The 70,000-nt window shown below is 44.7% G+C and overlaps 7 protein-coding genes across 11 annotated transcripts; 4 read left to right on the top strand and 3 right to left on the bottom strand.

Annotated features, from left to right (window-relative positions):
* Positions 1-3,078: 3,078 nt before the first annotated feature.
* and2 (actinodin2) lies at positions 3,079-8,855 on the bottom strand (the record flags this gene model as incomplete). Its single annotated transcript, XM_079750552.1, has 6 exons — positions 3,079-3,486; positions 3,797-4,720; positions 5,693-5,844; positions 8,000-8,091; positions 8,643-8,699; positions 8,836-8,855. 6 exons carry the CDS (start codon positions 8,853-8,855, stop codon positions 3,079-3,081), a joined length of 1,653 nt encoding a protein of 550 aa, XP_079606678.1.
* A 6,287-nt stretch (positions 8,856-15,142) lies between these two features.
* Positions 15,143-16,395, bottom strand: apoda.1 (apolipoprotein Da, duplicate 1; the record flags this gene model as incomplete). The annotated part of the gene is made up of 4 exons (XM_079750551.1): positions 15,143-15,375; positions 15,724-15,809; positions 15,903-16,024; positions 16,279-16,395. The coding sequence occupies 4 exons, from the start codon at positions 16,393-16,395 to the stop codon at positions 15,143-15,145; spliced, it is 558 nt and encodes a 185-aa protein (XP_079606677.1).
* A 3,638-nt stretch (positions 16,396-20,033) lies between these two features.
* Positions 20,034-21,523, top strand: apoda.2 (apolipoprotein Da, duplicate 2; the record flags this gene model as incomplete). The annotated part of the gene is made up of 4 exons (XM_079750653.1): positions 20,034-20,153; positions 20,611-20,732; positions 20,832-20,920; positions 21,282-21,523. The coding sequence occupies 4 exons, from the start codon at positions 20,034-20,036 to the stop codon at positions 21,521-21,523; spliced, it is 573 nt and encodes a 190-aa protein (XP_079606779.1).
* Positions 21,524-30,699: 9,176 nt separating this feature from the next.
* On the top strand, positions 30,700-34,031 carry samd7 (sterile alpha motif domain containing 7; the record flags this gene model as incomplete). Its single annotated transcript, XM_079750664.1, has 8 exons — positions 30,700-30,802; positions 31,143-31,266; positions 31,628-31,752; positions 31,912-31,990; positions 32,211-32,875; positions 32,966-33,081; positions 33,186-33,296; positions 33,789-34,031. 8 exons carry the CDS (start codon positions 30,700-30,702, stop codon positions 34,029-34,031), a joined length of 1,566 nt encoding a protein of 521 aa, XP_079606790.1.
* Positions 34,032-34,712: 681 nt separating this feature from the next.
* sec62 (SEC62 homolog, preprotein translocation factor) lies at positions 34,713-44,106 on the top strand. The gene is made up of 8 exons (XM_079750354.1): positions 34,713-34,764; positions 38,316-38,424; positions 39,689-39,794; positions 40,618-40,837; positions 41,220-41,315; positions 41,869-41,929; positions 42,032-42,151; positions 43,127-44,106. The coding sequence occupies exons 1-8, from the start codon at positions 34,729-34,731 to the stop codon at positions 43,873-43,875; spliced, it is 1,497 nt and encodes a 498-aa protein (XP_079606480.1). The 5' UTR covers positions 34,713-34,728; the 3' UTR covers positions 43,876-44,106.
* A 4,947-nt stretch (positions 44,107-49,053) lies between these two features.
* nadkb (NAD kinase b) lies at positions 49,054-62,743 on the bottom strand. 4 transcript variants are annotated; one of them, XM_079751635.1, is made up of 12 exons: positions 62,516-62,743; positions 61,876-62,146; positions 57,924-58,007; positions 57,048-57,177; positions 56,145-56,253; positions 55,218-55,303; positions 54,614-54,716; positions 53,610-53,797; positions 51,450-51,549; positions 50,583-50,740; positions 49,767-49,849; positions 49,054-49,230 (listed from the first exon to the last, which is right to left on the bottom strand). In XM_079751635.1, exons 2-12 carry the CDS (start codon positions 62,139-62,141, stop codon positions 49,071-49,073), a joined length of 1,467 nt encoding a protein of 488 aa, XP_079607761.1. In that variant the 5' UTR covers positions 62,142-62,146; positions 62,516-62,743; the 3' UTR covers positions 49,054-49,070. The 4 variants fall into 4 exon arrangements, with proteins under 4 accessions (XP_079607761.1, XP_079607762.1, XP_079607763.1 ...); XM_079751636.1 differs by having other exon boundaries at positions 62,566-62,743; XM_079751637.1 differs by having other exon boundaries at positions 62,666-62,739.
* Positions 62,744-63,558: 815 nt separating this feature from the next.
* gpr160 (G protein-coupled receptor 160) lies at positions 63,559-66,773 on the top strand. 2 transcript variants are annotated; one of them, XM_079750657.1, is made up of 2 exons: positions 63,559-63,654; positions 65,405-66,773. In XM_079750657.1, exon 2 carries the CDS (start codon positions 65,438-65,440, stop codon positions 66,353-66,355), a length of 918 nt encoding a protein of 305 aa, XP_079606783.1. In that variant the 5' UTR covers positions 63,559-63,654; positions 65,405-65,437; the 3' UTR covers positions 66,356-66,773. The 2 variants fall into 2 exon arrangements, with proteins under 2 accessions (XP_079606783.1, XP_079606782.1); XM_079750656.1 differs by lacking the exon at positions 63,559-63,654 and adding an exon at positions 64,600-64,717.
* The last annotated feature ends 3,227 nt before the right edge of the window (positions 66,774-70,000 follow it).

Here is a 70,000-nt window from a genome sequence, read left to right as displayed (position 1 = left end):
TCTGCCTGTGTGGAAAATGTCTATGTACATCTGTCTGTCCATCTGTCCACAAGTCTTTATGTTTGCATGCAGGCATGTATGCATGTATTTATGTATGTATGTATGTATGTATGTGTGTATTTATGAATATGCATGAATGCATATGTATGGATGTATTTAGTATTTGCTTAGAAATATGAATGTTGTCAATGTATGTATGCAGGTATGTATCTCGCTATATTCTTTTATATGGAATTATCATTTCGTTATCTGTCTTGTTAATTCATCCTCTTCTGGGTTTTTCCTAGACTTTGTGCAGCATAGTGGAGAAATGGGAGCGTTTGAAACAAAAGGTTTCATGTTAAAGAATTGTGTCAGCCATTTAGCAATTAACACAAAATAAAGGCAGCCATGATAATTCTGGAGACCCCATGCATTCTGTGATGAGCGCCTGAACACAGCTTATCATCATATCATAATGTTAACACACAGGGCAATTATTCTTCAGAGAGGCGTGAAATTGATTTAGAATATTCTCTTTTTATCCTTCCCACACTATTTGAGAGCTGTTCCTGTGAGACGACCTTTGACAAATTCAATTTAAAACAACACTTGAATCTCACTTTGCCTTTTAGCTAAAAGGCGTCATCTCTCATCAATGAACTAGTTTGTGCTTTAGGAATTTTAGTCTTTTTTATTTAATCGACAGAGAAAGAACTTTCGTTGACACTGCCTATTAAGTGATTTTATAAATGTGTTAGATGATTAGTCTTTTTCAAAAACACTTTTGAACTAATTGTCCTTGAGCCACAGTTGTGTTCTTTCTATTACAGGTTTTAAGAAATGTAACTCTACATTCCTCGTCCCAATTTAAGAGGACCAAAATTCACGGTTTTGAATCAATATAACATACATTTCTGACAAATTAGAAAAATTATGAGCTGACCTAAAGGCACAATAATCAATAGAAAAAACATGAATCTGTTTGACAATGCAATCGCCTCCTTGCTCTCGAAGATCGGCGCCACCTGCTGGTGATTACATGTGACTGTTGGGAAAAAATGGCTGAATGTCACACAGGTGCTACTGAAACAAACTGATTTGCATAGAACAAAAAAGAAGTAGTCGTAGAAGTTCACTATCTCTTTTCTCAAGATAATATCTGACTTTCTATTCCATGTTCATTCCATATTCTTTTGAAATATATTACATATGAGACTACTTTCACACAAAGAAAGGCCAACCATTACATTCCCTTTTCGAAGTTTCAGCAACCGATTGCATTGCTGTTGCATCACTTGAGGACTTCTGACCATAGACCTGAAGCACCTGACAACATGGGCTGACGGTTGAGGCTTGTTAAACTTAAAACGTGGCTACCTTTTTCATGAAGTTGGCTTCAATGCTGGATCTCCACATGTCCACGGGCGGGAAAAAGGACAAGGTGCGTATAACTGTCAGTTTTTCTATACCACGTTTGCGAAGGTTTTCATTAGCGCCCTGCTAGGCTAGGTGCTTCTATACCGTTCTCATTAGTGCTCCGCTAAGGTAGGCGCTATACCAAGCTCATTAGCGCCCCGCTAGGCTAGGCGCTATACTGTTCTAATTAGCGCCTCGTTAGGCTAGGCGCTATACCGTTCTCATTAGCGCCTCGCTAGGCTGGGTGCTATACCATTCTCATATAGCTCCCCGCTAGGCTAGGCGCCATACCGTTATCATTAGCGCCCCGCTAGGCTAGGCGCTCCTCCGCTCTCATTTGCTCCCCGCTAGGGTAGGTGCTGCTTTACCATTCTCGTTAGCGCCTCGTTCTAACCTCCACTCCCGCCCTTTCTGACTCATTTCAACACCCAGGGTGGTTTTATGCATCCATATAGCCCAGCCACATGGCAGGCTTAATGTATAGGTATGTTAGCTTTTAGGTTTTTTCTACTGTTAGACTTCCTTCTGCTACTACTATAGATGCCTTTTTTAGAGGCTCTTTTATTTTATCCCGATCATTATTTCATTTCGAAATCGATAAGACATAGGGCAGATAGGCCTATTAGGCATTTACTACCTAGATTTACATTTACATTTACATTTAGGGCATTTAGCAGACGCTTTTATCCAAAGCGACTTACCATCAGTGCATTTGTTACAATAAGTACCTTTGTCATATGAAGTGAAACACTATATCTCTGTCAGTACAGTAAAGATGTTCATAGAACCAAGTGCAAGTATTACAATCACTAGGCTAACCCATTCCCTGTGTAAAGCAATGATAGCATAGTTAGTAAATTCCACTATATGTACAGTGGGTAAATATGATTACTCGCTATAGGACTATATTTACTGAGTAGGCCTGTGTTCTTTAAAGCTTAATCTTTCCATTGGTTTGGAAAGGTTTTGCTATTTTGTTAGTTAAGGTTGGTATACTATGTGTGCTTATTATGTGAATGTGTTCATAATTAGAGGGAGTAAGCCTGAAAAAGTTTTCTTGGATAAGCTGCTTGTTATTAGTCAAGGTGGCCCATCAGAAATCCAAAATATTTTTCGGCTAATCTTTTTCAACGTTTATCTTTATAAAGGCTGAAAGAGAAAACACTGTTTTGTGTTCTCAGTAACTTTTTGCTTTCATAAAATTAATCACAAGAAAAACAGTAAATATTGTAGAAATGGAAGGGGAAACCTTGAGATTATTGTCTAATTTTAATTGGAACAGAGAATGTACAACAGAGGAAGAATACACGGACACAAATTCAAACTTGTTTCGATTCTAGCACACAACTATACAAGAGAATGTTTGTTGCAAACACACATAGTAATGGATGCACACAATTAACATTGTTTTTTCATGGTACACTGAAAACCTGCTCAACCCCCTTTTTAAATGTCCCCATCTGTGGAGCAAACAACAACTCTTCAAACACTTGTAACACTATTAATAACTATCACTATTATAATTCAGGAATGATGCTACGAGCTTGAACGCCTCGCGACTATAATGGCGTTTGGTGTCCGTGACGGGAGGCAATAAGGGACAAACTCCTCCCCTCCTCTGGCCGCCGTCCGGCTGTGTAGCCGACGATGATAATGTTCTTGTTGCCGGTCATCAACCGCTCACTTCTGCTGGTAGTGGCTCAGGTAGCCGCTCAGGAAGTCCTCGAAACTCGGAGCGGCCTGGGAGCGGGTCATGCGAGCGGGCTCGTCTGCGGCGGCGGTGATGGCGGCGGCGGCGGGCTTGGAGCGACGCAGGCGGCAGTTGTAATCGACCTCAGGATCGCAGTCGGGGTGGGGCAGGATGATGTCGTCGGGGCCGGCGGCCTTGGCTGGCGCCGCTACGTCGGCGGCGGGCGAGGCAAACTTTCCGCAGCTGGGGTCGAAGGGGTGGCAGTAGGGCGTGGCCGGGGCCTTGACGGCGACCGGGGCCTTGGGCTGGTCTCCCACGGCGATGCAGTCCTTATCATAGTGCACGTAGCAGTCGTGGCCGTCCCTGGTCTTGCCGTGGACCCCGAGCCTGTAGCGGACCTGATTGATTGATTGATTGATTGATTGATTGATGGACTGACTGATTAACTTGTTTTTTGTTAAATGTTCCTACCACTTGTCTTGGAAAATCAGATCAACAGTAAGATACCACAATAGACACTCATGATGCACCCTTTCACTACATGTTTCTCAACACGTTTCACTACATGTGTTTTTTATACGGCTAACAGAAGAAAAGCAAAGAAAAAGACAGACACACACACAACCATGCCGACGGACTGGAGGGCTCTACCCGAGACGGGACCCACTCATCCTGGAACACAGCCACGCAGTGCGGGGGGACTCAGACCTGGTGCTCAGGAAGCTGGGGCTGGGGCCTCCGCAGGTAGTGCGCAGCGGCCAGGATGCAGAAGGGGTTGGTGCGGGGGTCGCAGGTCAGAGGGGCGGGGACGGCGGCGGCGGCGGCGGCGGGCGCGGCGGGCGCGTCCTTCTGGAGGTACTCCAGCACGGGCTTGGTGAGGCCGGACAGCTTGGTGGCGGTTAGGGGGTTGCAGCCGCCGTCGAACAGCGGATTGCAGTGCTGCTCCTTGGGAGCGCCGTCGTCGGCGGACGGCGGGGCGGCGCCGGCCTCGGCCACGCACAGGGGGTCGACGGCCGGGTCGCAGCCGGGGTACAGCATGTGGTAGAAGCCGGTGGGCGCCTTCTGCACCAGCACGGGCTTGCAGTAGGGGTCCTTGGGGTTGCAGTTGAGGGCGGAGTAGGAGGGCGCGGGGCCGGCCACGGGCCGGTAGCCGTAGGCCGCTCTCAGGTGGTACTGCAGGCACTCCACGTCCTCGGGCTTGCAGATCCTCATGAGCTCCACCCTCTGCTCGTGGCTGAGGAAGGGCTCCAGCACGGGGGCGTAGTAGTAGTAGCCCGTGGGGGTCTTCATGGGGGAGGGCAGCATGGGGCTGAAGATGGGGACGGGGAGCTTGACCGGGGCCGGGGCGGGCGCGGGCTCCACGGGCGCTCCCTTGGCGAGCATGGGGAACATGCAGTAGGGGTCGGTGTACGGGTTGCACATGTGCACGGCGGGCGCCTTGAACTGGGCGGGCATCACCATGGCGGCCTTGGGCTTGCTGGTGTGCTCGGCGATGCACTCGGGGTCGTCGGAGTTGGCGCAGCTCTTGTAGATCTCGCTGAGGTGGTTGAGGTAGTGGTTGAAGGCGGGGCCTTCCTCGGAGCGGTGCTTGTTCTGCAGCCAGGTCAGGTAGAGGCGGTCCAGGTCCTCGACCTGACGCGCACGCACGCACACACGCACACAAACACACACACACACACACACACACACACACACACACACACACACACACACACCAACATTTATTTCATTCTGAAGACTTATGGGTGACGTATTATACCACCAGGGGTGAGTGTGATTAGCCGTTACGAGCAGTTTTGGAAATCGACCCCTTCTGACATCACAAGTGGGCCTGTCCACCACACTGGGTAGGCTGGCAGACTAATCTATCCAGCACACATCGAGGGGGATATTTTTTCCAAACGGCTTCTAACGGCTAATCACATTCACACCTGGTTGTCTAATATGTCACCTTTTAAACTATGATAAAATCCAAAATATTTAAACTAAATCAACTACCTTTGGTTAAAGTCCACAACGAAAATATAACTATAATTAGGGGTCTCTGTAGGTATGTCTCTGCTCAGATTTTCTCGACAATTGTCCAGTAATGGTGTATTGTTGAGGACCAAAGGAAATGCTGTGCCGAGTATGATTTTGAGTTTGTACGAATGGTGCTCATGAAAACTGCATGCCATGCCAGAGGCCAAACAACCTCATGTTTCAGTGAGAGCTCCTGGGTTTTCAGTTTAGAACCAGACAAGCTGAATTGATTCGTTATTTATTTTGTCTAGGGCTTGTGCATTGCAACATCGTCATGTAGCTAGTAATGTTTTTTGCTCATTGTCTAGTAATTAATCATGAAAAATGTGTCCATATGGGGAGACATGGTAGTGTTTGAAACTGCCACGGCATTTCTTCCCTTAGCTTAATTACAATATACGTACATTGATTGAAGTTTAAACAGTACTACATCTCTCTTGAGTACTCTCAATATGGTGGTGCATCGACCCCCATAGTACAATAATCCCATAATGTGTTCTGATTTAAACTCCTGTTTGGTGCCTTCAGTCCCTATGGCACCATTTGCACAAAAAGGATTAACGATGAATGAAGGCAACTCACTCCTTCCTGGTTGTGAGTCTCAGTGAAGAGCTTGTACCATGCCCAGAAGTCAGGGACGCGCTGGAACTGCGGCAGGGCCATGAAGGCAAGGTTTCTTCTGTTGCGCACCAGCTTCTGATCTCCACTCACTGCATCGCTTGACACTGCAGATACTGAAACAACAGGGAATGCCATTCAGATAGTATAAAGCTATTTACATCCCGTATGTGTGTGTGTCAGTGTGTGTGCGTGTGTGTGTGTGCGTGCATTTGTGCGTGCGAGCACGAGTGTGTGTGTCTATGCGCGCCTGAGTCTGGCATCCATGCATGCATGTCCCATTGGACAAGTAGAGCGATAGATAAATAGACAACGGAGGGATGGATGAACGCATAAATGCTGCACTTGTTTATGCATGAACTGACTATCGGATCGTGACCACCAAATAAAATAGTAAACATTTGAAGAATACGCGATATGATCCATGAGTGAGTCCATGTGTCAACGTCGAAACATCCTCAATAGATGTTGGGCTTCACCGCCTGCCTAACCATCTCCGAAAAGAATGTCTAGTGTAGCACAAAACTCACCGTCCCCTTTATGCTGATCCACTGGCACCGCCCCCAGAAAGTCTGTAAAACAAAAAACACACACACACACGTAAACATAAAACAGTAGCTGGGACAGTATGAGGACCATATGTCTGGGGCCTCCAATAAAAAAATGCTGAGGCCCCTATAACTGCGCCCCTGGGAGTCGACGGAGAGGCTCTTGGTCTCTGGCGCCCCGGCCCAGGCAACATCCTGTGGCTAAACAAGCCCCCCCCCCCCCCCCCCTCAAACCCCAGGACCCTACCCTCATACCTATACATTAAACACACACATACACACCAAAGGACATGCAGTGGGACTGGCTGTGGCTGGTTTATTAGGCGGCCGCCCTTGCTCTTCGTGGAGCTAGCCTGTAAAACTACAAAGAGCACCAGGAACGTGCACAAAGCGCTCTCTCACTCTCTCTCTCTCTCTCGTTCTCTCGCTCTCTCGCTCTCTCACTCTCTCTCTCTCTCTCGTTCTCTCGCTCTCTCGCCCTCTCACTCTCTCTCTCTCTCGTTCTCTCGCTCTCTCGCCCTCTCGCCCTCTCGCTCTCTCGCTCTCGTTCTCTCGCCCTCTCGCCCTCTCGCTCTCTCGCTCTCTTTCTCTCTCTCTCTCTCTCTCTCTTTCCTTCTGCCTTCCTCCCTCTCTCTTGTGCCATTAACACATGTGTGCATACCTTCACATATGTGTAGGCGTGCACACACATGCAAAAAGACCCACACTCTGCAGGTCCACACACACACACACACACGTCGGTACAGTGGATCGCACTCGTTAGCTCAGCATTGTAAAAATAGGGAGTCGGTGTGCTCCCCCGGTTCCGTCCGTGGCATAACCCTCAGAAGTTAACGACTCCGGGGAAAGCGCCCAGTCAGCTGATTATGGAAGACCCTCTGCTTCCCCCCCCCCCAGTTTATTGGTCAGAGCCGCCGCTGAGCCCCGACGTGGAGACAAGGGGACGGGGAGAGCTTTGATGTGCTTTATGGCGTTTGAGCCCTCATTACCAGGGGAATATGAATGTGTGAACTCAAAAGCGTACTGTTGAACGGACTTATTGACGAAATGATGATTGTTGTTATTATTTTTGACATTTTGATGATTATCATTAGTATCATCCTAGTCGTCATCTTTGTTATCATCACCATCAATATTAGGCTGTGATTTAAGATGGTTTGTGTTTAACTTATTATATTGTTCTTTACTTACATAAGCTGTCAACAATAATGCATTCGTCCAGTTAGGGATTCAAATTGGTTTCCGCTGGTAACACTTGGTACATTAATTAACATTAGTTAATGCAATAAGCATTAACTAAGTTAATTTATACTTAACTGATTATGTAGTTACTAAGGGTGTTCATGTTTACAAATGGGATTCAGTTTAACTAAGGTAATGATGGCCCTGTTCACTAACATTATCAAATAGAGTTAGGTTTTTGTGTTGTAGTTCATTTCTTGTAAGTTAAAGTAACTGGTTGCATTGGCACACCATCTTATGAACATTATCCAGTTACCCTAACCTACAGCTATATAATAATGCTTATTACTGAATTATATAATGTTAATTAATTATTAATTTATATACCCTTATTGTAAAGTGTTGCCTGTCCAAATTTGTTCAATTTCATTTTGTCAATCAAAGCCAGTTCAGAAAACCAGTTTAGTTGAGCAGACCACTCAGGTCCATCATCAAACCCAACAGCTCAGGTCCATAATCAAACCCAGCAGAAGTCCCTCACCTGGTAGCAGGACCACCGCTATCAGCAGGCCAGTGTGGACCAGGGAAAGGGATCGGCTTCTGTCTTGAGCCATCTCTGTTCTGAGTTTCTTCCTGTAAGAGACACAACCACCACAATAATCAGAGACATTAACAATATGCACCACTATGATAGTCTTTTAAAAAGTTGCTGCATGGTCTTCGAATGCATGTGTTTACTGTATTCTTGCAAAGGAAGAACACAAATACACTTTGTTCAAACACATGAACTAAGTGAACATTAGAAGCAATTAAAAAATATCTATAAATGATATAAGCAGCTCCTATATAATTTTTTATACGATACAGGCCATCAACATATCTGAATACCAAACAGCAATCAGCAATCAACAGCAGTTAAATCCCAGTGCCGGGGTCCTAATTAAAACCCGAGCTAGTTAGTGGACTGAGATTACAATTATGCTTATGAATCATATGCTCACATGTTGTTCATGATTATTGGACAAAAAAAACAACTTGTTTTCAAAGTTTTCTTTCATTACAGATTCCCACTATATGAACAACAAAGTAATCAAGTAGGCTACCAGCAAAAGGGCCGCTGCTTGGGATAGATTCATTTATCCACTGTTTGGTACTCTAAACAAACATGTGGGCGCCCAGCTTACCTGTTCCAGGTGCTGTAGCTCTGACTGGGAGCCAATGGCCCTCTGGATCCAACTTCTCTGGGATGAGGGAGGCAAAGGAGTCGTTGAGAGCAACACACACACCTATCACCTATCTGCTCCCCTGTGTCGGACGGATGGGGTGGAGAAACGTTTTTAAGCGGAGGCCTGTGATCATTAAAAACAAAACGCATACGTCACTCGGACCCCAGACATGCTGTTAGGTGCTCCGGGATTGGCTCCTGCGACCGGGCGGCCCAGCAGCCAATGGGGATCCTGTAATTAGCGGGGATGAGCAGCAGGAACTGTTCTGGTGTTGGAGCATGGGGCGGGGGACTGATTTGAGAAGATCTCCTAACTGATCAACTCGACCTATCTTATGATAAGGCAATAGAAAAACCTGAAACCCCTGTATTGAGGAAAAAAGACTTACATTATGGTATGTGTGATATTCGGATGTGTGATGATAAAATTATATTGTGCAAAAATGGCAAGTGTGTAGCTCTTAAAAATGTGGATCCAATCCCCATATAAATACAAAAAAGATATATCATAAAATAGTTTAAATTGTAAATAAGGTAAGTAGGGGTTCTCCTTTTGCTGTAACTCCTGCTGTCTTGCATCATGGGTATATTACCAACAGCGGACAGCGGAGTCCAGACTGGGCAGAACCAGTTTAGTGGCCACTGGCCAGTGGACCCGGCCCGTCCGGCTCCTTGCAGCACGCCCACAGACACCCTCCAATTTGTTCCAGTTTTCTTTTTTCCACAAGACTTTTATTTGAGTTTCACAACTCCTTGTAAGAAAGGAGAAAAGCAAGCGTTAAGGGGAAAAACGTGTTTTGGTCCTTTAAACCTATATATTTCTTGCAGGTGCCTGCCTGGATGCATGGAAACAATTATGGGGGGGTTAGGGGGCTGGATGGATTATGGAAGCAGGGCTCTGGTTAGGGAACAGAGCTTGGGGGCTAATGAAGAGAGCTACAGCGGCGCCCCCCCCCCTCACTGAAAGCCCCCCGGTGGGTCCCCACCTTTCACTCAAACATGCCACGTATGCTCTCCCCGCAAACTCTACATACACAGACTTCAGGAGTCTGTGTATGTAGTTTGCATTGTGGAATCATTTTGTACGTGTTTTTGTGTTGTTGCTCTTCGTGGAGCCAACCTGTTAACATACACTCTGTCTCTCTCTCGCTCTCTCTCTCTCTCTCTCGCTCTCTCTCTCTCTCTCTCTATTTCTATTACATAGAAAAAAATATTACTTTTCCACTTTCATCTTACACAAATAGATACCAAATAGATCAACAGGGTCATCAAATGTTTGTCAGAGCAATCCATACTTTTTCTACTCTTATGTGTCTAATTATATATACTTTGCCGCATTGTTTTTCATTCTCATTACTGTCCTGTTCTTTCTTCTGTGACACCCTATTACCTCAAAGTGATATCCTGCTTCTGACCAAAAGTATGGAAAGTAACGAAGTATGGAAAAGAAAAGAATGCTTTCCAAAAATATGTCATCACCATCACTGGTGTTCGAAATGGTGACACAGCCTCTCTTTGCCAGATAATGTGTAATTCTCTCTCTCTCACACACACACACACATACACACACACACACACACACACACACACACACACACACACACACACACACACACACACACACACACACACACACACACACACCCAAACGAGCCAACACCATGTTACACAGGGAGAACCAACAACGAGAGAGATTTTAGGACTTCCCCATGCATGGAAAACTCATGGTGAGTGAATTAATGTCTCAAACTCATAAAACGTCTCTCGCTCATAAAGGGAGAAACTCGTAAAGATAAGAAGCCCCGACCGCATACTTCCATGTAAGCACTTTTTCACTCGCAGTCCTCTTTGTGTGCCGTAGCCGTGCTTGAAAAATACTTCAAAAGCACCTCTCTCTGGCGTTAAAACGAGAGCCACATGCTAATGGGAAGCCGAATAAATTAAACATTTATGACGTCATCAAAACATGATGTAGTACAACGGGTGGACTTAACTATATTTAAATGTATTTCAATATTTAATATGATGCAATGTTTGTAAGGGTTCATAAATACTGTTTCACTTTTGCCCACATTTATTGGTGAGATTGTGTGTTTATTATTCTGCCTAATTTAACCAATATTTCTCTGATGTTTTATTTATTATTATTTTTCCCTGAGAATGCCCTCTCGCCCATAATAACATAATTCATTTGTTGTTTGTTTGTTTCATCTTGGATTGAATCAATAATTGCTTGTTGACAACCGATGTCAACATTTATACATACATCCATATGAAACACAGTTCATTGATAACAAAACATTTACCTACGACATATTATATGGTACAGTCTGACAATGAATGATGAATGAGTATTATAATGCTGTTGCTGCTATAGACGCTATAGCACCAACAGCATAGGAGCTACACCCACCAGATATATAATTATGTTTAAAATATGCCCTGAACAGGTGTTCTCTGACTCACTGAAACCTACAATTCAGTTTGGAAGAGGCTGACATGTGCCTGACTTGAGCACGATCCAGCCTAATAATTTTAACAAACCATACATGGGGAGGAGGAGGGGGGCTGGGCGAGGGGGGGAGAATCCTTGGGATCCAAAGAATTTCACGACATCTGGAGCCAGTGGTTACATTTTTCAGAATGTGCTTTTTTTTGTTTTGGTTTAACTAGCACACCAATGAACGTGAAATTGTATATCATTATTGGGTAAATTGGCAGTTTGTCTCCCCTCCCCAACAAAAAGAGAATAAATGACAACGGCGGAAAAAGATGCTCTGTGCCCTAGTTTTTTTTTCTTTTTTTCCTTCCCTTCTGAAAGTCATCCCAGCCCCTATAGGAAACATGTTAACCTCTCTCACTGCATGTCGTCACCATCAAACACCATTCAAATCTGCAGTGGCAAAAGCTAAAAATTACTTTAAAAATCCATGACATTGATCAAATCCATGACATGATATTCCTACATTTATCATCTATCATCTTTCGTCATCAGGGTAGATTGACATCAGTGTGCAAGGTTCAAACAACAATTTGCAATAGAGTGGTCTAATAGGTTGGCAGGTCCAAGGGGATATATACAAGGGAACAGGACTGCCTTCTCTTTCATTGCATGCCCTTCCTGTTTTGCGAGGTCAAAGGTTAACAAGAGGAACTGTAGCAGCATGCACATGAATGAATGCCACATCGTCACCTTCAGACCCTCACACTGCCAGGACATAACGAAGAAGAACAATTTATTTATTTATCTTTTGTGCCAGTTAGTTCCATCCATGCAACATTACGAGGGCTATTTTTACATGGGTGCATTATTCACACATCACAACATACCAGCTGTCATGCCACCCATATTTAATGATAATGGGTCTCCATTATTGTTTAAATAGGGTATAATTGTGGAACAGAGACAAGGGACGGCCTTCATGAGAAAAAAACAAACAGTAAGGGTATTCAAACTTTGAGGTTGACATTGAACAAACAAAAGTGAAAGGTGAAAATGTCTCCCTGTTGGTTTAAAGGGGCATTCCATCTGTGTTTTTATGATTGGTTCGAGGTTTTTGTCAGGGTTAGTATTATCCTGGTTTGTTTTGTTTTCTCAGGCATTCCCATTTTTGTTTTTCTATTACAGTTTTTAGTACAGGCCCATATTCAAGTGAGGCTCATGGAAATCACAGACCCAGAAAAACCCTTTTGAGATGATTTAAAGCATTTTCGCAAACTAAAACCTGACCTCCCATGAAAGACAAGCAGAAAAAGATGACAAATGTTTTGTGTTGTTTTAGTTATTTTCAATGCATGCAACAGCAGGCTCAATACTTTTGCTTTAAGAGAAAGTTTTTAGGACTCCTCGGACCGGCAGTAGAATTATATTATGCTTCTGAAACACGTTGCTTACGGAATAAGCTGTCTAGACAAGCTGTCTGTTCAAATTGGCACGTCGCTATAATTGACCATCATATTCCAATGTGACATAGATGGTCCCCCATTTGTACAACAGCAGCGACAACAAAGAGCTTGTTTAAAATTACAAAATGGTACTAGTTATTTGACCTAAGGATTTACCTTGTACTTGTACTAATCTTCTGTTTGATCTATGCAAGCCACTCTCTACTAAGAGAGCGGCTTGCATACTAGAACAATTAACACAAACTACCAAATAAAAAACATTATTTTGAGTGGATTTGTTACTTATGGAAAAGTTACACAAATAGATTGGCTGTATTCTTCGGCATACTTGCAATTTATTGTGTCTGATTCAAGTATTTCCTGTTTCCTTATTACATTTTAGTTTTCAAGGATCAATAAAGTAAACAAAAGCAGAGGGAATGAGGGTCTTTCCACAACAAAGAGCTACACGTCTCTTGCGAAGGGAGTTAAACCTTTCTCCTCCTACTTTTCCACTTCCGTCTTCCCAACTTGGCCTCTTGTAATCCGAGCCCTTCGGTGATCCCGCAGCGATGGTCCTCACTGAAGCTGTGTGGCATATGGCGAGAAGCCAGAGCTGTTTGATGTACCGTTGGCCCCCGGGACAGAGATCACACTATATTATAAAAAAAACACTTTTGTACGGGGGAAGAAAGAGGAAGGCAAGGCGTGAGGAATATTCTCAAACTTTCCTGCTGTTTCCAAATCAACACAAACCCCCAAGGATCAAAGACCGCCTCAGGTTATTCGTTCACTCCGGTTTAAAAAAATAAAATCGACAGAAACAAATCAAAAGAATAAATACATAAATAAGCCACAAGCCACAAGTTGGAATCCCAAAAAATATGAAAAACAAACCTTTATATCATGTTAGTTAAAAAACATTAACAAACTTAATGTATATATTACTCTGTATTTAGGATATATGTTGGGCTTTAATAAACACACCTTTCATTGGCTGCCTGGTCCTGGTCCATCAAGAGTCCGTGCTCCTTCAATCCTCATCCATCATCCAGACATAATTAACTGGATGGTTAACCACGGAAGCACATACAATCAATTAAGTATTTTTATTTTTACGAAATAAATTGCCTGTTTTTCTGAATTATCGACAATTATAGCAGAATTGCGAGAAAGTCATGAAAGAAACAAGATGATTATCTCAGAATTCTGAGAAAAGTTGGTAAATAACCATTCTGCTCTCCTTTTCTGAATTAAGGAGTTATACCTCAAACTCCTGCTAGAACCTGTCACCTGCAGGAAGTGTGGTTGCTGCTGATAATGAGCCTGACCCTTCAGTGGTACTAAACGATTTCAAGTACAGGGCCATTAGCCTACAAGTGGTTCCGCATGGAAATAATTCGGAGAAGAAAGTCCAGTCATATGCTGTTTGGCAGCCTTTACCTAGGGTCATCTAGGGTATCAACTGCGGCTCGCAAATAGAGAACAACAAACCTTGAGACGTTACCAATACAAGTTACGTATCTTGCTCGCAATTATAAAAAATATATACATTGTAACAGACTGCATTTCGATAATGTTTTTAAGACCTGGTTGCCTTGAAAACGAGGTAGCCTAATGCATGTCCAATCGTGCACCAAATATTATTTAAAAGATGATTGATCATGGATCATTTTCCTTAACCACTTGTATTGAACTGGGATACATGTCCTAAGGAGAGGTTTGGCATTTATAACGCTGATAGATCCATACCTTTCAGCTGGGAGTCAAACACCTTAGCCACTGACTAGGCTATTATCCGGCCCAATTATCAGGCATCAGACTGTTTTCACAACCTTGTGTCATGTTTTGTATCATGGAAGTCGCAAACCTGAGGATGAATAGTTTTTAATGAATCATGCTCACATGATTGTATAGGCTTTTATTGACTCTAATGAGACACTCTGTGGCTGTAATTTGGGACATCAACAACATTCAAACAAGAGGCCATTACACAGCTTAAATGGTTACTCATTTTCAAAAGGAGTAGTGTGTACGATAGAAGTCAGCCAATTATAATAACATGCAGCACAATAACCACCCGATCTCTAGAAAGCCAACGTTAGAAACGTTCATCATTCCTCAACAGCGCCATCTTGTGTTTCCTGTACCCTGTGCTACGCTTTAGCCTGCAACATATTGAAATCGAAATATATTTTTATATTTAATATGAAATAAAAATAAAGTGTAAGGGTATGGGTCAGGGTCAATTTAATGATCAAGGAATATTCCATTCAACTTTGAGGTAAAGTGGGTTCTTTATTTGTAACTTTTCACCCACTTTCAGGTAGGCCTACTATATATATAGGGGACGGCTTCTCTAAATGTTCTGTACAGGTGCCTAAGTGATGAACTTCCTATATCAAGACAATATTTTTTAATAAACAAAAGTACAGCTTAAAAAGTATAAAAAAAAAAGTCTCCAAAAGTGCAGAAAACAATATGTATTAATCTTACAAACTTAAAAGGCAAACTCAAAGGCAAGCATGCAACATAGTCGCATGCTTGTCGACGGGGCGGAATCGACGCTCAACTTCAGGCCTTGTCGCATCCCTGCTGCCGGGTGGCGATCATCTGGGCGACGTCGATGCTGTTCTTGGCGAACACCTCGTCGGCCTTCTCCAGCGTGCCGGCGGGCGGCGCGCGGACGCGGCTCAGCACCCAGGCGAACTCCACGTGGAACAGACGCAGGATGTCGGTGCACGAGTACACCACGGCCGCGTTCACGTAGTCGGTGGACAGGATCCAGTACGGGGTGTAGGGCAGCACTGTCGGGATCAGGAGGGAGAGAGATACGAGAGCGTGCACACACACGCGCACACACACGCGCGCGCGCACACACGCACGCACGCACGCACACACACACACACACAAACACACAGACGTGATTAAAGCATGGAAACAAAGTATGTTTGGGTTCCATGTAATGTGTATCTGATTTTATACGTTGTATTCCAATACATTACATATACATAACATGTTTATAATACATTTTAATTGTCCCATGCACACTAGATTGGTACACACATATACAAGTGCACTATGCGGGTATACACACACTGGGCAGGTTCACGCACCCACACTCACAAACTAAACAGGCTCTCTTGGCTCCTTACCGTAGGAAAAGGTTATTCCCAGTTTGGCTGGGTTCCTCGGATCCTCTGTTATTCCAAAGCCCTCGATTTTCCTCAATTCACCCCTTCTGTTGGGTCAAAGATAAAGTTATCTGTTATTCATACCACACAAGTGATATGCCACACTATTCTAAATTCTACGTTTTTCTCTTTAATCTCACAGTATCTCTGAGCTGACTACTCGGACAGAGTTATCCGCCTTTACGGTGAAGTTGGTCTCGATGCATCGTCCCTTTTCAAACTGGGCTGGCAGTTTGGCGATTTCATACCATCTCCCAGCAAACTGTTAGGGCGAAATAAACACAAAACGTCAAGGGTTATCAAAAATGCATGCGCATAGGTCCTGTGAGTATAGAGAATCAGCAAAATGTAACAACATCATCAATAAAAAATGGATAAAATACATATTTTTAACGTACTGCATAAAAACGAATGGTCTATGGCCATCTGTTCGTTATTTATGGGGAGAATGCTTCACGTTTTGAACAGATCCTTCATGGCTGGTGGTGGAGGTGGTGGTGGTGGTGTTGGAGGTACCTGCTTGATGCTGAAGTCGGCCTGGGTGATAGGCTCAGGACAGGGCCCCCAATGGGGAACCTGGCCCCTCACGAGGGGTAGGAGAACCAACAGAACCAAAGCGATGGATCCAGTCATAGTGGATGGTGCCGGTGTAATCTGAACAAGGGAAGGGTTAGCCCTTGAGATGAAAAATGCAACAACAAACAAGCTACTACGCCTATGGAATAGCAAGGAGATTTGCAATGTTTGGTCTTTTTAATGGTCTTCTGAACAGTTCCATCGTGTTAAGAGTCTGAGTTTTAATGTTGTTGGAGCACATCTTACAATCAGGTAGAGGATGATTGCAGATCATTATAAAAACACAAATAACCTTTTTGATTTCCTAGATCGTTGTTGAGCGAACCGAAAATCAGTTTAAAGATGCCGTGTATAATAAATAACTTAATTTTCTTTTCTGATACATTTTGAAAGTATTTGCTCTATGCTGAATCTTAAGTATCAGAAGGCCTACCTGCTGGTGAAGAGAGTGGCGTCCCTTGCAGTAATCCTTGTGTATGTCATAGACACGATGCTCTCTGCTGACTTTTGCCACATCCCAGCCCCATTGAATCAATGGGGCTCTTTGTCTGGGACCGGCCTTATTTTGGACATAAAGTAGACCATTAGCTAATGGGAGTCATGGGAGACACACCAGCATGCGTGTTATAAAGCAATCGGGTGGAGGATCCCTCTAACATAGGAACAGACAACCCTTTTGGACTCTGTAAGGTCATCCTTAAAATACATGTTGTTAGGTACTGTCATTATTTGTAGCAGTTCATGGTTTGCAGTTCCATCTTTGGAGGCGATGTTGCCGTTAATGTCTTTGGTGAGAGGGTTTCTGATGTGGTATGGGGTCACTGCCATATAGAACTGGAGGAGGTAAATGCATTGCAGTTTTGCGATTTCAGTTTGCTTTTTTTTGCTAGACTTTCTCCCATACTTCCTCTGTTGGGAGACTGCACACAACAACACAGGAACAAGAACTTGGACAGGTGTTCCCAGCAACTGTTATTCCTGTTGCTGTTGTAATACTGATTTGATGTCCAGGTTTGGCTCTGTAGGTATTTATAGCACTAGGATTTCTAGGTGGTTTGATTGGAGTGGGATGGTTTGGCATTGTGTTTAATGTCCGAAAGCAAGTGTGAAAGAATTAACAAAAAAACAAACACATTTAGTGAATTGATAATGAAGTACAACAATAAAAACAGGTAAATAAACCAAATGGCCTACATGGCAACATTAAAGCCACTGGGTAAATAAGGGCGACATAGCTTTCAACTGAGTCTGATTGGTTGATACATACTGCAGCATTGCAAAGTTAAGACCAGTAGTACCTGAGTAGATAACCTATAACAATATTTGTCTGTAATGGCCTGTAATGGTTGCTCAAAATTGTTCTCAAAAAGACGTGGGTCTTGTTTCCTATGTATTATTTACCACCTACAAATCTCCTTTGTTTATTTATTTCAATAGCCTCTCTTAAACCTCTAAAGATGTGGTCTATTCTGCCCATGCAACGTGTATAGACATGGGAGAACTATAATTATGGGTTAGGTTCCTTTTTTTTCAAATGACCAAAGACAGCTCTTTCTGAGCTGTTAGGTGTTGTTTATATTTTTATACAAATCAATGCATTATTATTGACACATTCTGATGTGTTTCTACTGCAACCTCCAGATTGTATGCAAAAAGTTAACAAGGATCATCTCAGGGGTGAAATTAAAGCAGGAATGTGTCCATGTTTAACATTAGCAAACATCTCGTGGTGAAACCCACTAGGACACCTGTTTAAACACACTGGGGGGTCTCGTGTTGGTTATCTGCCTGTATTATGTGGTCCCAAAGATGCTCAAAGTTATGCTTGTATGTTTGTATGTACACACACGTCCATACACACATAAACACAGGTCATTTGGCTCTTGTGAACATAGCCAGCTGTCAAGGGAAAACGGGGGGAATGACATTTAACCTAAATATACAAGAATGTCCCAGGAACTTTGGCGTAGAGGCGCAATATAATAACGTAATTAGTGTGTTTGTGTGTGTGTGTGTGTGTGTGTGTGTGTGTGTGTTTGTGTGCGTGTGCGAGTGTGTGCTTTTTTTGTTTGTGTGCGTGTGTCTGTGGGTTTGTGTGCGAGTGTTTGTGTGTTTGTGTTTGTGTGCATTTGTGTGTGTTTGTATGGGTATATCTTCATGCATGTGTGTACGTGTGTGTGTGTGTGTGTGTGTGTGTGTGTGTGTGTGTGTGTGTGTGTGTGTGTGTGTGTGGGTGTCTGTGTGTGGGCTTCAGTTCAGAAGGAATGTGGTTGTGAGGTTATCTGTGGTCCTCTCAGACTCCAAACTCGTCTGTTTTAGAGGGCCTGAGCTTCCGAGGTACAAATGGCAATTTCGGGTTTCATGGACCCCTTAAATCCAAGCGCTAATTGCATCTGCGTCTCTCAGCTAGCTCAATGAAGGATGGTTCCGGATTATTCATTAATATTAATATAGGCCAAGTTCAACTCGTACCCGAATAATAGCCTTTTTTAATTTGTTTTTAAAAGTGGTACTAAAAAGTGGTGAAACAAAACGAATGGCTCCATACAAAAGAATAATGAATCCATTTTGTATTGTCATCCATAAAAACACATGTTATAAAATTATCAGGTATATCAGGAATGTAGTTGGCTGTCAGGGTGGATCTATTTTTCTAAATCACCTTGAAGGTGATCTAACTGAATGATGAATTATTACAGTTAATTAGTTTGACATAAAGGAGGAACTACAATGCGATTCACTGCAATATGAATTTAGGACGATGACTTCATTTTTGTGGATATGTGCTATGGGATAAATTGTATGGATTTATCTTGTTCTGTAAACAGAGAAGACCTACATCCAAGGCACCTGACATTTTTTTAAATCAATCTCCTTTACCTTTCCCTCTCATAAGTGCTACGTGCAAGTCAGGCGAGGTTAGCTTTAAGCTAACGAGTATGCCATGTTTAGCTAGCAAATTAATCATCCCAAATATTCAGATACCTGATTCTTGTTCAAAACAAAACCATCCCAGACCTTTGTGTAGGCTTTACGTTAAGCATTGCAGTCAAGCGCCCGGAGAAATGTGGTCAGAAGTTTAAAGTTTGAAATAATCAATACAGGCTGTGAGCTCATCGATAATGATTGAGAAGAATGAATCTTTTAAACCGGGGCACCTTCACATATTAACTTTCTAAGAATACCCATTCACATAGGAATGTGAATGGGTATGTGGTCAACCAAGGACGATCCGAACACGCCATGCTATTCCCTTAACTTCAACGATTTCATTTGTGATGCAACAAAAGCGGGACAGCTCGATGCATCGATGTGTATTTAGCCATGGAGTGACATAATCAGCTGAACAGGTGCCAGGTCTCCCACCTCTTTACGGTAGGCCTCTTCTATAGTTGCCTCTATGTAAACAGGTGGGAGGGGCCATCTTACACGGTCGTTAGTTCAGCTGAGGCTCTCAAGCACTATAAATATGAAGCCAATCCATTTCAATTCATTGCAACCAGGTAATTCTCCAGAATACTAACAGGTAAGAAGCAGCCCTGAGCTGCACTCTCTCTTGGCAACATCGTCTTTTATAATGTGGTGTAAAGCTCTCGACCGTGTAAGCTAGTGCTCAATATATTCCCGGCGTGTTCAGAAGAAGTCGTCCATTTTGCTTCTTTGTCCTCTCTCTGTCTGTAGGTTTCATAAGGAAGATGCAGGTTTTCCAGGTGCTCTCTCTGACGCTGCTGTCCGTCATGGCAGCCAACGCTCAGGTGTTTGTGTGGGGGAAGTGCCCCAACCCCGCCGTCCAGGAGAACTTTGATGCCTCTCAGGTGAACCCCAAACTCCCTGCTCTCGTTACTTTTGCACGCTTTTCTCTTATTTGTTAGTGCATCTATTTTCCTTTTTTCTTTGGGAGGGGACAGCAAAAGCCATTTCTGTTCTCTCTCTCAATTCAAATCAACCAGCTTCGCTAACAGAACCGATGATCTGCAGTTTTGAGAGCTGAAGGGCCACTATGCGCAGATTGCCAAACCGGTGAAAACATTCACTGAATTGTAAACAAATGCTAAATTGCATGGCTTGGTTCAGCTTTACCTACAGTCTGATGATCTTCTCGTATACAACACAATCCACATTGAGGCCCAAATGTGACAAAAGCGGGCAAAACCATAACGCTCTAGACAATCTACAGTATTTAAAATGAATGTTTAATCTGTTGTTCACCGACGTTCCTGTTCCAATTCCGACTCTTCCAAAACTCACTCTGCCTGTTCTCCCACCTTGCAGTACTTCGGAACGTGGTACGAGATCACGAAGCTGCCGACCGTGTTCCAGAAGGGCGAGTGCGGCACAGCCACCTACACCAATAAGAGCCCCGGAGTGGTGGGAGTCCTCAACAGAGAGCTGCTGTAAGTGGCCCTCCAGGGACCGACTGGCTCCTTACAATGTGGATGCATAAGTAACGAGTGTTTTCTGCGTATGAATGGTTTATTTTGCCTCTTTCCCAGCGCCAACGGAACCATCAACTCCATTGTTGGATCTGCCAAGGCGAAGGACCCGTCTGTGCCCGCCAAGCTTGAGGTTTCTTTCTTCGAGGGTAAGGGCATCACGCACGCAAACGCATACACACACGCTCACACTCAAACACACACACACACACACACACATAAGCACGCACACATTCACAGGCACACAAACATAAGCTCAGACACCAACCCACACACACAAATGCATGTCCAAACCCCTCTTTGTTTTCGTTTACCAATCCAAGTTCCAACATATTCTGTCTAAATATCACCAATAATCAATACACAAAATATCCCAATTCATATTGTAGAAATCAACGGCACCAAGGCCTAACATTTTTTATCAAACGTACTCCACACGACTATATAATCTCCCCTACGCCGTTGCTGTCTTGGTTGACGCTTGATTGTAATGCCGCGCCCCCCCTCCAGGCTCTCCCCCTGGCAACTACTGGGTGCTGTCCACCGACTACACCGGCCACGCCCTGGTGTTCGGCTGCAGCCAGTTCGGTCCCGTTAGCGCCCAGTTCTCCTGGATCCTGAGCAGGGAGCCCACCATGCCCGAGGAGACCCTCGCCGACCTCCAAGGCATCCTGGCCTCCGCCGGGGTCAAGGTCGACAAGCTGACGGCCACCAACCAGGACCTGGCCCTCTGTGCCGCCATGGAGCAGTAAGCTCCCCCCAGGGGGGATTAACCCACGGCCCCCCAGACGCCCGCTGTGCTCTCAGCCTGCTCGTCCTGCCTCGGATCATCTCCCCCGTTGATGGTTCGCGACCACTTTTTAGCGCATGCAAAGTGTTTCATTTGATTTGCTTGCTTGCTCGGTACCCGTGTAGAGTGTTTAAATTGTTGTGCAAAAATAATTGCAATTAAACCTGGATCAAAACACCGTATTTGATGGCTTGGTGGTCCTTTCATTGTCGTTTGCGTTGTTGGGTCGTGCAGGTAGCAGGTCGGATTGGTGGCGGCTGGCCCCGGGGAAGATGGCTTAGATATTTAGGTTTAGCTCTCGGTTCCGTTTGAGAGATTATGCTTATAGCTGTCTTAGAAAAAAGTATTTTATGTTATCACATAAACGGTATAGTCTTCATCAAATAATGTAATAGGCCGATTGTGTAAATGTTGTCTGCATCTAGAGATAGCAGCCTTCTTGAACGGAGTGTTTTGCAACCTGATGCTGCAGCCTGGCCTCACCATCCTCTACCCCATCCATTCGCTCAGGCTTTTATTGTTTGAAATCCCTTTGTTTCTTTTAGCAGGGCAACTCCTTTCTTGTCTTTATTATGTAAATGACTTTGGTCACCTAAATCATGACTACCTCCCCTTTCCCTAATTCATTGTGCATTGAAAATATTTCATGGGTTGTCCAGCATTGTCTTATCCTAACAAGTCTCACCAGTTCATACCAGTCTGGATGAGAAAGGTCGCCGTCTTTCACCCATTGTTTTATGTTCCCAGCTGTCGTTCAATGACCATGACTCTTAACCAAATACTTTGCAAACAAGAGTGTCTTAAAAGTCACAATTCTTCTTCAGTAGGGGAACGGTTTAGGTGAGGATAACTGCAAGGGATGGAGTAATAGTATGGGCTACATTTATTGATAAGTAAATAAATGTGTACAATTCAGAGTGACAGTGTACAGGTGAAAAGTATTCTCATACAGGCTGATGCATCAATAGGTTGAACTCTGTCTATCAAACTCCATTGGATCGAGAACCCTGTCCTCCTACACAGTAGCTTTTGGCCATATTAAAAAGTTACATTTTTGGGGGGTTCTTCAATACCTCTGTCCTGCAGTCCTCCAATATCAGGGCAGTCAACACAATTCCAACCTGTCTAAACAAAGCCCATGTTTGGGTGTCACTTTTTATAACTCAAAGTTCCAGAAGATATAAAATTAATAAGAATATAATAATAAAATATATAATAATAAAACCTTGAGGGCCAGATGTAGAAAGCAATGGGATTTGCAGCCATTTTGAAATTAGAATAATTGATAAATACATGAATACAGCCTATTTTGTCACGTAAAATTGATACAGAGAATAGAAAATCAATTGGCCATTTGTTTTGAGTTGCATGTGTGCGTGCGTGTGTGCGTGTGTGCGTGTGTGTGCGTGCGTGACGTCCCTACTCTCTGCAGGGTTCTGGGCGGAGACGGAGACAGCCTTAAAGGGGTCCACAATAGGTCCCTTTACAACCTATTACTGCCACCACCAGCTCCAAAATGGGTGACTTACTGGTTTTCTCCTTTAGGGTGGACCCCCAGTGTTTTCTTGCAGCAGCTCTCCGGTGTGACGACACCAGAGCTCTGGAGGCCGTACGGGACAACGCACCCCCCCACTGAAAGACTTCCACAAGCCTCACGCTGCCCCACCGGTCCCCAAGATACTCCTCAAACAAGCAGGCAGAGGTTTGAGTCATGCAGTCATCGTCACATGTTCCTGTTTGACGCAGGTTTGGAGCAATGGTGAGCAATAGTGGTACTATTTGATTGTTCTTCTCACCTGAAAGGGTGTACCAATGTGCCTGCTTGTGTCTGCCTGTGCAGAGTCTGTGTGAGGAGATCTTTCTTGTAGTTCTGCATTTCAGTGGATCCTAGTTCCTCTCTAATCAACGTACTTTCAAGTAATTTTTCCCTCTGCTTTTGGATTTACCCTTTGCGTAAAGATAGATGCCGGTTTCTGAAAATGCCTCTTGAAGTTGATTATGTGTATGAACGTCATGGAGTGATGCAGCAGCATGGATGCATCCTCACCTGGCTGGCAGGATAGAGAGCAGGGTCAGAGAGATCACCCATGTGGCAATCATCTTTATTAGCTGGGGGGAGAACGGTACAGACAATATATACTAAAAAATATGTACTACAGGCTTCCTGACCTGCCATTCATTCAATACACAGGGCCAGAGGATGGATCAGCGGGGTTCTGAGGAGGGTCAGTGATGATAACACAGTGTCACTCAAAAGTCAGCTGAGAGTGACAATTTGGGGATTTTAGTGGGGAGGAAGGAAGTGAGGGAAGAAGGGGGAGAGGAAGGAGTGATACAGGGGGATCTTGAAATAGAGAAAACACAGGAAGGAAAATCCTTTGGAATTATTAATAGAATAATTAATCAATTGAAAAGGTTGCTGGATAAAGTCTTGATGTCTTCATTCTTGAAATTCATGTACAAAAGCGTCCTAAACGGCAGAATATACCCTTATCAAGATATAAACCTCTCTCTCTTTCAAGTAAGTTTAAAATGTATCTGTTTATGTGTAATGTCTTTGTGGCTAAATTCCTGTCGTAACTTATATGAACTGATTCATGATTTAGTGAGGCATAGTAGTATTGAAAGTGTATAGTTCATTATTGTGAGATATATAGTGGGACAGAGAGAGAGAGAGAGCGAGAGAGAGAGAGAGAGAAAGAGAGAGAGAGAGAGAGAGAGCGAGAGAGAGAGAGAGAGAGAGCGAGAGAGAGAGAGAGAGAAAGAGAGAGAAAGAGAGAGAGATAGAGAGAGAGAGAGAGAGAGAGAGAGAGAGAGAGAGAGAACCCCTATACTGTGTAGTGAAATATATCAAAGATGGGATATGGTGGTCAGAGATGGAGCAAGTCTTCCCTGGGGCAAAAGAGTGAACGTCATGTAACACGGATCAGTGAGGGACCGTTTCTTTTTGGAGGGAATGGAGTTAAGGATTTACCTCCCCTGACTTTATTCCAGGGACTCCTGATCCTTGAGGATCCTTGACTGTAATCAAGGCCTAAATGCGATTGCCAACGGGGATAGTGCTGCACCTTACAGGATTAGGCTTTGGCGGGGTGGCCACCGGGGCGGCAGTCACCACAATGCTGCCAATTTGTCCGGACAGCAGATTGGTGCTGTAATCACAAGATGGTGCGTGACCGCTCGCGAACCAGGTTTTACCCTCTTTCGAGGTTAAAACCTTCGCCTCACCGTGACTTCTGTAATGCTTGCTTGCCCACAAGCTGAAGAAATCCCCGCTAAAAGGCTTACACCTAGCAGATTCTTAAATGAGTGGTTTACACCTATTACTAATACTCCCTTAATTCCTAAGCCATTTTTGGGTGATTCTGTTTTTCTCAGAAAAGAGATGATCAGAACGTCTTGGGGCAAATATGTTGTCTGGAAGGGAACAGCAGACAGACATATGGACAGACAGACAGGTATACATGTCATGTAGGCGGGAAGGCAGAGGAATAGACACAGATACAGGTTGACAGACAAACAGTCTGTGGACATAAACTTATGTGTATGTGTGTGTGTACATTTTTCAACACATAGATACGCAAGCACACACATACACATACATGTGTGTGCTTGGGTACCTGTAGATGCATGTATCAATCAATTATTTAACTTTGCCTCATTTTGCTTCACCGAGACTCCTGTTATGCAGTGAGGCAAAGTGTGTGTGTGTGTGTTTGTCTGTGTGTGTGTGTGTGTGTGTGTGTGTTTCCACGCACTTGCATGCGTGCACGCGTCTGCGTGCACATACCTGTCCATGCGTGTGTGAACTTTTCCCCGCTCGCCACCTGTACGTGTGCGTATGTAAGATAAGCACGCATCACAGTAATGACACCTGAGCCTGCTTAGGCCACACTTTACCGAGGAACGGGAGGAGGGCAACGCTAAACCACTACCACCGAGTCGGCGGCTCAGCCAACACGAACCCCCGCGGCCAACGGCTATGCCCACCTCGCTGATACCTGGACGTTATCTTCTACTCCCCCTTCCCCTACTTCCTAGACGTGCTTCTCCCTGTACGTAATACACCTGCGCATACTTTGAAGAATGCAGGGGGCACTTTGGGGAAATCTATTGATACGTTTTAAGATTTAAAGGTTCAAAGATTCAGCGTTTTTTTATTGTCACATACTCTTATAGGATGTGCAGTGAATTGTTTTTGAAACATACTCTATATTTCTGTCCTTAAAATATACATATATTATTATATTATTATAATATATTCTAATATATTATATTATAATATACATTAAAATATATTTTAGTATTGATTCTGGACAATATTCAATAATACCACTTTACTTTAATGTCAATACATACGAATAACAAAATGCAGTCCAAGCCAATGTTTTTCACTATATCAATGCTCATGTTTACACCAAATAAGATTAACAGATTATTACAATTGTTTATTAGCATTTTCTCCCAATCCCAAAAGGTGTTGAAAGAGATACTTGCCTTCAAATAACATCTTGGAGGGGATACATCATAGAAAACAGTTTGAGAGCCACTGCTACAAAGCACGATGGAGGGAAATGCAGGGCCAGGCTGTGGGTGGGTGGTGAGCACCAACGGTCAGATATGGCGGTCTGAGGCCGAGGAGGATCCGAACATATATAGGCTGATCCCCCCACCCCACCCCATGTTTGGTTCAAATCCCAAAGCCTACCCCCAGGGGTACACAGTACCTCTGACCCCCATTCTGGACATCTGAAGGAAAACCAAAACAAAGGCTATCCTCATCCCCCCTCCCCAACCATTCATCTTCTTCTTAGTGAGCAGCATGGGGCCACACAATTTCAGTTGGACTGTGCGTGCGTCCTTGTGCATGTGTGTGTGCGTTTGTGTGTGTGCACGTACGAGCGTGTGTGTGCTAGGACTACGCAGAGGGCGGACGGATGGACGTCCACCATACCGGGCCCCATCGGAAAAGGAAGCTAAGCGTTTAGGTGTCTTAACCGCGGGCCTAAAGTGCTAACAAGGGATTAGTGAGGTAAATGTTAAAAGAGGTTTAGCAGCTCCATGCTTAAGGGGGCCAGCAGCGCTGCTCCAGTAATTACACATGAGAGGCGAGATGCAGAGCCGAGCAGTTGGCCGGCAGATCACATGTGATGTCAGTGCAGGGACGGCTTACCGCAGGAGATAAGGCCAGCTAATGGAGATGAAATAAATCTGTATTTAAAAAGTATTTTTTTTAAGTTAAGGCAGTTAGCTGGCACGCGAGAACGGTAAAGGGGCCACTTGGGTAGTTGTAAGCGAGGCAAGGCCCCGATCAGTCGGTGAAGTGAGCGAGGTGAAGTGTAAGACGTTTTAACTTCCTGGAGGGAAACCTGTGATACGAGTGTGGCTGGGAAACCAACACCTGATTCCTGAGCAGCATATTTCCAATTGCTTTCTATACCTTTTGGGTTTTTGGAGCGAGACTGACCACATTTGTGCTGGTGCTAACTGGTTTGAATTTGAGGTGAGTCAACTAAAATAATCTTCTCCTTCTGTTCTTCCCACATTTTTCTCGTTTTCTGTGACGTGATTGGTTAGTTTGTTTAGTCTGCGTTTACATTTTTTGCACTGTGAAGGCCAATTCCAGTAATGTTTTGTGGAGTGTGATTTTAAATTTCCTGCAAAATAGATAGTGAATTGTCTAACAGGATGCTCTTTGGTAATTTGCCATGGGAAATGTTCAACCTTGACATATAAAAAAATATATATATTTACAGAGACAAATCATATTCATGAATGTAAAATATCCGATCTCAAGCTGATTCAAGCTGAGTAAAACAGTTATCCTAAGGTACTTCGCGATAACGGCAAAAGGAAAAAGGAGAATGATAAATGACCATAACATTTTTTTAAATTCATCAAAGAATGTTCCTACATTGAAAATAGAATTGCACTGTAGTAATGCATCCATGAGTCTTATTTTCTCATAACTGCAACCAAACTGTTAGAAGAGTTGATGTAATGAATAAACTAGAATAATGTAGGATGAGGGTGGTTATGTGGCATAGGCAAAGCTGAGGTTCCTTACCAACACTGACGTTATTGAAAGATAATGCACATCCTTGGAACGTTATTGATCAGAATCAGGTATTCAAAGAGCTGAAGAACATGCTTAAACCTATCTTAAAGTTTACGCGAAATTAAACTATGTAATCAATTGAATTTTTTTAAGATATTTTATTATTTCTAATTATTCCTTTAATTATTATCAAAGTCAAATGTAAAAAGAGAATACACTGTACTTTAAAATGTACCTTTTTCTTTATTAGCATTAGGCGTTTCCCTGCTTGGTTCCTTTTGACCTTTGACCTCTTAAGACAACCATTTTTAGACAAGACAACAATTTTTGTATGCATCAACAATATGTGCCTTTACGATAAACACAAAAAACAAAAATCATAGGACATTCTTTGGGCCTATGAATGCATTACAAATGCTTACTTCTTGTCTGAACCTGAATGCAAGCATTGATGGCAATCATACGTTGGTTGATTTGCCATTTGTGTGAGAAAGTAAGAAAATGGATGTTGGGTGCTATAGTGTAGAGCAGGTAGACATTGATTGTCATTTGGCTCTTTATTAAGACATTATTTCCAAAAATGCGTAATAATTTCAAAAAATGCTGCATTTTTGAGTACAGGTTGCAATGCGTTCTGTCGAAGAAAAATGTATTACAAGGATAACATAATTTTGTGGCAAATATATATGAATTCCATCATTTTAGTTCATTGTGAAAGTTCCATTCCTTTGAACGTCTGCATTCTATTTCATAATCCAACATATCTTGGCGGGAGGGATAGAGTTATGGCTTATGTCAGAATTGTTAAGCCAGATCTTGGATCAATACTTGTCGTGATAAATAAGTTTCACTATGGTTCACTGTTGTTTAAGAATGCCATGGAATCGAAACACATTCAAGCACCCAAGATGGGTCGTTGCTGCAGTGTGCGTGTGTATGTGTGGTTTTGTGTGTGTGTGTGTGTGTGTGTCCGTGCGTGCGTGTGTGTGCAAACATGCGTGCGCAGGTCTGCGTGTCTGTATGTCTTGTCGGGGATTAGGACGACTAGACAATGCCTCTGTCTTGTCTGATATGACCTCCTCAGGGCTTCATGTAAGTCGTCAGCAATTTTTCCCTTCAATTCATTCCCATAATGAGATTAGCCTATTAATTACAAATAATCCAACCGCCCAATCACAAGACAGTTGGTCACTGCGGCGCAGCCTTCGTATTTGACAAATTTATATTGATGCTTAAGACCATAGCCAGTTTATACTTCAACACACTACAATCAGTTATTGTGGTGATGTTAAACAATTTAACTTTAAGAACTCTCCAAGATACCGAGGACTGAGGATAAAGATGTGCTTAGTCCTTAAATGAATGATAAAATCCCATATAAATGTGACTGTCTCAGGACCGGAGCCCTACACCAACAGTTTGTCATGACATAAAATAGGAGTTTCAGTAACCTCAGAAAAAGGCCAAGATATAAAGCCTCAAATTAATTTCCCTCTCTTTCTCGCTCTTTCCCGCCTCATTCGCTGATGCTAGCTAATAGGGGGGGGGGGGGGGGGGGGGGGGGGGGTGTTAGAGAGAGAGAGAGAGAGAGAGAGAGAGAGAAAGAGAGACATAACAACACAAGACATAAACCGATTGCGTGGCCAGATTTATCCCCAAGGTGTTTTGAGGGCATCTCTGGGTCTGATGGGGGCTAATAAGCTTAGCACTTCGGGTGTATTGTCCGCCATGCTTACAGGCCAGGTTTGCTGAGGGTAAAACGCTAAACGTGTGGATTACCTCCAACACATCCCTTTAAAGTGCTGTATAGCCAGGACTTAGCTAATAGGATGCTGGGGTGGGACAGGGTGGGGAGCTTGCTGGCCAGTCCATGGGCAACAGATGTACGGGGCAGACGGCTGCTAGGCTAACTGGGGGATTACAGGCCCCAGATTAGACGGTTTTCTGGGGGGGATTTCCACGAGGGCCATGTGGGTAAAATCTTTCAAGTGCGTTTGTGGATAACACCGTCATGCCAACTTTGCATTGCTTTATATAAACAAGGCCCAGACTTTGATACAGAGTATTTCTCGCTACAGTATTGATGCATACATCATGACATGAATAAAGAGCGCTATTGAAATAGGAGCCAAATGCATTTTGCGCCACCCTGATTCTCCTCTCGGGGAAGCCAGACACTCAGTGGCCTGGGATTAGGCAGAGCTGCATTATTGGGCTGTCGTTTAACAGTATCATATTGGCTAATGGGATTTACGCAGTGTTGGGAGCTAATTGGAGGTGTCTAAGAAGATTGTGCGGGTGTACACAAGCTGCTGGCTCAGCCAAGAACAATGAGGTGTGTGTGTGTATGCGTGTGTATGTGTGCGCGCGTGTGTGTGCGCGTGTATGTGTGCGCGTGTGTGTTTGCGCGTGTGTGTGTGTGTGTGTGTGTGAACGGGCCTGGGTTTGTTTGTTTGTTTGTTTGTGCCAACAGCTCTGTGAAACAAAGTGACACGATTTCCCAAGTTGTTTAATTCACAAGGAAAGCATTTGATTGTGTCTAATTTGCTGCAAACGGTTTCATAAAATAAACAGGCAGGAAGTATGACACAATTCAAAAATTCTCAGGTTCTTTGCCTGAAGATTGTTCTGAAATTCTGCTATGAATATTTGCCTTCAGCTTGACAAGAGCGAAGTGTGAAATAAAGACAATTAAAGTCACCAGCTGTTTTTTTCAGTAGGACTTTACTCAGTTGGATTCATTTCAATTCGTTGAATATGAATAGGCCACATTCGAATAGCTCTCTCAAGCATATCATGCGCCTCCAGCTATTTAATGTTTTAATCTCTGCTGCACCCTAGTGTTAGAAACAGGAACTCACACAGGGAAAAAAACAAGAAATAGTCACTGCAGAGCTGTGCTGTGTAACGTAGCCTGATTGAAACAGGCTGAAGTAGCCCTTAAGGCATTAGAGACATACGAGTTGCAGATAGTTGCCTACATCTGCTAAACAGGATGGCCCTCCATCAATATTTGATCTGTTTGTGTCTCCCCTCCAACTCCCCAGGCTTCGACCACCGTTTGACGGAGGGGGACCGTCATGACACCGCGGGAGCAGCTGAGAAAGATGACGGCGCTTGGTGAGCAGGGGGCGCTGGACGAGAAGCACTGGTACCGCCTGGTTAACGGCATGTCCGCCGGAGGTGAGACAATTGCCTCACAAATTACCTTGCAAATGCTTACAAATGTTGTCTAACAAATGTCAACAACTCAGATCCAAGAATCTGGCAGTTAAGTCAACATGTGTTTGTGCAAAAACTTTTGTGTACAAATTTTGCTTGAAGGCTGTTTATAAATTGAGCCACACATTGTTTGGCTTTCAGGGCACGTTTCCCACTCTTGAGTCAGAAAACAGGAGAGATTTTTCTACAACTTCTGGCTTTGGCTGTTCTGAGGCTGTTCTACTTTTACTGCACTGTAGTTATAGTTGCCTACTCGCTGAGCTACATCATAGGTGGGGGGGGATCTCTGCTTGTTCTCCAGAGCTGAGGCAGAGGCAGGAGATGATCATGAGGAACCAGATGGCCATGGCTCCACAGATACTCAGCCAGGGGCAGCAGAGAATGCACGGGGTCCCCACACAGTTTGAACCCCGCTTCATGGAGAGGTTAGTTCCGGCAAATACTGCAGGAATTCGCCAATGCTGTACACGCAACATTGGAAGATTACCAGTGGAGACTTACGTGCAATGCCACCGAAGGCTTGTCTGCTCTGTCGGTAACTTCTGCGACTCTTTGTAATGTCAGCCACATGTTCCATCCGTTCAAGCAGCGCTCAAACAACGTTCAGTCGGCGACGAGTTTGAAAAGACTGAAGTGGACTATAGAATAAAGTAACCACCAGTCCAGAACATTGTAATTGGCCTCCATGCTGCTTTCTACTGTTTGGTAACCCTGGTTACTATGTTACTATTATATTAATATTTCTTGCCTTTGGTTGACAACTCTCATGTCACTCTATCTCTGCAGGGAGATGGTGCCCCCCACAGAGATGGTATCTTCTGAAGCCAGACAAATGCACATGGGAAACCACCTCGGCCCGCCACTCATGCCACATGCCAACGTTCATCCTGGAAGAAACTTTTCAGGAGCAGGTAATGGTGACTCCGCACACACACTTTGCCATGTCAAATATAGAACTCTAACCCTAACCCTCAAGCATGAGAAAAAATTGTAATGAAGTGTTAATAATCCCCATCAATCCCCTGCCAATCCCTTGGGTCGCCTCCTCCATGTCTTGTCCGTCTCAGCAGGCTATGGCTTCTTGCCCTCCGAACCCATGGAAACTGTTGCCCGGCGACAGGAGCTCATTCATAAGCAGAACATAGCCAGGTATTGTGCAGCCGCATAACTCAACATTCTTTATAAAGTCAAACCAACTTTCCACAACTTGCCTTGAGTCCAAATGAAATCCAAGTGACTGTCAATCCGAAACAAATGTCAAATTTGAACAAACTCTAAGAACCTCTATGAACTCTATGAACCTCTATGAATAGCTAAGAAACGCCCTAACGCTCACCCACTGCATATCGTCGCCCTTGCGTGTGTCCAGGATGGAGATGAACGCCATCCTGCACCAGAAGGAGCTGGAGAACGCCCACCAGAAGGGGCTGATGGGAATGGAGAACCCTCTCATGTACCAGGCCAACGCCATGGCCTTCAGGGGCCGCCAGCGCATGCCCGACGGCCACGACGTCTTCGTGGACCGGCCCTCCCTGGAGGACCTGCACTCCAACAGCATGGTCATGTCCTCTAGCCCCTATCCGCCCATTGGCACCCTGCATCGGGAGCGAGGCCGCCGGGCAGGGAGGCGGCCCGCCAGCCACAAGAGCACGGAGAGCCACATGGCCAGCCTGAAGGGCCACGTCGAGGACAAGGGCGTGGAGCGGAGCCCGGGGGCGGCGTCCGGCGAGGAGAAGGACGCCGAGGCAAAGGGGGAGGCGGGCGAGGAGGCCGCCGCCCACAAGACGCACCTGCCCATCAAGATGGAGTCTGAGCTGTCGGCGGCGGCGAGGAAGAACTACAAGGACGCCGAGCAAGGCCTGAGGAAAGCCTGCGGTAACGGCCAAGACGGCTGCCCGGACACGGCCAGCAGTGCAGACAAAGACATGGCCGGCCAGTGCTCGGCTTTTCAGGACAAATTCATGTTCCCCGCCGCGGGGGGGAATCTCACAGGGGTACCGCACATGTTCCCAGTGCCTGGTCTCATCCAACCTGGTACGTATCCAATAAATCTCTGTTTCCATGTATGCCATTATTATAGGACACCGATTCAACAAGTTCATGTCACATTGTTGTTTTCAACAGGTCAGCCCAATCTCTATCTCAATGGGGAAGAGGCCTCCGAAAACATGAGGAAATGGACCGTGGATGATGTTTCTAATTTCATCCACAGCATACCAACCTGCGCTGAATATGCCCAGGTTGGTTTAGTGTGCGGTCACTTTGTTTGAGTGTCTTGTGGCCTTCCGATATCTATAAAACTCTTTATTGTGTTGTATTAAAGCAAAGTGCTTTCATGCTTCAGGTCTTCAAGGACCACATGATTGATGGGGAGACGCTGCCCCTGCTCTCCGAAGAGCATCTCCTGGACACGTTGGGGCTCAAGCTAGGTCCCGCCCTCAAGGTCCGCTCTCAGGTAAGGAGGAAGAGACTCATGATGGGAGACAACTGTGTTTTCACTGTGATCTGGTTAGGGATCAAACAGTCACCAAACGCTGAAGTGCACCTCAAGGACACTTTTACTGTGCTGGAACACTGGTTATTACAATGACGAATCACTGATTGGCTCAAATGGGTGCAAGTTGATGGAACACACTGTCCACTTACCTTTGATGTCGTCTCTCTCTTGGCTTAAGCATTTGGTATTGTGGAGCCTGTTATTATTATTTTGGAAAAGGTGTGCATTGGTAAAAATGTTTGCCTTCTCGTCAAAAACCTCTGGCTGAAGAACCACCGACATTGAATGGTATTTAACACGGTCTCCTCTGTTAGAACAACCCCCCCTCCCCCTTCAGTTAAAATATTCTAGAACTGCCACGTTGCTGACGTGCACATGAAAGAGAGCGCGTTGTTCATCGATTATTGATGGAACACGGTTTCTAACGGACGCACCCCCGCTCTCCCTCAGGTGTCGCGGCGCCTGGGCAGCATGTTCTACATGATGAACCTCCCGCTTCCCGCCACCGCCGCCGTCGCCATCCAGGCCGCGTCCGACAAGCCCGGCGACAGGTCGTCGGAGGTCGGGTCGCCCGTCGCGTGCAACAGCGAGGAGATCATGGGAAGCCCGAGAGAAGCGGAGCTCCTCAAACCGGAGCACCTCAACGAGACGGAGAACCACTCCCCTCCTTCTGCGAGCAGCGAGACCGCGTAGATAGCGTAGGAGAGCCCGATGTCCGATGAGTTCTGTATGCTGTTGTAGGCCTGAATGGTAGGCCTGTTCGCTGATTGGTTCATGAGGCTGGTGGATGTTTTTTTACATACCTGTTTATATGCTTTTATCTTGTAATAGACTGCACATCTTGCTATCAGGGACAACTCACAACAAACATCGTATGTCTATTTTGTTTGCCATAGTACTTAAAGTGAGGTAAAATGACATATATGCTTGAATTATTGTACCATATATCCTATTCTGTGTTTAACTCTTTATTGAGGCTGCTATTGCTCTTTTCTCAGCGTTTGTACAGAATTTGAAATGATTACATATTTTTTAAGTCTTTGTTTATGTTTAGGATGATGAAAAGGATTTTTACTGTTTGGAAGTGAAAATCAATTAAATCAATCAATTCAATTGGTTTCCAATGTTTGCATGTAAATAAAGACTTTTTCTATTTAGCATCCTGAGTCAGCCCCATTGTTCATATTCTGATATATACCCCAAGAATAAATGCATGCATGACTTTAAATAATAACACATTTTCAATATCATGAAATAAGCTTGTTAATATGGCTTGTGGAGGGGAATTTATAACCTATATCCAATAATTAGATGGATCTGCGACTCGGGATAGTACTCACAATGCGCATGCGCATGCTACACGTCAGAAGAAGAGCTGAGTTGGAGGATCATGGCGGAGCGCAGGAGGCACAAGAAGCGGATCCAGGTAACATCTTTCCCCTAAAGCCTCTTGCGGGCGAACAAAGCGATAATTTATAGAAACATACACGACTTTATAAACGTTCTCATGACATATCACGACCACGACCAGTCCAAGTGTTTACCTTCTCAGGCGAATAGATGAGCGCACATTATAGCTAACTACGCTAGCTTTAGCTGTTTGGACAAACTGTGCCAATGTTTTTATTTTTGAAAACTTGTTGGAAGCACGTTTAGGTTCCCACAAAGAGCCTTGATCACGCCCTGGGGTTCAAAATGCGACAGTCGCCGCTACAAGCTCGCCAGCAGGCGGGCGGACTGTCCAAACACAAGACAAGTGCATCCATTTCAACTGGCTGGAGAACGTTAGCCCGCTAATCTGCGTCAGATCCTTCCCTCTCTGCGCTACACACGTTAATTACACCGCAAATAAACAACTCTTCAGTAAACACCGGCTACAGCTGCGGTGCCAACCGCACAGAAGGCAAGAAAAACCCTGCGTCTCACAGATCATGGCAGATAATGATCTTCATTAGAGGACGCCGAACGTGTCACTCTGTAAAACACTTAAGTCAGGATATCGGAAAGAGGCCATTGCATGACATGCCTGCATCATAACGAGGCCGGCATGTCGTTTGTTGCTGCTGCTGCTTTATGACCGGCATTAGACAATAGTTACCATGTGTTGAGTTACGAAACAGTACAGCCTCTCCTCGTCTCTCTATCGCATGGTCTGATACAGGGGAAGAGGTCTTCACGAAATGAAGCATTGTTATTCGTTTTCATTTTGAGGGGGTTGGTTTTTCTTGTTTACATTGCTGTGTTATTTTGACATGTTTGCGTGCTGCTTTGCACTAAAATCATCCACATTAAGATATGTTGTGTTTGGTCCTAATACATTTTTTGCACGGTGCAGCAGTTTCAATAAACTGTTGTACATAGTTTCTCCTGTGTAATACTAGCCAACTAGCTTTGCATTCTGGGGAAATGGCCAAGTGCTGGCAAGCTGAGCTCGCTTTGTGGGCCCCCTGAGAGGGCTGTGTGTGTGACTGGTCTTTGACATAAGGGAGTAGACTCAAGATGATATCTGTGCGTTCTTTCCAGGTAGAATATATAGCTGTAGACACAGGGCCCTAACGGCTTCTGTCTCGCTCCCTCTCCCCCTGTCTCTCTCGCGCTCTCTCTCTGTCTCGCTCTGGCTCTCCTGCTCTCTCTCTGATGCCTGTGTGTTGACATGCAGAGCAACACTTCAGGTTGGCAGGCGGATGCTGGTCTTGGTACATCCACAGAGAGAACCCCACATCCCTGCATTTGCCCTGATCAGCAGCTGTCTGTTAGCACCCGCTTGTGTACTCTTCTATGCAGGCTCTCAGCACAGAGACAGTTCAGCTAAGCTGACAAAGCACCTTTTTCGTTTTTCCATTTCCCATGTGAGCAAAATGAAGATGTGATGTGTCCCAAATTGTGTAGATTACTGTGTCTTTAATGGCCACAGGGTTTCTGCTAGGGTTGGGTATTGCCAGGTACCTCACAATTCAATTCAATTCAATTCTTTAGGTCTTGATTCGATTTCGATTCGATATTGATCCAATTGCTTCGATATCGATTCAATAATACTTGCAGATGACAAAAATACCTAAATATCATTTAGAATTAACCATTTCAAAACGAATTAACCATTTCATTGTGCTTTAACTAGCAAAAAGGGAATACACCATTGTATAGTAGTGTTCCTGAGCTAAACTTGCAGTATAAAAGTAATAATCATAACATGGACAAATGTAAAAGGGCATGTACGTTGAGGCATACTCGCTCCTAGATTACAATGACTGAGTATGTTTTTTTTTAAATTTTTTTTTTTTTATGGAAATAATCGATTTCAAAGAAAATACGGAATCAAGAACAAATAAATTGCAGTGCATTGATGAATCGATATTTTTACCCAGCCCTAGTTTCTGCTGTAAAGTGGCTTGTCAGTGAAATGTCCTCACTTAAATATAAACCCACGAGATTCTAGTTTATTTCCAAGAGGATAGAAGTGATCTTTGATAGAAGTGGTTGGTATAGTATGAAACCGTATCAATACAGTGATGCCACTATTCTGAGTCCCTCCCTAACATTTCTTAGGTGCTTGTAGCTCGAATAGTATAGCACAAAGTATGTTTGGGCGGTATCTTTTTTCACCGGGGTATATGACGGTATTTGTGTAAAAGATTAATAAAGCTGAGCTACTGGTGAAAAAAGTCATTGTATTATGTATGACATTGTCTCTAATATGCAATATACCAACATCGACAAGTCTTGCTCGGTTTAAATGCATATTGCCTATAGAATTATGAATAGGACATAAGCGCCCTTCTTCCATAGATTCGGCCCAAATCGCAATAAGTAGGACCTACTTGTGCACTTGTTTATTTTTTGAGTCAGCAAGTTCCACTAATGTACACATGGAAAGTATCCACTGGCAATGCTGTTTTTCACCAGCTTTTGACTGTTGTAGAGCTAGTGGGATGCACTTCTAAAGAGCAATTGAATCCATTGGGGATTTTTTTATAACTTGAGATGTATCCACATTAATGGTGTTTGAGTTAGGCTACTGTTTAGGGCAGTGTACTTTGTCATTACCCTCTTGTGTAGAAACATTAACCAAACGATGATCAGTGCTGCTAGCTGACCGCCTCCATGCCACATATAGTTCTCTAGACACCTTGGCCTCCTACCGGTGATCGCGTCTTTGTTCCCTGTGTCAAATCGCTGTATTTCGTAGCGTCAATATCGGTTGAATATCCAATATCGTTATAACTTAAACAATACTTTCAAACATGAGATGTGTGATTATTTTGATACACCACCACAAGGCAGTGTGCTGCTATAACTGTCACTTTCAGTTTCCCAGGCATTTCAGTCTGAAAAACAATCATGCAAATGTGCAGACTGTATTTTGAACTATTTAATTATATAACGTGCTTCAAAACGGTGCCAAAATACATATCAACAAGATAAAACATTTATTCATAAGATGTCGGGAAAAAGTTGAACAGAAAGAGGTGCGTTTGTATTTTTGACTGTATTAAATTTCATACCTTCTGTACTTCTAAATTCCTTGATACCGTCCCAACCTAGCATGAAGGATTAAAGAGGGTAATTGTGCATCTAATCATATATGTTCAGTGTTTCCCCTAGATTCTTTTTGTAGCAGTGGTGCTGTGAGTTGGTATCCTAGCAACGCAAGGGGGGTCCGCGGGCATGCCAATTTATTGAAAAATAACCCTTTAAATGGTTACTTCTGGTGAGATCTTTTGAGAAAAACAGACTGAGCTTCCAAATATGACATAACAACCAACAGAGTCAAGGGATCTGCTGAGACCAGATCATTGTGCAAGTGTGCCTTGAACTTGGCAGAAACAGGTTTAGTTATTTGCAACAACAAACAAAAGTGCAGAGGTTGGTCCGCCGCTGCTGAATGCATATAGGGGAACAACACTGAGTCGTCAGTGGGTACGTGAACGGACGCGGGTACATTTGTGTGTGTGTGTGTGTGTGTGTGTGCCCCTGCAGGAGGCGAGCGAGCCCACCAAGGAGGAGAAGGCAGTGGCCAAGTACGTCCGGTTCAACTGCCCCACCAAGTCGACCAGTATGATGGGTCACCGGGTGGACTACTTCGTTGGTCAGTCCTCTCGCCAGCTCTCTCTCTCTTCGTCGTGTGTGTGTGTGTGTGCGTGGGTGAATGATAGGCACCATAAGGATATACCGAGCCTGGTATCGCAGTCTGATACCATACTACATCAATGTATCGAGAGGGAAGCCCCACCATATAAATATTTAACACCAGACCATAAACATGCTGGGATGATGGCCGTAGTCTGTGCAATCGGGAGGAGTGATCACAAAATTATGTTTCAAACGTACATTCTTGTGTTACAGCCCCCACTTGACTGCCACAGTTTAATCCTAGTGGTTGAAGAGCAGAAGAAGTGTTACAGATGAATTGAGTCAGATGAACTGCCACAAATCTAAGTAGGACAAAACCTAAATTGAACAGCTGAAGAGGAGGATGACTGTCTTTAATGTGCCGCCCTGCTTTATTTTGGTCTTTAGGGCAAACTGTTTTGGGGGGTCAGTGTCCATTTTATGTAGATTGTCTTTCTTTTATCGCATCTCCCAAGGCTGTGACACATCATATCAACAGCTTCTGGATCTGCTGTTTGTTTTAGTCCCATCCAAGTAATAGCAGGTGACAGATCATGTGTCTGGAAATGCTATCCTTTAATAAGCATAGCAGACTCAATGTGGTCATCTGTATCGCGAAGGGACAGTGACATTGTGGTGAGTTGTGTAAAACGCACATGAGGGCAACATGCTAAAGAACAAAGTTGTGGCTCCAAATTCAGTGTTTGGAGTGATTGAGGCATTCAATTCCATTTTCCATTTCAAGTGCAGACTACCTTTACTTGAAAGTAATACTAGCAAAATATTTCTAAAATCTCGAGCTGAAAGCTGTTGACACAAATGGCAATTTTTTCAGTGCAATGTACTCTGAAAGTGCCTGATATTTATTTTCTTTTACTGCCATTATGCATAGGGATGCACCGATTCCACTTTTTCTCAGACCAAGCACAAGTGCTTACATTTGGGCACTTGCCGATTCAGAGTACCGATGCTTAATACCATTACAGTTTAAAGGGCCAATGAACCCACTGTTAAAGCACACCTTGAGTTCTTAAAAAAAAGCGTTTTGGGCTGAGAGATCTAGGAAAGAGGGGGGCGTGTTATCGCCATGGTTACGGCGCACGGCAACTTTGTCCTACCTTTCTCAGTGCCTTTTGTTTTGTATGATCGGTGAATCCCTAGACATGCACGTCTGAATGCGTCCTTTCTCCCTTGATCCTGTGTCTTAACTAAAAACAACCCTCTGCTCCTTCTGCCCGCAGCCTCCAAGGCTGTGGACTGTCTGCTGGACTCCAAGTGGGCCAAGGCCAAGAAGGGAGAGGAGGCCCTATTCACCACCCGGGAGTCAGTCGTCGACTACTGCAACCGGTAGGCCGTGGACAGGCCTCGCTGACACACAGCCTCTCTCTATACGGCCTGTTTGCTCTCATTTCAGACCCAATAACTGGAGAAATGTCACATGTGGATGTGCCCGGCATGAATGGTTTTCTTTGTGTTTGGATCTGTTTTACAGAGATTTAGTTCAAGATCTGTTTCAGACGGTTACACTGTCTTAAAGAGATATGGTTTTAGAATGAATTAGGTTGTGTTTGATTCGTAGTAAACATTTTATAAGTATGTTGTCTTAGGCCAGCTGTGCGTCGGGTGCGTCTGTGCCAAAACGGCCAAAGCAAACAAAAGGCCATCTAACTGGCACACTGTCATTAGATTTATAGCGGGAAGCATGTCTTCTGTTGTTGTTTGATCACCTGTCTGGGGGAACACATGACCTTGAGCCAACAGAGTTATCAGAGGTGGGGGGGGGGGGTGTATTAGGCACACACCCCTGGCTAGAACCACTCTCTAGCATTTCTCAGTTTCAAAACACTTACGCAGTAGCATTCTTTTATTTTCAATCAATCATAATGTCTGCACTATGCTGGCAATAATTGATGTTGCGCCGATGTTGTGGCCACCTCTTCCAGTCAAAACAACCCGTGGTTGTCATCGTAGTTTCTGCCAACAGGTTTAATGAGTGTGTCCTAACTAGTGTGCATCAGCGATCGCATTCGCCTGCATGCAAAACGCTGGCAGCCCTCAAAGCCCCTCCAGTCCTCCGTAGTGTGATGAGTTACCAAATGCTTGTTTTGCCTAATAGTAAGCATGCCTCCAAAACACATGTTTAATCGGTTGTTTATGTTGTTGTTGGTAGACTCCTGAAGAAGCAGTTCTTCCACCGCGCTCTCAAAGTGATGAAGAAGAAGCCGGAGAAGGAGATCAAGAAAGAGAAGGAGAAGGAGAAGGAGAAGGAGAAGGAGAAGGAGAAAGAGAAAGAGAAGACCAAAGGGGACAGCAGCAAGGAGGAGGAGAAAAAGGGGAAAAAAGACAAAGAGAAGAAGAAGGACTCTGATGAGGCTAAGAAGGAGAAGGCCGTACGTAAACACATCGCCGCCATTTTGATTCTAGACTCTTAACGCTATATCATCGCCTTGCTGTTTCTCGTACAACAACACACACTGCACATGGCAAAGGGTCAGGAGGAATGCTAAAAAGAAATACACTCGCATGCCAAATAGTCATATCTGTATTGTTATGTCTGTCATCTTATCTTACCTTGTATCTGCCATCTCATCGTCAAGAAGACAAATTACCCAGATCATCTGTCAACATGACCCCTAGCGATGGGCCTTTTGAAGTTCCCGTTTTGTCATCCGTTGGCTTGGGCCATTACTGACGGGCCTTTGAAGGTTCACCACTGAATGTATGTGTGTGTATATGATGTGTAACGGCGCAGGGGTTGTGTTGTCTCTGCAGGACGACAGCCCCGGCTCCCCCAAGAAGAAGAAGGACGTGAAGAAGAAGTTTAAACTGGAGCCCCACGAGGACCAGCTCTTCCTGGACGGAAATGAGGTGGAGAGGGAGAGAGAGGGAGAGAGAGGGAGAGAGAGGGAGGGAGAGAGAGAGAGAGACAGAGAGAGAGAGAGACGTTGGCATTTAAAGCACACGTCAAGTGTTTAATTGCATGGTGAACCTTCAGCGTTGGCACTGAATGTGTTCTCGTAGGGGGTCGAGCGTCGAAGCCCGTCGTAGCACGGGCTTCCACGTTGACTCAGCGCTGAAGGTTCTAGATGAACTCTGAGCCCGATGGAAGCCGACCTCTTGAGATGAGTTATCTTTGACTTTGTAAAACCAACAGAATCCAAACACCAACGTTGGTCTGCGTCGCTAAGCATTAATGCATGAGTATTGCCTCCCTGAATGTATATGTATGAGTGAGTGAGTCTGTTGGCTGGCTGCCGAACCTCGCTTTTGACGCCCATCAGCGCGTTGACCGCTTAAGAATGGACATTCAGTCGCTGTAAAGAAGAACACAAAGACATGAGAATACCGAAAGACCATCGGAGCAGCCGTGAATAATTTGTGTTGAGCACGCCTCGATAACGCTCTTCCCCGCTGTCCGCAGGTGTTTGTGTGGATTTACGACCCGGTCCACTTCAAGACCTTTGCTATGGGGCTCATCCTCGGTGAGTCTGTGGCAGAGGAGTGGGGTCTTTAACGTCTCTGTGCCCCCTCACTACTGGGTCCTCAACGTGTGTGTGTGTGTGTGTGTGTGTGTGTCTCTCTAGTCATCGCGGTGATCGCGGCCACGCTCTTCCCCCTGTGGCCGGCTGAGATGCGCGTGGGCGTGTACTACCTGAGCGTGGCGGCAGGCTGCTTCGTGGCTAGCATCCTGCTGCTGGCCGTCGGTGAGTAGCGCTAGGCCACACGTATGTACGGGATAATGTATAGCAACGCCGGTCATCATCGGGGGAAAGATGCCCAGGCAGGGCGAACCGCCCCGAAGGTAGGCTTCAGATCAGGGGAGGTCGCTTGGCAACCGAACACGCCGGGGTTGATAGGTTACCGGACTACTTGTGGAGTGATACGGAAGAGGTGAATCAGAGGCGAAAAAATTCCACTTGCCTTGATAGCGGTCAATTATACTTAACAACGGTAAATTATGCAAAAAATAATTGAGCGCCGAACGTTGGGAAGGCCCATTCAAGTGAATGGAGCCGTCTACAGCATTAAGAAGAGCCGCGTAATAAGCAGGCATAAAGCATTTTGATAAACTAACCAAAAAACGACTATAAAGAACAGGGAAGACCCAGAAATGGAGAACTGTTGAAACAACAGGGTGTTGAAGCTAAGCTATGTTATACAGTATACATGTTTGTGTTTGTATATATCTATTTGAATGAATGCACATTTTAAAATGATGCTCAGTCATAACGCACTTCTTCCCTTCAAATTGCTTTTTGGTTAACCTTTCTTTTTTGAATACGAGTCTGCAAATAAGAAACACTCAGAAAAGGCTTCCTTCTTGTATAATCTCCTCGTTTGAATACACGTTCTTCAAGCGTGTTTGTAAAGAAATTATACAGAAAGAGCTTGTTTTTGCATTATAAAATGCAAATTTGGTGATTTATATGCAGAGGATATCAACAATGTAGACTGCTCATTTATGTTAATTTGTATTATGTTTGATTAATTTGTATTATGATTTCTTCTTAATATTATGTATAATTAATCGGATGATGATAATTTATGATTATTATTTTCATAATGATGATTTTTTGGATGAGGAAATGCGCTTATTTTTGATTCTTATTCTCATTCCGATGCATGGTGATTTTTATTCAGGATAACGACGGCCTCTGACGTATTCTCTGTGTCCGCAGCCCGCTGTATCCTCTTCCTGCTCATCTGGCTGGTGACCGGCGGCCGCCACCACTTCTGGTTCCTGCCCAACCTGACCGCCGACGTGGGATTCATCGACTCCTTCCGGCCGCTCTACACACACGAGTACAAGGGCCCCCGCTCCAAGAAGGCCTCCGACAAGACGGACGGGGACGGGGACGGGGACGGAGACGGGGACGGGGACGGGGACGCGGACGCCGATGCGGACGCCGCAGTCGCGGACGCCGCAGTCGCGGACGCCAGCGCCCCGGTGACCTCCGCCGCCGCCGCCGCCGCCGCCGCCGCCGCCAGCAACACCTCCAGCCCCACCAACGCCAAAACACACAAGTCAGATGACGACGAGAAGGACGGCGAGGAGGAGGAAGAGGAGGAGGAGGAGGAAGAAGAAGAGGAGGAGGAGGAGGAGGATGAGATGGTGAAGCCAGAGTGTCCGGAAGAGTCGGGGGAGGGGGAGGAAGATGATCCCGAGAACAAGGAGGCAGGCGTATCGGGAGCGGCGGCGGCGGCGGCGGAGCGCCACTCGGACACGGAGAGCGAGAGGCGCGAGGAGGACGGCTCGCAGCACAGCAACGGGAACGACTTTGAGATGATCACCAGGGAGGAGCTGGAGCAGCACACGGAGGAGGAGGAGGAGGACGACGAAGAGGAGCAGGAGCAGCAGCAGGAGGAGGAGAAGAAGAAAGAGGCAGAGGAGCGAGGAGGCGCGGAGACAAAGCCTCCCGGCTGTTAAAACTATAAACTCTATTTTCTTCATCGCCAGTCCTCTCCCTCTTTACCTCTCTATGTCCCTCTGTGTCTCTGCCCCTTCCTTCGGGGCGGTATCCCCAGGACCGTCCTGCCCCCCCCCTGCTGAACACAACCTGTCTCTCCGTATCTCTCTCTCTCTTTCTGTCTCTGTACCTTCTAAGACCACCTCCTTCCACTACACATGCAGACCATACAGACCAGGTGTGAGCGAGGTTGGTGTCGGGGTGGGGGTGGGGTGGGGGGCGAGGACCACAACGGTGTTAAGGTGGAGCGACGATGACAATGGGGGGGGGGGGGGGGGGAATGAAAGAAAAGGAGTCGAATAAGGCCCACACAACAGGAGCCTCTTGGTACAAACCCAAATCTTCACCGTCGTCTGCCTCTGGAAGGGAGGGGGGAACTGCCATGTTTTTGTTGCCTGAGGAATGAACCTGTCTCACCGATCACTTCCCCTCTCCCTCCCCCACCCACCCCCCGCCCAAAGGCCACTTCCTGCCTCCCACATCACTTTAAACGGTCACTGCTCCCGCCTCGCTTTGATTGGCGCTGCCTCGGGCGGCGTGCCCTCTCGTGTGTTTCAACCATGTCGTCGGGCTCCTTATCCATGGCGACACGCTGTCCCTGCTCCCTCTCTCCCGTCGGTCAGTCCCAGGATTCCTCAGGCAACCCTTGAGCCGAGAGCGGACCAGTAGAAACGTCCGTTTAAACTAATCTGAACTGGACCAAATCAGCCTGCTTTCCCTCTCCACCCCCCCCCCCCCCCACCCCGAGTCTCTCTGAAGGTGCTCGAGAATAATGAGGAGACTCAGCGGGGCGTCACAGTCCAACATGTCGTCCACCTTTTGATGCAGCTCCGTCTCTTTTCTTTTTTTTGGAAACTGTGCCGATGAGACGCGACTTCCATTGATTTCTGTTGTCAGTTAGTTGTTGTCATACATAATTGTCAATATTCCGATTTACAACCGGGGGAAAAATACAAGAATAATGACGTCAAAATCTAGTGCCAAATGAACGTAGTACACCTTGGTATAATGATGTTATGCACGTTAAGCTCATAGGATGCATTCGGAAAAACGTTTTAGTTTGGTAACACTTAAAAAATGCCACATCCTTAACCTTTTTGTTTTTCTTTTTAAGCCCAGCAAAGGGTCCTAATATATTCGGTTTGATCTGAAAGACACACGTCAAACGTGTCTAGACTGATTTCACGAGTTATCCCTCGCCGACCAATCCATGAGTCCAGTGTCCTCTTTCTAGCTCAGCTGTGGAGAGGGGCGGGGCCTGGGGAGGCGTGGCTTTATCTTCAGCCCCTCCCCCTGGCTGTAGTCTCCACTTGCCACCAACCACCTGAAATGACCACGTCATCCATTTGAGAACCAATGAGGCGCCCAGTGGCGTTTAGGAGGTGGGGCTAAGCCTGTGGATCCAGGGTCAGCCACCACTTCCTGCGCTGACGCCATCTTCTGACGGGGATTGCTGCATTTGTTTTTGTTTTTACTCACAGCGAGGATAATATTTAATTATATATATATATATATATATATTAAAATAGAATTGTATCATTTATAAATGGATTTTATTGATATCATATATATATAAACAAATATATATATATATACCTGCATTCAGTCCGAGACATGGTGAAACAGCTTGTTCATTTTGAACAGTGTAATATCGTCAGTTACAGGAATTGGTTTGGTTTTGTTTCCTTGCTTCTGATGTTTGAGTTCCTCCCCGGTAGCAAGCTAATTGGCCAATGAACGGATCCTCACAAGGGGCTTAATTGTGGAATTGTCGTCTGTTATTCTGATGCTGTAACGTTGAATGTCACTAAACATTAATGTCAGTGGTATCAGAGTCGTCACGTCGTTCGATACTGTACAGCAATGCTAAGCGTGCCTCCCTCGCAGAACCAGTGAATCATTAATGGGCCGATTGGGCAACCAGTCGCTTGCATTATGTTGACCAACATCTGCAGCTCCCCCCCCCCCCCCCATTCCCCCTACCCCATGACAATATTGCATAACGTGGCGAGTGCTTATGAAAAACGTGCGCGTGCGTGTCTAGACTCTTAGCGTAGAAACTCCAGACTTGTGATCATTTGAATGTCCAGAAGTGAAATCAACCCCCTTACTTGCTTGACTTGTCATTTTTTTCTTTGTTTCCTCCCTCACGTTGAACGAACATCGGAACACTTTGCAGAACGTCCACAGCCTCAATTTCCCTCAAAACGCCCGGGAACCTCTTTTTTTCAAGCCGCTCCGCTCTTCACTAATTCTTATATCTTTGTTGTTTTTTCGTTCTCATGTCTCTCTTCTTTCTGTGTCGCGGTCTTCTGGAAGAACCGTGGCAGTAGTAGCAGCACTCTGATGGTGCCGGAGCGTTCCATGGACACACAAGCTAATCTGTCCCCGAGTCTGTTGTGTGTTGTATTACTCTGCTGCTGCTGCTTCGCATCGTGTCGCTTTCTGAACATGTACAGACCCTTCCTGTTGGATTTTTGGTCGGGAAAACCACCTAGTGGTTTTGGATCGACGTCATTTCCCACCCAAGACTGTCTCATGCAATATTATGAGTAATTTAATTGGATGTCTTGAAATATATCTATCTTATCATTGCAATAAAAATCTAGAAAGCAGCGGTGTCTTCTGATCATTGACTGTTATAAGTGATGGACAGAGATATGTTGAGTTGTTGATTTAGATTATCACTGTTTTTGCCACCACCGATTAACTGATAATTGATTAATTATAAGGGTGTGGTGTTAGACACGCCCACACATCAAAGATTTGGTCCCAGTTTTTTAAGACTGACCCCGCTAATTGCTGACCAATCAGGGCATCCTGCCTAATTAGTTTGGGGAAAGTTGCTGGTCAATTAAAGTTGTAATGTTCAATAACTCAATTGCGGTGAATCAAGTCAATACTTAGCCATAACTAATCTTGTACCTAAACGACACATAAACCTTTCTATTTCAAACGTTAATTACAATTATCCTAAATATCGTATACAAAAATGTTTGAAGAGATATGGATAAATACATGACCTGGACTAAAACAGATTCATCCGTTAATGTGATATTCGAGTGACAAACAATTCCTGAGGTAAGAATGACAATACATTTTAAGTAATTTTTTAATTCATTCATTGTCTGAACCTGCAGCCAAACTTCTACTCATCACATTATTGGATAAAGGTTTATCCAGGATGTCTGAAAACCTTAAAAACTAATATCAAAGATGTAACTGCACACATTTGTAGGTGAAAAACAACAAAGTTGAGGTGCACATGAGTTGTCATGCAAGGTTGTCTTTGGTATGTGTTGGTAGCTCTGAAGTCCCACATGAGGTTTTGTGGCCCCAATGTTTCCAATAAATATACATATTTAAAACTTTAAACAATAATCCATCTCTTTCATCACACTGGTTTCTAGTTTGCAGCAGCTAACTCAATGTAAGCTCCACTTTATTTTCCTAAAGGGGCAGTACAACCGGAGTCCTTTTAAACGGATGTGGCGCTGAAAGTCCACAGGGTTAAACAACGGAAGCCACTTCAGAGTTCTCCATGAACCCCGGCTTCTAGGAATCCGTGCCGTGTTTTCTGACTAAACTAAACGCAATGTCTCGGAATCCTCTCCCCTAGTTTTCTGACTAAACTAAATGTAATGTCTCGGAATCCTCTCCCCTAGTTTTCTGACTAAACTAAATGTAATGTCTCGGAATCCTCTCCCCTAGTTTTCTGACTAAACTAAATGTAATGTCTCTGAATCTTCTCCCCTAGTTTTCTGACTAAACTAAATGCAATGTCTCGGAATCCTCTCCCCTAGTTTTCTGACTAAACTAAATGCAATGTCTCGGAATCCTCTCCCCTAGTTTTCTGACTAAACTAAATGTAATGTCTCGGAATCCTCTCCCCTAGTTTTCTGACTAAACTAAATGCAATGTCTCGGAATCCTCTCCCCTAGTTTTCTGACTAAACTAAATGTAATGTCTCGGAATCCTCTCCCCTAGTTTTCTGACTAAACTAAATGTAATGTCTCGGAATCCTCTCCCCTAGTTTTCTGACTAAACTAAATGTAATGTCTCTGAATCTTCTCCCCTAGTTTTCTGACTAAACTAAATGCAATGTCTCGGAATCCTCTCCCCTAGTTTTCTGACTAAACTAAATGCAATGTCTCGGAATCCTCTCCCCTAGTTTTCTGACTAAACTAAATGTAATGTCTCGGAATCCTCTCCCCTAGTTTTCTGACTAAACTAAATGCAATGTCTCGGAATCCTCTCCCCTAGTTTTCTGACTAAACTAAATGTAATGTCTCGGAATCTTCTCCCCTAGTTTTCTGACTAAACTAAATGCAATGTCTCGGAATCCTCTCCCCTAGTTTTCTGACTAAACTAAATGTAATGTCTCGGAATCCTCTCCCCTAGTTTTCTGACTAAACTAAATGTAATGTCTAGGAATCCTCTCTGTGTTTCAACATCGGAGAGCTAAAAAGTGCTTTTCCTATAGCAAAACATATATAAAGCTTTCGAGTTTACTCGATAACGATGAGATAATGTTTGTATTTGATTGGATTTGTTAGCTAACCTAATCAATACACATTTTCAGTACACTACAGATCGGTTTCAAAAAACTTTCTAGAAAACCAACTGTACAATCTGTATTCCTGTTGTGTAAATAATGCCTTAAATTAAAGATTTTATTTACATAACCTTTGTAGTGACTTAATTACAAAGGCTTCATAAGTTAAAGCGATATATGTTCTATAATCCAAACCAATGCTGAAGACATGACAGTAACTTTCATGTGGCCCCCGATGAAAAACGATGGCCCTGACCACGCCCACCCCTGACCTAACCCCGCCCACCCCTGACCTGACCCCACCCACCCCCGACCTGACCCCGCCCACCCCTGACCTGACCCCACCCACCCCTGACCTAACTCTGCCCACCCCTGACCTGACCCCGCCCACCCCTGACCTAACTCCGCCCACCCCTGACCTGACCCCACCCACCCCTGACCTAACTCCGCCCACCCCTGACCTGACCCCACCCACCCCTGACCTAACTCCGCCCACCCCTGACCTGACCCCGCCCACCCCTGACCACACCCCTGACATGACCCCGCCCACCCCTGACCTGACCCCCTCCTGGTTGGAGTCCAGGCCGGGGCGGGGCCCTCTCAGTTCTCTGTGTCCGAGGAGTCGGAGGGCTGGGCCAGGCCGGCCTGCCTCTTGCGGACGTTCCAGTGCAGGCACTGGGCCAGGCTCTCGAACCAGTCGTACACCAGGTCGTGGCAGCAAATGGACGGCACCGGGTAGCAGGACGCCGTGATCTTGATGCTGTGGAAGGGAAAATATAAGACAGTGTGTGTGTGTGTGTTACTGTGTGTAGGTGTGTGTCTGTGTAGGTGTGTGTGTGTCTGTGTAGGTGTGTGTAGGTGTGTTTGTGTGTGTGTGTGTGTGTATGTGTAGGTATGTAGGTGTGTGTGTGTGTGTGTAGGTAGGTGTGTGTGTGTAGGTGCGTGCGTGTGTGTGTGCGCGCGGGCGCGTTTGAGTGTGCGCATTTGCGTGCGTGTGCATGTGTGCACGGCGCAGTACCCCACATGCCTACGGAGTGTGCATGTGTGTACAAGACCACAGAGCAGACAGTGTGGGGGCGCTCTGACCACACTCACCGTCGCCACGGAACAAACTCCCCAAAAGTAAACGCACAACACGTGGCTAGACGTGTTGTGCATCGTCCGACGTAATGCGTTTTATACACATTGTTTGGGCCAAGAGTTGTGTGTGTGTGTGATATTAGGGGGCATGCGAGTCGTGTGTGCAGGTGTCTGAAGGGGTCTCGCCGGGGGGCCGGAGGACAGAGCACTACTCACCAGTCTCCATGCTGGATCTCCTGCCTCTTGCGGCCGTCAAACGACACCCAGGCCGTGTTCCTGGCGTCGGGGGAGAGGGTGATCTGTGTGTGTGTGTGTGTGTGTGTGTGTGTGGGGGGGGGGGGGGGGGGGGGACGGGGGGGGGGGGGGGGGGGGGGGGACGAGGGGGTTTCAGTTATTAATTCATTATTGGTTATAGCAGTTATTAGTATTATACAGCCCTGACCCTGTGTGATTCCGAACTTTATTTATTAATGCATTAAGAAGTACCTCAGTTAATATGAAGACACTTACAGTAATCTACATCATGACCTTCAGCGAATGCTTTCTAGTTTTTAGTGTACCCTTTAAAAGTAAAGTACCTGCCCATAAAGGTTGTATCAGCGATGTAGATTGACGCCACCTCCGTTGGTACTTGAAGCGAGATCCCAAACAAACAGAGCCAGCTCACCGCTCCCTTCCGCGTTTCGTCCATCCAGTAAAGACTATCATGAACGCAGCGCAAAACCCCACCACACCTCCCCCCTTGTCGGTGATTGGTTGGAAGACTATTTATTTTGGTTTTGAGTGGTTGGTAGTACCGTTTGTTTTTGCATACGATCTCGGAGCATTGGCTGCCTACAGAGACTCGTTTTTTAGGGTTAGGGTTAGGCTGATACAACCTTTAAAAAGTAAAGTGTGTACCCTTAAAAAGTAAAGCGCGTACCCTTAAAAAGTAAAGTGTAAAGTGTTACTGTTACTGAATCATTGACTCCTAGCCTACTCTGCTCATGTTCCCCCCCCGCCCCCCCTCCAGAGTTGGATCCGGTCTCTCACCATGAGCTCCACGCCGGCTGGCACCACGATGGGCCTGAAGGAGAGCGAGTGCGGGCAGATGGGCGTCACCATGATGGCCGGGACGTTGGGGTGGATCATGGAGGCGCCCGCCGCCGCCGCGTACGCCGTGCTGCCCGTCGGCGTGGAGACGATGACACCTAGTGCGGAGAGACAGAGAGAGAGAGAGAGAGAGAGAGACAGAGACAGAGAGAGAGACAGAGAGAGAGAGACAGAGAGATAGACAGAGACAGAGACAGAGACAGAGACAGAGACAGAGAGAGAGAGAGACAGAGAGAGAGAGAGACAGAGACAGAGACAGAGACAGAGACAGAGACAGAGACAGAGAGAGAGAGAGACAGAGAGAGAGACAGAGAAAGAGACAAAGACAGAGACAGAGAGACAGAGACAGAGAAAGAGATTTAGTTTAAGGTACAATGTGACACTTTTCTTCAGCTTTTTGTTTTTTAGTCTATGCATGAATGTTAAATATTGTGTGAACAGCTTTGCCTCAATGCTGGTGGATATGATGAATGGGACATGATGGAACTCAATAAAGCTCAAGATATCCCTCTAGTGGGCCGAGCTGGTAACAGCAGGGTAACCTATTTACTCAAGGTAACCAGCAGAGGCTGCAACGCATGTAAAGGTAATGTTGAATTTTTATCAAAGGTTTTACAAAGATAAATGGATTCATTATTTGAAAAAAATAGCTTTTTTCTGAGGACTATAAATTCTGTCTGCGTGTGGTGGCATGGTGTAATTAAAGCCACGGGCCTTATCCACCCACCGCCGAATTCCCCCCCCCCCCCACTGCTAGCTTCCAGAACCCCCGGTGTACCAAGGCCCGAGGTGCTGCTGCTCTCTCACCGTCGCCCTGCACCGACGTGATGAGGCGCCCGTTCAGGTACAGGTCCACGTTGGACAGGTAGGAGGATGGACCCCTGTCCACCACCACCTCGTTCAACACCTGCGCACCCACACACACACACACACACACACACACACACACACACACACACACACACACGCCATGTGAAGCAAAAGAAATAACAACTGATGACAGCCATGATAACGTTCCCTCCAAACGACATCACGTCACAAAGATGACAATAAAAATAAATTCCACAGAGGCAGCCACTCCTCTGTTGCTTGACAAATACATTCTGGAGCCGTTACACCCAAGTACCCCCCCCCCCCCCCCCCGCCCTATGACGTTCAAACAGGCCACATCGCGGGGCCTTCGCACCTTAACCAATCACAGCCCACCAAAATGCTTGTTCATGTAAATGGACTACATTTGCAGTTTGGAGTTCAATAGGAGTCTGTTCATATTGTAATATCATTATCATTAACACTCTGCTCGGAGGGATCTAGACTCTGTAACCGTGGTGATCAGCCCGTTGTAGCAGACCTTGGATGACTGGCCGGCGGGGCCCGACGTGAGGTCATCTCGGCTGGGGCCCAGACCCAGACCGCAGCTGCTCAGCAACCCCCCCAACCATCACGAGGAGGGGGGGGTCAGAGCAGGTGGTCCTGGTGACAGGTGTGTGTGTCTCAGTCAGTGTGTCTGTCAGTGTGTGTGTCATTGTGTTTGTGTGTGTCTCAGTGTGTGTGTGTGTGTGTCTTAGTGTGTGTATGTGTGTCAGTGTGTGTGTGAGGCATGTTGTTGTCCGGGAGTGTCACACTCAGGGCATCAGAGCAAACTGACATCACTCGGCTCAGCCGTTGCCACGGTCTCTACGGCAACAGGCTCAACAGAGCCCAACATATCCCACCCCTCCCTCCCCACCCGACTTTTATTCCTCGCTCTTCCTCCAGCTGCTTTATTATGACTGTTGCCATGGCGACTCGGACATCGCCCCGTGCGCTGGTGCCTGCGTACATCCTCGCGCGGACCGAGGCAAACACGCAGATGGAAATGTTTGGAAGTCGATCGCCAAGGCAAAAACACACTCTCATTCACACACAGACACACAAACACACACTCTCATTCTCACAGACACACACTCTCATTCACACACAGACACACACAGACACACTCTCATTCACACACAGACACAAACACACACTCTCATTCACACACAGACACACACTCTCATTCACACACACACACACACTCTCATTCACACACAGACACAAACACACGTCTCACACACACACACACAGATGACACCTTCCTCTTTGAGGGGGTCGGCTGGGGGATGCTTCTTGTCGATTACATAATTTGGGTGTGAGCTGAACAGCGGGGGAGCTAAGCGGTGACGTTGGGTTAAGGTCACACCGGCCCCGGAGGGAGCTGCTCTATAAACCGCACTTGTATCAATACAGCTGTACTGGCCGGACACCTGGCATCCCATAATAATGACACACTGCTCCAGCCCCGAGGACTGAGAGAAAGGGGTGTCAGAGCAAGATGTGCTTAGACGCCACAACAGCTTGGGCTTCTAATGACTGTTAGACAAAGGTAGCCATACTCCTATTTATAAACACACTGAATAGTAAGGACCTGGCAATAGTAACCTAACAGTATCAGCATCACATGCATTATTAATCAAAAAGGTTCCGACCGCAAACCCTATTATCAAAACATTGACAATCTAGTGCATATGAATGTCACCCGTATGCAGTGAAGGCAGCTCTACAAGGGTTTACCTGCAAGTAACATATAAAGACGACCGTCCCTTCTTGCTGGGTCTGAGCGGTAAAACATGATTTGTTTTGTTTTCGTTTGAATCGGTCGGGTCAGTACAACAAACGCTTGAGAACGTTCGGACCGCAGTGGAGAGGACCTCATCTCCACACTGGCCCAGACTGGGTCCGTGCACCAGACGTTCCCAAAACCACAGAAATGACGGGAGGTGGGAAAACAAGCGGATCGTCTTGTTTTCTTTGGCCCCCCAAGCACGGCAAAAAATAAATATACAAAAGCCTGGACTACATCCCGGCCCCCGTGCTTTTTCTAATAGCCCAGTTTTTTCAAGAAATAAGCGCTAAGAGGCCGTATAAACGACGACTCCGGGGCCTCACCTGGAGCTGCAGGGTGACCTTGCCGGTGTCTCCACCAGGGGGTCCGTGGGGGCAGAGGAAGCCGTTGTGCTCCCGCCCCTCCCCCCCACCCTCCTCCTCCTCCTCCTCCTCCTCCTCATGGGCCTGCTGCACTGCAGCCTTCACCACCTTCACCTTCAGCCGGCTGCGCAGGGTGATGGCCGCGCTGCCTGGATGCACGCACACACGGGTACACACACACACACACGGGCACACACACACACACACGGGTACACATATGGGTACACACACACACACACACACACACACACGGACACACACACACACACGGGTACACATATGGGTACACACACAAACACACACACGGGCACACACACACACACACGGGTACACATATGGGTACACACACAAACACACACACGGGCACACAGACACACACACGCACACAGACATGGGAATACACACACACACACACACAGACACAGGAACACACACACACACACGGGTACACATATGGGTACACACACAAACACACACACGGGCACACACACACACACACGGGTACACATATGGGTACACACACAAACAAACACACGGGCACACAGACACACACGCGGGCACACAGACACACACACGCACACACACACACAGACATGGGAACACACACACACACACACAGACATGGGAACACACACACACACACATACACACGTGAAAGTTAATGTAGTTCAATGTTCCACAAACCAATCAAAGTACACCAAAGCAGGTAAATTGTTGCACATTAAAACATGTGCAAAATGTAGCAGATAATTAGAGAAGCATCATTTAAGCTTAATTGCTTTGACTGCTTTTGTAAAAAAAAGATGTATATTTAGATATATGAATATCGATCGAAGCGCCCAAAGGAATTTTCTGACTAGAACCAATGTAGTACAAGAAGCATCAATTCGGTAGCCAGCTTGCTGATATTCCAACACATTCTCCTATAAACCAATACATTTAAACAGTACAACACTCCCACATACCTTCCAACACTTTGGCCACCTCCGTCTTGTATGACTCAAACTTGAAGGGTGTGAGAAAGCCCAGCGAGCCCAGACGGAAGGCCATGACCGGAGGGACGCTGCCCTGAGACAACAAGATAAACAATCAGCTGAAGGGTTCAGCCGACTGAGTTAGACAGGCAAGGCAACTTTATCTAGGTAGCAGACTCAAAGTGCTTCACATAGAAACATTGTCATAAAATAAAATGTAATAACATAATAGATAGGTAAAAGAAAACAAAAGATCAAGTAAAAAGTGAACAATAAAATGAATTAATAAATAAAATACATACGTAAGAGAAAATTTAGGCAAAGTAAAAAAAAATGAAAGCGCAAAGGAATTTAAGATTTAGCAGAAAGCTAATGCAAACATAAAAGTCTTCCTTCGCTTTTTAAAAGTGTTCAGAGTTGGGGCAAGTCGTAAATCCTCATGGAGTATATTCCAGCTATTTGTTGCATAGTAACTAAATCCTGCTTTCCCACGTTTCGTGTTCACTCTGGGGATAATTAACAGATTGGTTCCAGAAGATCCTAGTGGTCTAGAAGGCTTATGTAGTGGAAACATTTCAATTCAAAGTGTGAGTACCTGGAACAGAGAGGAGGCGTAGAGCAGAGTACCGTCTCCGCCCAGGCAGATGATGAGGTCAATGCAGTCCGAGATGTCGTCAAAACCTGGGCCCCATTGAAACCAAACCAGGGATCAATTATTGGATCAATCACCATCGCACTCAACGCCTGAGGTGAGATTAACCAGACTTGTAAATCTCATCACCAAGTATTGCACACATGAATGATTTGAGTTTATTAAGAAAGAAAAAGTTAAATGTTACGTTTATTATTGCGTAGGTACTTAATTGTGTAGCATCTACAGTAGCTGCTATCGTTGCTTTACACGGGGAATGGGTTAGCCTAGCGATTGTAATACTTGCACTTGGTTCTATGAACATCTTTACTGTACCGACAGCGATATATTGTTTCACTTCTTATGACAAATGTACTTATTGTAACAAATGCACTTATTGTAAGTCGCTTTGGATAAAAGCGTCTGCTAAATGCCCTAAATGTAAATGTCTAAATGTAAATTATTGTTTGGAGAAGGCTCACGGGGCAGGTACAGAGAGATCAGCAGACAACGATTTAAAAAAAATAAAACCAAAAGCTCTCTCTCTGCTCCCTCCCTCCTGATGAATCTGGACCATTTAGTAGTGATGCATTCACGCTATTGTGTGTCACATGCCTCTGTCAGCTGACAGCGTCAGGCATGCAGTCAACCGGACCAGACCTTCTCAGAGCACTTCACTCACTAACAGCTGACTAAACAAGAAATCGAGCGCCTAAAACTTACCTACAGCACCTTTAGTCCAGCACAATTAGTTAGCCTGGACTAAAGAGTAAAACGTACCAATCTGAAGACATTTTCAGTTTCTGAGAAAATACCGCATCAAATAGATGCATCAAACAAACCTGCACTTGGGCTGATGAAGGTGGACCTGAGGGCAGACAGTGAACCCACCTTCTCTGAAGGTGCAGAGTTGGTTACAGATGGATCCAAACAGCTCGTCGTCTTTAAGGGTGCCGTCCTCCACCACTCTTCGCTCCACATACACCATCAGCTGCTTCTCCTTGGACGCACAGGCGGGATTGGTGAACGCAAGACGTGTGACGCGCGAGCACTCGAGTACTCACGTACTCAAGTACTTGATCTGGATGTTTTCGTTGACTGACATTGCCTAGAGTTAAACATTATTTGTTCTGTTATCTTCTTGACTCGTTTCTTATTTGTTTCCTCATGAGTCCCACATGGCTAACTGAAGCCCGGTTTATGATGACCCGGTTCAATAAGTGAGTTTCAAATTGCACTCGATCGCCCTAGATCTTGATCTTGAAGGCATTAGATAACCACAGATTCACATTTCTCTTTTGTGAGTAGTGCTCAAGTAGTATTCAAGTGGCACACAATATCACAGGAGTACTTCAAATTGACTGAAAACACCCATCCATAGTCAACATACACACGCTTCCCCAGTAAACACACACATCAGCTAGCCGGAGAGGACAATAGGGCTGATAGATTTGAGGAATAATATAATTGCGATTATTTTGACCAATACTGCGATTGTGATTCAGTATGTGATTCAGTTTTAAAGTTCCTTATGTTCTGTATTGTTCACTAAACAAGCAATAAATCATTCTATAGCATGGCCAACATAACATTGGAAGCAGTCAACATATAACTAGGTATTTATATAAATAAATATAAATACGAATCTTACAGATCTCCTGTCAGTAACAACGTTTATGTACCGCAGCCTTTCTGAGTTGCAAATCGCATTCTATTACGTCACGATGTCGGTTTAAATCCGATTAATCGGTGGGCCCTGGTGGACGGCATAGCGGACAGGGCAGCGGACGGTACCTCCACGAGGTAGCGGCAGAGCTCCTTGAAGGGATCCACCAGGCTCTCGTCGTGGATCTTCCTGATGACCAGCACGTTGGACGGGGGGTTGATCCAGGTGAGCCTCTGGCTCGCCGGGTCCTGGATGTGCCTGGAAGGACAGCAAACAGTCAAAAACACACACGCACGCACGCACGCACGCACAGACTGCAGGCACAGACTGCAGATTCAAAAGGGGTTCTAGGGTTTCACGAATGACAAACCAAATCTCAAGAAAGTAAAATATTTTATAAAATATTAAAGAAAGTACTACGACGTAATTGTTGCAGATCTTCTGTTTGTTTCACGTAGAATGTGGATAGGGTACGGTAGACATCAACATTAGAGCAGAACGAGTATTACCTTCGGTCATCCATTCATTCATGTTAAACACAAGGTGGATATAAGGTCCAAACTCCAAACAGAACACACTTTCGGTTTTCCTTCCGTCTGCGTCTAAACAACTGCCTGTGAATCTGTAAATTCGTATCTCTCACCATGCGTGTCTCCTTCCCTTTGATTCGTTTGAATGGTAGACGGCAGACATGAGGGTACTACAGAGCTCAGAAAGGTTATTCTCAAACAGGTCCAAGGCTGTTGTGGTATGGCCTGACAAACTGACAATCCGGAATTTGTTGAGTCTTCAATGGACCGTCCCACTTACGGGCAGCACCCAATCACAGCTTGCCCATGGCCATTCTACGTTATCTTTCCTGACAGGGAAGTGTTGTGCAAGCATCTGAGTCAATGTCCAAACAACCTACAGAATCAAAACGATCAAAAACACGTCTTTCATGTGACGGTCTTTGTGTTCAAACCTAATGTGTTTGAACACTGTCATTACATCAGCAATCTTACATGACTGAAGTGGGATTGGGTAGAATACAGGCTTTGGGTCCAAAGTGGGTGGCAGGGTATGGTCCATGGAGAAAATGGGCTCTCCTGTAAAAGGGAAGTAAGAAGCAAAAATATATGGGTAGATGACAAATGGGGTTGAAACAGAAATTTTAAAACAAACTTCTAAATTGCTTGAGAATTATATGAATTTGTCATGTTCAAATACTGAAGTTTTTGAAACTGCTAGAGGTTAGCAGATTTTTTTTCTCATTATGTAATTTGTTAAGCTTTTCTCACAGGTCCAGACAAAATATGCCCTGTGATTTGACATGACATGACCTTAAAATTCAAATATTTAAATATTATTGATTTCAAATACAAATCAGGTATGTTTAAGTTTAAGAAGTATTCTTAAAGAATGATCATTAAAATTCTGCATACGTATTTTTTTCACAGCAGTTTTTATCACTCGCTCCCGTGGAAATAGTGTTGAATGAGAAAAAATATTTGAAAATGCATTTTTTTTCTTTTGATAGTTAGATTATGCAATGTTTTCAAATTAACATAATTATTAAAGCTATTTAACAGTAAAAGTTATTTGATTGTGATTGAAGTGATGTCACACCACAGGACGAAATGAGACACTATATGAACATTTATGGTGAAATTTATTGAATACATTTGTAACAACAAGAGAAATTGGACATTCTGGAGGCATCACTTATAGAACAAATGATCAGACCATAATGACAAACTGTTAGAGACAATATTTAAAATAAGATGTAGAAATGATTGTAGGTAGGATGTAGGAGAAATGGCAAACTTATGTGTTGAACACGAGCCAATCCAGTTTGGTTAGTTTTGCACCTCGACCATAGCGCTCAGGTTCGGAAATTGTACCAACTATTTCACTCAGAGAGTAGTAAATACTATCCTCTTTGTCAGGCCACTTGAAGGCATTCTTCTTCCCATGTTGGACCATACAGTTTACCTGTATTTCCTCTCCCTGCATTTTCAACACTTGGCCCACATATCGCTTCTCATCATATTTCACAATGATGAACTTTCCCACTTCCAACACGTCTTGGTCAATTTCATCTTCATCCAAGAAGGACAGAATAGGGGGTTCATCTCTTGAGCTGGACTGTCAGTGGTCAATGGTATTGTTGGGATGCAATTGATTCTAGATGATGCTGGAAGGTCTCTGCCAGCTCTCCCAGCTGGATAAAACTCACAATTTGAGTATTTCCTCAATCGTCCTGCCTGTGCATACATTCTTGCACAGCTATTTCTATCTGTTGGCCTGGTCTCTGTTACGTGCTGGGCCTGTAGCGAGAAAACTGCCGATAAGACATTTGCTGTGTGAAGCTAGATGCTTGGTTGTATTCGAAGTGTAGCTCACTCAAGGTATTGGTTAAAATCCTCTGCATTTTGTTATTTTTCCGGCCTACGGTATCCCTTTTCCCTGCCAAGAGCCTGCTGTTTTCATTCCTGGAAAGAAAGTTGGTTACTTGCGGGTTTTTTTGTGTTGGGGCTCTTTTCGGCGAAGGTCTGATGGTAGGTTGGCATGCTTTTTTAGCTTTATTCCAGCAATGCTTTTGAACCCTCCTCTTACTATTGACTTTTTCCATGCCATCGAGCATTGCTATTAGCTCCTTGTTTTTTCTTTTAAGCCTCTTGGTTTTTGCTGTCAACTTGGATTGAAAAACCTGGGTGGACTTGGAATTGGGGAAAGAGAACGATTAGCAGGAGAAAGATGAGATGGACTAAAGGACTCATCATGTTCTTCGGGCGATGGGGGAGTAATGTCCAAAATGGCTGCCAGATCCTTCTTCTTCTTCCTGTTCCTTGTCTTTGTATTCTTCCATTCCTCACAAAGCTTTGCTCTCTTATGTTTTGAGAGGATGGTTATGTTTCGTGGTTGAATTTCTCCTTGAGCTTTCTTTTCATGATATCTGTTGATGGAACAGAGACAGCAGTTACAAGTGATCGCCTTAGAGAATGTTTAACCAACTCCATTTCCCCATTATAAACGTATTCACTTTCTTCTTCTCTCCCTCAGGATCTCCTCATGCTTGTCTTCATCCTGCGCTAACCTTTCCCAGTAACTCTTTGTCCTTTCTTTGCTCATGCCTCAAACTGACAAACTGACAAAAATCACTTTAAAAACAATCATCAGGTAACTGTTAACTGTTGACTGTTAACATACCACATACAACAAACAATGATGTCACATTCAGAAAGTTATTTAATTTTTATAAAAGTGTTTAATATATGTTAAGTATATGTATATTATGTGTTTAATATATATTGAGAAAGATATATTTATATTTATGTTTAATATTAAAAAAATTGGGCAGTACAGTAACTGTATAAGTTCATTGTTTTAAACCAAAATATAATTCATTTTTAAAAATATTTATATTTTTTCTCGAACTAGAGCAGTCACACCACAGGACTATCAAAAATGGACACGTTCATGGTCTGGCAGAAACTATGAAATGTATCAAATTTATAAGAGATTAACACTCACCTTTCAACCTTCTTAGCACATCGAAACTTCTGGGGGATATCCTGGTAGGGGGCTTGACCCCGATGCTGCGTTTCCACCAGTGGGTGCGGTTCGGTTCGCAAAGGTGCGGCACGGATCGTGTTTCCACCGCCAAAAGTCGGCGTTACCCGGACTGAGCCATACTGAGTCGTACTCGTCTCGTACTCATCCCGCAGTACTCCTCTGTTGGGGTACTGAGACGTCTGAAAGGGTGCCGGCAAGTTGGAGCTACACAGGCCCTCTGTTGATTGGTCGACAGAATCGTCACTTCCGGGCGACATGGGGATAAAAACAAACAAACTGTCCCCGCGAGGTATTATTCTGGACAATGGACATGTCGCGCAAAACTTTTACTTGGGCGAACAAGGAGGTGGAGACGTTCGTCTGCCTTCTTGGGGAGGAAGACGTGCAGAGGGAGCTTGATGGAGCAGTTTTTATTGTTTTTATTCTATTTATTGTTTTAATTGAGCAGGCTACACTGTGTCACGCTGCTATCATGTCACGATGTTTACATAGCTGCCGCAGCGATCGACATCACGCCTACCACAAGGGTTCTGTTGGCGGTGGAAACGCGACCTCAGAACTGGGCTGGGCTATACCGGCCCCTCACTACCGGACTGAGGCGAACCAAACCGGACCCTCCGGTGGAAATGCGCCATAAAAGACTCCTATGGCTGTCCAAGTAACTGCCATTCCAAAATCGAATATCCTATGTCAAACCGCATTTGTCTTTCAAAATTAAATTGTCTGTAAATATTATTTTAGTACTTTTTTGCATTTCGAAAACTTAAGTTAATTAGGTAAATACATACAAAATAATGCCACGGCATTTATTAGCTACACCAAACATCTCTGCTTTATCTGACTAATATTTACATTTGATGAGTCATCGATTTCACGCTCACACCGCAGGACATTTTGCATGTTCACCTTCAAATAAAAACAAAAAACTCATTTTGCATTCAAAATCATAATTTTTAAAGAGGACATATTATACCACCAGGTGTGAGTGTGATTAGCCTTACAAGCCGTTTTGAAAATCTGCCCCATATGACATCACTGGTGGGCGTGTCCACCTAGATTCATGCTGGATAGATCAGTCTACCAGCCTACCCAGTGGACTGAAGTAAACGTTGCTCATCTATCCAGCACAGATCTAGGTGGACACTCCCACTAGTGATGTCATATGGGGCAGATTTTCGAAATCACACTCACACCTGGTGGTATAGTATGTCCCCTTTAAGTAAAATACTGTTATATAACACAATGCCAGATGATGGTTTAATGGGAAAATGCATTTAAATTAACATTTATGCCTCATTACAAAAATATCATGCGTGACGTCATCTATTTGAAAATAAATGTCATCGAGCCCACCACAGTGACCACAGTTGGTTTGGCAAAGTGTAGCACGTAGCAAACCTCTTGGGAGAGCCATCCTCTGCCGGCTCTGTTGCGGTGCTGGTCTGGGCCGACTGCTCTCGTTGCCCGGGTAACCTCCGGTACCCGGTCTCCTGGAGCGAGGGTTGTGGCTGCTCGCCCCCACGCGGCTGTGACCTCTTCCCCTCTCGCCGTCTCCTCGGCGACTTGGACCGACGCTCCCGGTGTTTGGAGGTCCTGGATGGCTGAGGCCCGCTGTGGCCTGAAATGGTCACCCCGATTTTCTCAGACTCTGCCCGACTGTCCATATTATCTACATTGTAAAATAAAGACGGAATTCATATTTTAATAATTTATTATTAATATTAAATTAATAATAACAGACCAAACCAAGAGAAACATCACACATGGAAGGGTTTCTTCAAGGGTTTCTTCGTGAACTATTATTGAATCGTAATCACAACGGTCGTTATGTGATTATTTTAGTAAGATTGTTTTATGATATCATTGTATTGTTTGGGATAGGAACCAGTCATCGATAATTCAACTTGTATCTCGCTCATTGTGGGACGTTATAACGCATGTTATGGCTGTACACCATTAAATAAAGGCTTATATAAACATCGGTAATATTATTACATAGCGACAACACTAATTATTTTGAGTACACTGAATCCAATACATGGTCATCAGCTCTCTGGTTGTTGTGAAGCTAGTGCGGAGCTAACAGACCCTCCGTGTCCGACCCTTCAGCTCGCCTCCTGGGGTGTTTGTATCAGCTGCCAGCTCATCGGCAAGCGAGGAAAGGGGATATCTCATAAATGAACCCTACCCAAGCAATAATAACGTTTTGTCAAAGCCGAAACATTGTCGCCAAACTCAGAAGCAGGTAGCAAGAAAAGGCAACATCCAATCGGAAGTGATGTTTACGATGGACGATTAGTCAAGGATAGAGAAGCCAGACACGGGGTGGAAACAGCGCCTTTTCTGCACCTGGTGTTCATATTTTGAAGTGACGTCAAGTTCAACTATAGACCATGTGTTTTTTGGGTGTTCATTTTTTTAATGTAACGAACTAAGGGGATCGCATAGATTCTAAACCTAACCTCCTTACATTTTGACCTGATGACAAACCTTTTGATAAAGGCCTACTAATTGAAAGTGTAAACCGATTTGGTATAGCGATGTAGGCTCTATGGTTTTCTTGAATGAGGATTATATCTATAGTAGGCCTAACTGTAGATTTTAAGAACTACTAACCCCTGAAAACTACTACCAAAGTTATTGGCGAGTTTCAGTCGTAAACTACACATTTGCATCTTGTTTTAATGTCAACACGAGACAAGATAATATGCAAATTCTTTCTTTGGTTTTGTCTCAGCTGAATGAAGGGAATTCACTCCTTGTCAAAATAAGGCACTAATCCATGATTAACAAATGTACTTGTGTGTACAAATCGCAGGGGATCCGTAATAGACCATGGTGTAGCATGGATTAAACCAATATAAATTATTATTGGCAATCACTTTTATTACCCTTTTATTACAGACACTGCGATTATAGTTTCGTATTATGGAAAGAGAAAAATGAAAAAATAAAATAGTGGAAAATGTATGTTGTCTGGATAATAGCTGCACCACACCATGCTCCCACCTTCCCACTCATTGGCTGAGACTGAGCCAATAAACCGGTTGAACAACTTAATCTATCCAGTCAAGGTTCAAATATGATTAATGTTTACCTTGCCGTTAAGAACTTGTGATTTGGACCTAGACCGATGCACTTGAGGCTGTATGAGGAAAGTCTAGACCATTGCATTAAGTAAGTTTACTTCCCTAATGTTTTTTTATTTCTTCCAATTTGCACATTTGGCCGTGCCCTGCCGTACCTTGCCGAGCTGTTTTTCCTTTCCACTACCAGTTTAAACGCGCCTGTGCAGTGCCGCGCCGCGCCCGACCTTGACCGAGCTTGCCCGAGATGGACCATCCTCAAAGTGGGCTGCTGTTACGTCAGCCCTGGTTGCCTTTCAATTTGTAGGAATAAAGACCTATCTATAAAAATACAATAAACGGTGCGTTCTTGTGTATGAGGCGCGTCACCATGCACGACGAGTGCACGGCTACAGTTCCCAACAGCATGTTTCTTTATTAGTCGTTCGTTAAGCCTAATTAAGGGTTTATCAGCTAAGGGTAATGAAGGTTTAATAGAACAAGCAATAGGCCAAGCGCGTCATCGGTTAAAGACAGACCTCCAAGCGGGAAGCCGGTTGTTATAAAAAACGCAAATCCCAGCCACGCTGGAATTTACATTTCAGAACCGTGCAAAGCCCTCTATTAAACGAGACAGGCTGTAAAATAATGTTAGTTCGACTGGTAATATTTGAAATGGTATTTCCCACTAGCCTGGGAACAAGACCAACGTTCGACCTCGAAAACAGATGCAAAGGTAGAAACTGAACAACAAACAAAATACGTTGTTTTGATGAACAGGTCGAAGTATAATTTAGGACCATTGAATTCCTCGATTTCTTTGTTTAAGTTTGACCAAAGTTGTTCCAGCCCTCTCCCCTGGTGTTTAGTCATGATAATGCAGTCTTTTTTTGACTTTTCGCTGCTAACCGCAGTGTTCTACATATCTCGCTTGCTCTCTCTCTCTCCCTCTCTCGCTTCCTCTGCAATAGTTCTGGTTTCACAGTTGGTCTGCTGCGCAATAGGTGACACATTTATTCGTATGTACCTTTCTGGCAAGCCACACCTTGTCAACGTAGGCTGCTGGAAGGAAGGCTGCACCCCTTCAGTTTAAAATCCTGCTCAACGTCACAAAAAAAGGCAATAGATGATGATGGAAGCTATTGTTTAGATGACCTGCATGAGGGCAACAAAAGGTAAACTAAATACAATACATGTGTTGTCTTTGCGTCGCTCATTGGGTCCCGTCTTGTCTTTTGTGAGTGGACTAGTTCACAAAAAATGAGTTTGGAGAGATCGAATTATTTATTGCTGGTCGACACTGCTGCAGTCTGCTTTAGCAGGGGCTGGTTACAGGACATACAGCAGGATGCAGACGCCTGTCCTCTAGGCTAGGCCGCGTAGGTTTTTCTCAACATCAAGGGCCAACAGAACAACAGATTTAAAGTAGTCCTTGTTAATTGTGTTGCTTACAAGAAGTTGGGTGTAAAACTCGTTCGGTTGTACCAATTTGTTAACGTACAATGAACCAAATAGAAAGCTTTTTTTTTTATCTAGAGCAAATAAAAGATGATATATATAGTTTAATAATTTATGTTTTTTGTACTTCTTCCTGGAATATGAATTGCTTATTATGAATAGGATAACAAAGATCTCTCTATTTCCATAAAGTACCGATTTTTGTATACATGTTGTGGATCCCATGCTAAAGGATAGCTATGGTCAGTGTGCTTGAGTAACGCAGAGCAACAAAACAGGGCTGAAGAGTAACTGACTAAAAAGGCAGAACAAAATTAGAAGAACCAATTCCTCTCTCTGCAGCCGTGTTCCAAAGTCCATTTCGGCACTAATTGAAAGCGGAACACTATCATTTTCCTCTACAGATGTGTAACACTCGGGCAGAGCTCAGCTAAACCATGCACATTTCAATCCCCTCCATCCTCATGGCTCTCGGGGTGAAGTGTCTCCTGAACTGGGTGATGGTGGTCTCCCAGAAAAAGGGAAACGTCTGCCGAGGCTTCATGGGGGTCTTTGGCGTGTCCCTGGCGCTGGTCGACACCGTTCTGACCCTGTCCCTGACGGCCCTCCACGTCCAGGCTAACGGAGTTCTCTTGGGCGTGCATTTCACCAGGCATCACGTGTGCCTGCTGTCTCAGCTCGCCGGACAGATCTACGGCGTGTTGCAGTGGCCCGTGGGGGTCCTGGGCTTCCTGGATTGTTACGTGACGCTGAGAGGCCAGGGGACATCCACCACCACCACCGCCAGGCTCCAAAGGGTGGCCCCTGTACCTGCCACCACCCTGCTGTGGTGCTCCGCCCTGATTTACCTGTTTTTGCTGTCAGATTTCTACCCGGTGTTGGGCGAAGAACACCCTTACCAAGTGCACCGATGCTGGGTCTTCCTGTCGTCCCAGGTCCTTCATGTCGGCGCGGTGATCGTCCTGGCGGTTGCATGTGCGCTGGTATACTCGCACAAAGCGCACAGGAGGACCGTCAGCCCCTTTAAACCTTGGCTGCCGTCGCCCGGAGAGTCTCTGACGGAGACGGAGCGCAGAGCTCTGTCCAGGAGAGATGTTGTTCAGCAGGCCTTGACGACACTCCTTGCCACGTGGACTTGGTTCCTGGTGGCGCTGGCGGCTCTTTTGCTGCTGCTGCCGGTTGGAATACCGGGGTACCTGAGTCTGAACGTTCCCTGGCTCTGTTTCCTGAACAGTGTTTTGACAGCAGTGGTTCTAAGCGCAAGCTGTCCGGCCTCCAGGGTAGCAGGAGGCCTGGCCGCGTTTCCGCTGGACAGCTTCTGTGACTGGAGACTTGGTTGTGCAACGGGGACATAAGGGATGTTACGAACATGCAGCATCACAAAGGGGAAGCACAGACCAGATAAACCTCAAAGCTGCATAGAAGGCAGCAAAGGAGGGGGGGGGAGGGGTTGGAACTGTCACTGTTAATAAAGTTGTTTATGGACATATAACATTTTTTAGATAATATGTTACTCTTGCTTTTGTATTTTTCCTTGACATCACAGAAATGTACCGTTTGGCTTAATACGATATTGGTTGAGTCAAAGTGCCTTATAAGGCCGGTCAGAGACATAGCTGAAGGCCGATGTGGTTGTCTGTTGAGCGGCAACTTGATATCTCTCTCTCTCTCGATATATATATATATATATATATATATATAAAAACATAAATATATATATATTTGTTCTATATGTCATATATATGAGACCAAGACAGAGCGAGAGAATTTAATCCTGCCACTGCAGAAAAGTTGTGCAATGTGATTGGGATTCTAATAAAAACTTTAACAAAAACAAGTGCTATTGCATGAATCACTTCTTGTTTTCTGATATGTTTACTCGGCCTGGCCACCTAGGTTGTGACTTGTTTCACACGCCAGACGCCAGCCCTTATCTTTTAGATAACTTTTTTTCATATACCTTGAAAAGCACAAACTGGTTGAGTGTTTAAATCCTACCCAAACATTAGATGGTTAGGCCTTAATATCGACTTTATAAGCAGGAGTCTAAGGCCATGTGTTAAAGTTATGTTAAATGAACGTTTATCTAATCCAATTAACAGAGAATGTTAAAGGAATTAATTCATGCCTGCTTAAGGAAGAGAAATCATGTGAAATAAATGTTTGTGTACGTGACGCGAAACACTGATGTGAAAAAGGTAAGAAAGACAACACCACTTTGACACTACAGAACTTTACTTGAATTTGATCCAAGTGCATTGTCTATACAGGATATATTTACAGTATGTGAAATCAGGGCAGGGCAAAAAAATTGATGTCAACAAAAAAAGGAAGAAAAAAAACACTAGATACAACTGAGGTATTAGCTAAAAGCATTTACAGGTATGTCATTTTCTAGTAAATATGAATCAGGATAAACGGTTAGAGATGCAGTGTCGTCTGCTTATAAAACAACTTTTTTTTCTTCAATATATCACAACATGAGGTAGGAGAACAGTGTCTCGATTCATGCAAGAACAAACGCCTCATCACACGGCTTGGCAACAACGTATGCAACGGTCATACACGGACACTGCTGTTTCACTGTCAGAAGAGCATCGAGGGAGAGTCAGAGAAAAAGAAAATGAACAAAGCCATAAATATATTTATATATATATTTTGTTGAAATCTTTCTAGTAGTTTGTATGTCCGTAAGGGTGTATAAAATAAAATAAAAACAGTGTGCCCTTTTCCTAGTCACCAGTCGCGCACGCGATGCATACGCTCGAACGCAGCCTTGTTGGTGCCAGCCCCCTGTCTCTCTCCGTCGTAATGAACGTCATTATGCTGCTGGCAGGAAACGTTCGGCCAGCAAAAGCCACGCCCAGCATCAACAGTTCAGAGGTCACCTTGCATGTGCTAAGAGGGAGTCGGAGCTAGAGTGTTGTCTTGTTAAGATGCCATTATGGCCTTTACCACCGTGTGGTAGTCCGGGGGGGGGGGGGGGGGGGGGGGGGGGGACTCGCCGTTCAAATGGCCAGGTAAAGCGTACCTTTATCTCAGTGAGTAAGGTCAAAGTCCACACCCCTATAGAAACTCTGTACAAAGCATAGCCAACATCCTATCACACACCAACACAGGGTGCTGGTGGATCCAGCACATTGTGTTACAAGTTTCTCCTAATCTTTTACATAATGTCTCGTTTTTCTTCTTTCAGTCCATTTTCTCAGCATCACCTACAGTGGATGCAGATATAAAGCCCCCTCCTGGTTGAAAATGGAACTGACATGAAGGGAAAAAAAATGAAAACGCAGAGATACATCAGACATACCCCTTGAAACTTTTTGAAAAAGATACAGGTAACTTAAGTGGACTGCTGAAGGAGGTAATTGTGGCATGAGCAACCCTAATACTGATAACAGTGTGAGCAATGTCATCTCAAAAACACCATTCTCTGATAGCACATACTGTGCGTGTGTGTGTTTGTGTGTGTGGGTGTGTGTCAGATAGTGCGACAGCAGGCCACAGATCCAGGAGCCCCTCCATTTTCAAACAGCTCACCGTGTGGAGAAATTCCCCCCACCCTCCCTCAAACACACACACGAACGCTCAAAGAACCATACTGTATCCAAATCACGCAGCCCTTCATCTGAAGGCCTCCTCTTTTCTCTCTTATAACCCATTCTCTTTTAAAGATCGATTTTACAAATTGAGATGTATATAGATATATATCTATATCTATCCATATATCTCGATATAGATATAGATAAAGGCCATCCACTTTAAGTGGAAGTGTCATCATGCATGTGAACATAGTCAATAGCGTGTGCCTTTGCCAAGGTGGGGGACACCTTGAACATTTTAAAAACAGATCAAATTACTATTCAACAGGTTTCAACAAAACACAATTTTGATTGATAACATGCAAAAAAAATGTAAATCTCAATTTCCAAATGCAATTTTTTTTTCTTAACTTTTTATTTTTACTTAGGGCAGGGGTTCAGCTGCCTTAAAACAAATCCTGGAGCTTAATAAATTAAAATTTAACAATCTATCAAGATGAAATCCACAAAAGAAAGAAAGAAAGAAAAGGATCAGTTAAGAAAAGGGTGGAGAACTGTGAGAACGCAGACCTTTCTTTTCCTATTTTCACCTGCGTGTTCTTTCCCACATCTCAGAACAAAATTATGCTTTCCATTCCGCACACCAACTGATGCTTGTCGCCGATAGCAACAGTGAAACTCTGGCTTTATGTTTTTTTTTTTTTACATTTTTTTCTCAACTGGGGGTACAAAAGGAAAAGGAAGGAAAAAAAATCACTGAGGCAACTTCAAGCCTCGAGTATCCGTTGTGGTCCAGCTATTATAACCTTTTGAAGATTATTTATATAAGAACATAGTTAATATATTAATGACTAGTGTATTTACAAAGTGAATATAAATCTTTAGTTACTACATTAAATATCTTTTTTTTCCCTCGTAATTCCTCAGGAGAAATGTATGGATGAAGGTTTCGAGGGTACATTAGTCGTGGAGATTCGCTCTCCTGCAGGAACCATGTCGGTCACAGCAGCAGCGGGGAACACCTGTGTCGTGCACTCTCTATGGCTGTCTTCCAATCCCCAAAGGGCCACTGCCTGGGCATTATAGTCTGCCATTAAGATAGGATCACTGTGTATGAACGTCTGCGTTCTGAGGGCCGGAGCACAGTGGAATGTCTACCAATTTGCATTTAGAACAGAAGCGTAGAAAAAGAAAAAAGCTTCAGTTAAGCCAAGGCCAATCCCCTTCTGTTTTAAACAATTATTTGTACACACGCTCGCACAGATACACACACACACACGCACACACACACACTCGTGCTTGCTCAGATAGCCGCGAAGGCGAAAAAAAAAGCACTTTTTGCCTGGCAACTGACTCAATAACAGTCTCTCTCTCTCCCTCAGATGGAATGTCTGCTCGCCCTCTTGGGCGTGTAGAGAACACTGCGCCGAGCTCGCCGCTGCATCCAGAGGGGATGCA

This window comes from Pollachius pollachius (genome assembly GCF_949987615.1).
Source record: "Pollachius pollachius genome assembly, chromosome: 14".
In the NCBI taxonomy this organism is placed as follows: domain Eukaryota; kingdom Metazoa; phylum Chordata; class Actinopteri; order Gadiformes; family Gadidae; genus Pollachius; species Pollachius pollachius.
This window is presented reverse-complemented; position numbering and strand designations above follow the sequence as displayed.

What these genes read in the sequence shown, in the direction of transcription:
- sec62 (XM_079750354.1), top strand. Translation starts at nt 34,729, where the DNA reads ATGGCGGAGCGCAGGAGGCACAAGAAGCGGATCCAG. An exon ending in GTCGTCGACTACTGCAACCG is followed by an intron (nt 39,795 to 40,617) that starts GTAGGCCGTGGA and finishes TGTTGTTGGTAG; the next exon opens with ACTCCTGAAGAAGCAGTTCT. An exon ending in CATCCTGCTGCTGGCCGTCG is followed by an intron (nt 42,152 to 43,126) that starts GTGAGTAGCGCT and finishes CTGTGTCCGCAG; the next exon opens with CCCGCTGTATCCTCTTCCTG.
- gpr160 (XM_079750657.1), top strand. Translation starts at nt 65,438, where the DNA reads ATGCACATTTCAATCCCCTCCATCCTCATGGCTCTCGGGGTGAAGTGT.
- nadkb (XM_079751634.1), bottom strand. Translation starts at nt 62,141, where the DNA reads ATGGACAGTCGGGCAGAGTCTGAGAAAATCGGGGTGACCATTTCAGGC. An exon ending in ACTCTGCACCTTCAGAGAAG is followed by an intron (nt 55,304 to 56,144) that starts GTGGGTTCACTG and finishes AATGGGGCCCAG; the next exon opens with GTTTTGACGACATCTCGGAC. An exon ending in AGGTCACCCTGCAGCTCCAG is followed by an intron (nt 51,550 to 53,609) that starts GTGAGGCCCCGG and finishes GTGGGTGCGCAG; the next exon opens with GTGTTGAACGAGGTGGTGGT.